This window comes from Medicago sativa, chromosome 6 (assembly GCF_051527215.1).
Source record: "Medicago sativa cultivar Bolivia chromosome 6, Bolivia_mono, whole genome shotgun sequence".
Classification (NCBI taxonomy): domain Eukaryota; kingdom Viridiplantae; phylum Streptophyta; class Magnoliopsida; order Fabales; family Fabaceae; genus Medicago; species Medicago sativa.
In genome coordinates this window covers 869,737-941,825 of record NC_140754.1, presented here as the reverse complement: position 1 = coordinate 941,825, position 72,089 = coordinate 869,737, and the positions used below count along the sequence as shown (strand labels likewise).

Genomic DNA, 72,089 nt, shown 5'->3' with positions numbered 1-72,089 from the left:
ATCATGGTGGAGAGATTAACTAATCAATCCATAACTTACTCATGCTTGCTATATCTTATTCTTATTCATGTGCGAAGATAATATACTTCGCGTCTTATCACTCTAGGGATTCTTGCTATCATACTAGTTCGTAAACTAGCCTTACTTAGTAATTCATGATATCTTCTAGTTCTCGACAAACTATGTCGAGGCTCTACATTCAATCCCTTACTTAATTCATGCTACCCGGACATAATGTGTATCATTCGCTCGTATGCCATACTTTTCCTACATATAGAATACTTGCTTTACCCTTGAGTAAACATTTAAAACCTATGCCTTGGAGTCATGACTTGAGGGGTTTATTACTGTAAAAAGACTGCTTGAAGAAAAACTGGACCGAAAGGCGTCAACAAGGGCATGAAACGAGCAAACAGGGTGCTGGCACCCTGTTACTCGCCACTGCGAGTTGATTACTCGCCACTGCGAGTTCGGGGCGAGCAACACCCCCCTTTCGACTTCCAGCTTGCCTCGGGAGCAATTCTACTCGCCGTTGCGAGTTATGCCAGTCCAGACCTGCAAAAATGGTGTTTTTGACCCAAAAACCTCAAATCCAATTGACCCAAAGCATAACATGACTCTAATGATCATAAGTGAACAAGCATGGCATAATTTGGGTACTAACATAACATATAAAGTTCCTAGCATTCATATTATCCTTGCAAGATAAAATCATAATCCCAAGGGTGGGAAAACTATCTATGGAACTCACCTAAACAAGTTCTTGAAGCATCAACAAGCTCCAACATGACAAGACCCTAGTTAGTGCTCACTTGCTTCCTTTGTCCAAATCCTTTCTATCATGATGCTTTTCTTGCAAACCAAGATACTTTGATCCATATTCATGAAGGAATCATCACTTTCACCAAAACCCTAACCCTTGTCTTGATTCCAAGCTTGACCTCAAGCTTTCATTCAAACCCATGGTTAAACCTTGCTTGTTAAGTTGCTAACATCCATAATGATCCACCAAGTTCAAACATAATCATCCCTCACAAAGAAACCCTAGCTTCTTGATTAAATCCAAAGAGGAGAAGAGTAGAGAGTAGAGACAACAACAACACCCAAGCTTCTAGTGACAAAAGATCTTGAAGGAGCCTCATATGACATGAATCTTTGGTGGAAAGGAGTTTGAGAAAGATTGGAGAAGGAAGAGAGAAAGAGGCGTGAGGGAGAAGAGAGAAGGGAGAGAGAAAAGCTTTTGCCAACTTAGAGAGAGAAAGATAATTGGAAATGTGATATTTTTGGGATAAAACCAATTAAATATCCTTTCCACGTGAAATTACCATATTGCCCTTGCCTCAAGCGTGTTTAAAACGACTCTGATACTTTATCCGTATTATGCTGACATGTCATAAATTATTTCCATTAACTTACTTTTCCATGAATTTAATTCCTCTGGCACGATCGACTGGTAATATACCGATGCTGACAGGCGGGATATAACATCCTACCCCCTTTAAAAAAAATTTCGTCCTCGAAATTTAGAGATCGAGTACCAATTCTCATGACACAAACTTATCATATATGGTCTGAGCCATACATCTTCTATTCATACATATTCAAAGGGTTCGTCGTATCATGTCCTCATCTTGTTTCTTAACCCACATGTAACTAAACATAGCCTTCCTGATCTTAATATCACTCAAACTTAGAGTTATCTTAGTATATCATGATTTGGCACTTACCTTGCTACACATAGACTCATTGTCTCGGTCTTGCATCTTACCTGCTTAACATAAAACATTCATAGATGTATCTTATCATAAACATGAACACTCAGGATTTGCCTTTTAACTGGAGTCCTACCGGAAACCAGGTTTGCCCTGCAGTGCTTACTTGCAACATTAAAACATCTTTTCATGCATACATAATCTTATCCGGTAAACATATACTTCACACATCAATCTATTTACTGTACCTTGAGACACATGCCTCTTACATACATTACTCGTATATACGATTTCGCGAATCTCTTTCCGAGTATAGTGCTCCAGCTGATAAGGGCAAGCAAAGGGTGAATAATGAGGGAATGCCTAAGAAGAATGAGACTCCTGCTGGGATTATTTGTTTCAAATGTGGAGAAAAAGGTCACAAGAGTAATGCTTGTGGTGCTGATGAGGTGAAAGGGTGCTTCCGTTGTGGCGTCAAGGGGCATACAATTTCAGATTGCAAGCACGACGACATTATTTGTTTCAATTGCGGTGGAAAGGGGCACATTTCTGCTAAGTGTACTGAACCAAAGAAGGCCCCGGACAGGGGAAGGGTGTTTGCCTTGTCTGGTACTCAAACGGAGGATGAGGATCGTTGATCTAAGGTACAATTTCGAGGACGAAATTCTTTTAAGTTGGGGAGAGTTGTAACGCCCACTTTTTCATAATTGTTATTTGAATTGATTTATTAGAATATTATGTGAAATATTATTAATATATGTTATATTGGTGAAATATATGTTAATAGTTATTAAATAGGTATCTTTCTAAGTGGGGGAGAAATATTATTATTAGTAGAAATAATTAATTATTAAGGGAAAGAGTAGGACTGTGGTGAGAAGAGCAATTAGGGAAAGAATAAAATCAGTAGATGGGAAAGAAAAACATAACGCGTATAACTGAGAAAAGAGGAGAGAAAGCAGAGAAGTCAGAGAGAACCCTAATTGGACGAAGAACACGGCTGTTGGAATTCAGAAAACTAATCTAAGGTAAGGGTGGGATTCCTTTCAATAATCTTGATATGAAATTCTGAAAATTGGTGAATTGTTGTTCTTGAGGTTAGGGTTAGAGATGTTATGATAATTGATGAATTATGATGAATTATGTTGTTGAATGCATGGTTATATGTTGTTTTACTTGCTATGTTGTATATAGAATCTGTAAACATTGTTCTAAATCATTTTGGGGTTTGGGTGATTGAAATTTGGTTTTTAATAGTGATTCTTAAGCGAAAACGCATTGATAAACTAATTTTTGAACTGCTGAGAAGCCCAGAATCGGCCACCGAATTGTCAAAATCGGCCACCATTTTCTGATCTAAATTTCCAGTTTTAGTTCTGGAAAAATCGGCCACCGATGTGTCAAAATCGGCCACCGATTTTTTGACAGGCCAATCTAGGAAATACTCACATTTTTCACCCATTTCTGTTTTGAATTAGCCTTCGGTGTAAACATGAAAGTTGTAGATAATTGAGTTAGCTTTCTAATGGCTTTGGAGTGACTAGAAAATTATTTGTAGATTTTGAGTTATGATAAAAATAGTCCAGGCGGGTCTTCAGAAAACTTTAAGAAAACTTAGCATAACTAATCCCAAATTAGTCCAAAAACTTATGGTTGGTTTCCCAACTTCAAACTTAAGTGTTAGTGATTTAATTGAGGTGTTTTATGGGTATTTGGCTTATGTTCTATTGATCAAAACTTAATTGCTATTGAAGGATGTTTTGAACCTTGAGATGAATGTAATTGATTTATATATATGTTATGTTGTTGATTTCCGTTGTTGACGTTGTTGTATCGTCTAATGTCGAAGTTGGGGAGTGTGTCATAATTGTTTTAGGCACATATGTTGTTGTTGTAGGTGTTGTTGTAGTTGTATGTTGATATACACTAGTTGAGTCCATTGCCTTTAGAGTTGTGTTGTTGCATAGTTAGCGATGGGGGCTTAATGCCCGACATGTCCTTTATGACCTTAGCGATGGGGGCTTAATGCCTGACAGGTCCTTTATGACCTTAGCGATGGGGGCTTAATACCCGACAGGTCCAATTATGACCTTAGCGAAGGGGGCTTAATGCCCTGGTGGTACCGCATGCATAATGAAGTTGTCTAAGTTGTTGTTGAGTTTGTCTAAGTTGTTGTTGAAGTTGTAGTCGCATTGTTGAGTTGTTGTCGTCGTTGTTGCATGGTCGAGTTGTCGGTGTCGTTGTGGATAATGTTGTTGTTGTTGTTGTTGTTGTTGTACCTTGTTGCTGAAAATAATTATGTTGTTGCTTATGTATTTATTTATATACATTATTAATGATGCCTGTTGTGATATGCTTTGTTGTTTTCATTAATTTGATGAATTATATATTATTATTATTGGATAAGTTTCTCACCCCTTCTGCTTGAAAACGTTGCCCTTCGTATGGGTAACTTGCAGGTAATGATGGCTTGTAGGTTTGGTCGGCTCAAGTGTCTAGGGCTCTGATACATATTAGGATGGGGATTCGTCGCAACTGTTTTCGTTTTCTTCATTTCTTTTATGTATCATATTTTTGGTAAAAGACTTAATAATGGAGTTTATCGTTGTCGAAAATAATGTTGATTACGTTGAGGCCTTTGTGCCAAGATTTTCCCTTTATGTTGGATTTGGTTGAAATAGTATTTTCTAAAGAATTATTCCGCTGCAGTTTTGGAGATATTTTAAATGTTGATTTAAATAAATAGCTATTTTCTATTTATGAAATTTTGATTAGCAGTGTGACACTCTGTTGTATGGTTTACTCTGATTATATTAATTAATATTACGTTGTTGGGAGAACGGGGTGTTACAGGAGTAGTCCCGTAATCCGATAATATTCGAAAGTGGTTAATGAATTTGGGAACTTGGTAGAACCCGAAATTCAGGTACATGTGAAACCATAGTCCCTACCATGCGTGTTTACCCTTGACTCCAACATTATGGACTTAACCTCACACCATGTTTTCTCCGTTCTTTAGCAAAATCATGCATTCATTCATAAATTTTTTTCTCATCAATATCGTAGGGCTTAGATAAGTTTTTTGCAAACATCAAAGGTATGGACTTTGTAAGGAGGAACAATAAGAAATACAACTTCAAAAGTCTTAACAAAATTTTAGCTTTTGTTAAGGACTTCTCCATTGGCTTTATTCTTGCCTTTGAAAACAAAAACTGATTGCTATACTTTTACAATTTTCAAATAAAATCATATTCCTCTGCAATGTTTACAATTCACTTCGACAAGCCCTTCGATAAAATAAAAATTGTCTATTTTTGCATAAACATCATGCATCATGCTGCATTCATAGTTTTAAGTCCGAGTCTCACATGTTGTTTTTCCATAAAAAGGGTCAATCCACTTCAGTCAAAAAGTGGCCCGACGTCCAAAGTCAATTCGCAACTACAACACTCGTGCAAAACCTTGTTCAGACTAGAGCCAAAGGCAACTCTTGGATATCACATGGAGTGTTTCATATTTAATCAGTGTATTTGACAAGTTCAACACCTCCAATTTAGGACCTTCAAAGTCCAATCCATGTAGGTTCACGGAATAACACCCACCTAAGTTCAAATGTGTAATCTTACAACATGCCCTTAAAACATAATAAATACTTTCCTCAGATATAAAAGTGCAATAACTAAAATCAATTTGTTGCAAATTGGGGAAACAATGGGCGATGAGAAACAGGTCACTGCTATAGTCACAATCAATGTTGGAGCATATGAGAGAGGTTAAAATTGTAATCTTTTTGGAGAAAGCTCGTAACCATTTGCAAGAATTTTTTTCGGAGAGCTTGAGAAATGTGAGTTTGAATCGGAAACAAGTGATTTTAGAGAGAAGTTTGTCCTTGTCACCGCGGAAGGACATCAGATCGAGGGATGTGAGGTAGGTGAACCTTCTAAAGAGGCGGTGAAGAAAAAGGCATGTTTGTTTAATGACACGGAGTGAGAGTTTGTGCCGGTTGGTGAGGGAGAGAAGTTGTTTGGAGACAACAAAGAGAGACTTTATGTAGTGACGGCCGTCATCATCGTTGTTTATAAATTGCAAGACATGTTCCAAGCAATCATTAGGTAAATAAAAATACGCAGCTTCAACCATTTTTGTGTTTTTGTTTTCTAATACAATCAACCTTCCTGTAAAAAAAAAAAAATATGTACATGAGTGTAGGATAAAATAAACTATATATGTGTAAACAAAAAACTATATATAATTAAATATTTCCGAAGAAAAAAAAACTTCAACATCTGTTATAAAAGTTCAGAAATTCTCTAAAAAAACCAAATTCATAATTTTTTGTATTTTCTTCTAAATCATAAAAAATATCGAAATCACAATACTCTTTGGAGAAGGAAAAAAATCAACTTAATAGAAGCCTAGACACATTAGACTCTTTAAAGAATGAATTGTCTTTTTAAGTGATTACGTGAATCGTAAAATAACCTGAGTGTTGCAAAAATTAATAGAAGACACTATATAACAGAATTGAAAGGGCATGTTAATCTCTAAAAAAATGCAATTGAATGGAAATTATGATATATAAGAGAGTAGGCGCATAAGATAATTAAAAATATAATTTCCCTTCTTTTGATTAATTCAATTTTTCCATGAATCAATGATATGAATGTTATCTCTTGAATAGCAGAAATCATGTTGTCGAACAAACCTTTTTTTATTGAGGAGAAATTTTTTCGTCGAACATACCTTCTCTAGGGACCGATGTTAGCCAAGCGGGAATCTTTTTGTCGAACAAACCTTCTCTAGTGAGCACAAATCTTGTTGTCGAACAAATTAAACCATCTCTAGGGACCGATGTTAGCCAAATCAAAGAGATCTTCAGAGAGACCATATAGTTTCTTTTCAGCTTGGGTTTATTGGTTAGGGTTTATGAAAAAGTGATATGATATCCAGCACCACCTGAGTTCTATTTATAGACTCACTTATGAGAACCTAAGAATGTATAAGACATTTTAGTCAAAAAAAAAAAAAAGTATAATTGCCTCGTTGAGCATGTCCTTGTTTCTTCAAGACAAAGTTTTCTCATTAAACTCCTTAACAAGTGTCATTAGGGCTAGGACATTTGTTAGCATTTACCATATTTTAATTATAGTATTTACAAAGATTTGTGGTATTTCTCGTCATTTAGTTGTTCTATAGTTTTAAGTTAGGGATTACAGTATTTGATATTCATAAACTATAGGCACGCTAAATGTAGTGAAACTTTACGGCACGCTAAATGTAGTGAAACTTTAAAGGTTCTGCTACCACTTGTCATTTATTGGTCACCTTTCATTGTTGTATCCATGATCATCATGATATGCATTATTTGAAAGTAAAATTACCATGACTTGTGAATTTTGTTTCTAAAAATACTTGTGCCTCGTAGTTTCTGAAAGCCAAGATTCTTTTCTTCCATAATAATTTTAATTTAAATTAAAAACGTTTAATTAAACATTTTGATTACTTCAATTTTAATATATTGAATTATAAATAGTAAACACTTAATTTTTTTAATTGCAAACATAAGATGCTTTGATCTTTTCGGTTAAAAATGTTTGGGAGGGAAGAACTCATCTTATGTACCTCATAAATTCTCCGACCAAACAAGGCACTGCTAAGCAGCGTTGAAAACCAAGACCACTATCATTCATGGTAGCTTAAAAAAAATGTGTATCTTTTATGAACTATTTTAACTTTTGAAATATATTATTAGCCTAAGCTGACTTGATTTTCTTAGCCAAAACTTCCAGATCATAGTTTCAATTAAGATTTAGTTCATGGAGATTAAATTAATGAGAGAAGTATTTAGCATTTACCTTACAAATAATAGAACTCTAATAAATTTACAAATATTTAAACACACAACATTTTGATCATTCACGTAACAATAAATTTCATTTGTGATGACCAACCCAAATTATGTATGTTATATCTTGAATCTTTGGCAACATTGGATAAACCAAATGAACATTAATAAATTTAACTTAGGATAGGTAAGTTTAAGTTAATATAAAAATGAAATAAATTAAGAGAATTGATACCACAAGCAACTCATGGAGTGATAATATTGAAACTTTTTGATAGTGTACTGGTACTACTCCTTAATATAATGATGAAATTTTCTATAAATTGTATTTTCAGCAGAGGCAACTGTCAACTTCCATTTTCATGATTTAAATCTTTTTTCTGCTACTTCTAACCTTTTTCTATTTTCATTGTATTTTCATGATTCCAATACAATGGGTAGGTCATCAACTGTTGAAAACAACATGGAGAAGTGAAAACACACAACACAAAAGCAGAAAAATATTTGGTACCCCATGATCATTAAAGGTTCTACTACCATTTGTCATTTATTGAATTTAATGGTCACCTTTCATTGTTGTATGTATCCATCCATGATCATTATGATATGCATTATTTGAAAGCAAAATTACCATGACTTGTGAATTTCGTTTCTAAAAATACTTGTGCCTCTCAAAGCCAAACGTTTCATCTGTTTTCTTTTCTTCCATAATAATTCAAATTTAAATTACAAACGTTTAAAGGAACATGTTGAACAAGGTAGAGTTCAATTGTATCTTGTCAAGAAGGACTACACATATTGATGTGAAGTTTCAAAAGATCATAAAAATATTTGCATTTGAACGAATATTACTTGAAAAAGTTCATACTTATAAGAATGCATCACACATTTTAGTCAACAAAAAAAAAAAAAAAGAAGAAGAAGAAGAAAAATGTATCAGACATGTTAATCAAGTTAGTCACCACTTATGCTTGAACTTGATACATGTTTCTAATTTTTATTCTAATTTGAATTTTTATTGCTTGAAAGTGGAGTGGGGACATGTTAATTTTTATCAGACATGTTAATTTTTATTCTAATCAAGTTAGGCATCACTATTGCTTGAATTTTTATTCTAATTTGACAAAAGTAGATCGAAAGCAAAATAAATTGTGTCCTCTTCCATAAATTCTCCTCTAAGAATACCCTTTGCAAGTTCATTTTCCATATTTTCTTGAATCACTCGCTTCACAGGTCTAGCACCATACATAGCTTGGATCATACACTAAACTTCCAAGAAGTTGGATAGCAGGTTCTGTTACTTGGATTTTCATCTACAACTGTAATAATAAACATAAAAAGTCAATAGCATGAAAACAGTTTGCAGCAAATCTTGAAATCACAAAGATCAAAACAGTCCCCGAAATATAGTTTTTCCATTTTATATATAAGATACTAACTATAGTTACAATATCAGGTTTTTCAACTCTATAAGATGAAGATAAAGATCAAATGGAAGAAAAACCACTTAACATAACAGTCATAAGTGCATTCTTAAGTGTCATAACAGTCATAAGTCCAACACAAAAATCATAAAAAAGACACAAGGGAGATGAAGATGTTACAAACGATGATGGATAATGGGGGTAGTTATAGGGTACAGGGTGTACACCATATAACTACCATCATCGGCCATCACCGAAAACCTTCTCCAAGATCACAACTGTTGAGAAAAGCAAGAACAGATAGAATGAGTTTATGTAGGAACTCTCACGGGGTAGAGTATATGTTTGTGTGGGAATGAGTTTATATAGAGAAGGTTTTGGTTTGTTGATGGGAGAAATATCATGTGAAATGGTGGGGTCCAATTGATTTTTATAATGAAAAGATTAAAGATATTTTTTATACTCTTAGAAGAGATGTGGATCCAAGAATGATGTCAATGGAGAAAAAAAATTTAGAGATATAAAAGTGGGTCAAGAGGAGGTATAAGATTTTACTCTTGTTAGTGGGGATCGATGATGATGCCTTGAAAGAGACAAGAAATCATATATGTAAATTTTATTTTAGAAGAAAAAGAAAAGAGTATAAGTTTAACCAAGAAAGCATATATATATATGATAGACGTTTGGCAAGTGCACCAAATACTATCGAAGTAGTAAATATATCGATCCCACGAGGACTGTTTTTAATCTCAATAATTCAATCGCGTTATAAAAATAGGATGTTTAAAAGTTATTTTTGGTTTGCCACTAGGCAGTAGAATTGGTTTGATTTTATGAAATCAAATAACAGAAAATAAATTTGATTAAGAAAATATGGAGAGAGATGAGATCAGGTCTTTCGAATCCTCTATGGTTCCCCTAATTGGTATACTGCACCTATTATTACTAATGATTCTCTAATTTTACGATAGTTAACAAATTAGCCCTAATCAATCCCTTGAGTTAGGACCCTCTTCTTAAGCTACAACCCCTAATTCCTTAGGTGGTCTAATAGTTCTTGAAGGTTTTACGAACGTTAACCTAATATCACTAACAAACGATTATCCATTCCTAGACTAACCATGTTTATTAGAACAATTCAATTAGGTCTAAGTCGAAAGCTGTGGTCAGTAGTCATTCGTTCTTACAAAATCATGTTTATATTTGATCAGGATATAAAAAGCATTAAGAACAATTGAATTGAATAAAAACAAGAATATCATTAATAAGTAATAGAGTTTCACAGCAACATAAATCAATTAGGGTTACATAGATTCATCTCTGACCTAATCTCTGAGAGATTTAGCTACTCATAATTGAGTTTACAAATAGCATAATCAATGGAAGAATTAAAACATACATAAACTGGGTTAGAGATGATGAAATCCTCTCCTCTGCAGCCTTCTGGGTGTTAAAATCGCACTTTAGCTCTCCAAAATCGTCATCCATTATGTTTGAGACTGTCTTCAGCTTAAATAGGCAATTCTGCTCGCCCAAAATCGTAATACGATTAAAGAAATCGTACCACGATTAGTCCATTAAACCTTAATTTCCTTCCAAACCCTTCTTGAATCGCAATACGATTAAAGAAATCGTACTGCGATTGAGCTCCTTCAAAAACATGCGTTCTGACTTCAAGAAATCGTATTGCGATGGTGCAAATCGCAATACAATTGGCAGCTTGCAGTTGTTCCAATTTTCTTGCTTTTAACACCTCCTGGATACTTTATATTGCTTAGAACTCTATCAAAATGTCAAATTAAGTCCTAAAATTTACGTAATGACAGCATGTCATCACAACCCCAAACTTAAACCATTCCTTGTCCTCAAGGAATTCATTTGCAACATTGACAATCGACAGTAAAATAACAACCTGATCAAGTGATACTACCAAAAAGTTCAACACCTTACTAGCTAAAGATGAGCTAGTTTGACTTGTTCGCATCCACCAATTCACAACTCCACGCAACAATTTGAAAAGGGTTCGCACACAGTCGACATGCAAGCTATATATTACCATACGCTTGAAAAGTTTCTAAACGTCAATCAAAATCAATGTCAATGCACACTTTGAGGTCTTTAAGGGTTATAATGGGGCTTAGGTGAAGGTGGGATAATATTTGGATAAGTAGGCTACACAAAATTTGAGTTAGGCATTCCTACGGAAGTTAAGCACAACATTCTATCCATCATTCATTCACCTTAGGAACAACAATTAATATAAAGGTACTAGAGAATACTTGTAACTATTGGGACAATCGAGTTTAAAGTTACTCGATTTTTCAATGTTTTGTCCCTTTTTTCGTCATTCAATTTCATTTTTTTTTATACACCATTTTTGTGTGTATTTTTATTTTTCATGATAAAGTTCATTCTTTGTTCTTTTATTCTCTAGTACCCCCACCCCAAACTTAATTGGTTGAAAATTCCAATAGCAACCCCAAACTTAATCTTTAGCAACATTCTACAATGCCAAACTCAAAAAAAAAAAACATTAAGGGACAAGTCCTAAAAGTCTCTAAGCTTGTAATGTAGTTTGTCACCGAACAAAAAGTTCTAATCCTACCGGCTCAAATTGGCTGAGAAAAGGATAAAATTAACAATTAAAATCAGGGTAGGCTTCAAAAGGCTCACAGGACCAAGCACTTTTGCCTCAGTGTGCTAATGACAAAGATCAATCAACAATAGAGAAAAATCGCAAGTTCTGGAAATGTAGTTGCATGGAACCCTTAACTTTATTGTACTTTGTCCCTTGCCTTAGGATAGGGGAACATTCAATTAGAGTTTTGTTGTATTCAAGTTGGGGAGAAAAGGAGGCATTGTATGTCAAGTATCTTGGTGATTTGTTAGAATAACCTGACAACATTGAAGAAAAGAAAAGTTTGTACATATAAGAAAAGAAAAGAAAAGAAAAAGAAGAAAAAGAAAGAAAAATCAAAAATAGAATAAGTTGTCAAGGTTATTGGTTAGATTGTTTATCACCAAGGGTTTGTAATGATTGGTAGGGAAGGTTAAGGATTTCAATTGTTGATACAAAGAATGTTCCTCTTTGATAGGCTTTCTGATCAATTGCCCCACATATGACATTTCTTTTGTAGCCCAGCCAAGTTATAACCCTAGAAAGACCTTTTGATCCATGCTTTTGTGCTTTTTGAGATGATATTTGAATGGACACCTAACTTAATCAGGATGTTAGCATGATTGTTGGATGTGTGTTCATTACCCTCGCTTATTATTATTATTATTATTATTATTATTATTATTATTATTATTATTATTATTATTATTATTATTATTATTATTATTATTATTATTATTATTATTATTATTATTCATCTACTTTCAAAGAAGTGTGTTAGGTGTGGTTCATAGATAGTTATGTTTATGTTTTGAAGTTTATGATGTATATTTTGTGTTTAGGACTTGTTTCACATTCATAGTTTATGCTTGGAATAGTGGAGAACTTCATGCGTGCCCGCGCATTCACATTTGAATCACCACTTGAAAATTTTTAAAGTTTTGAATTGTTTGGTACTATGCTTGAAAGCTTGTCCAAAGCCTTGTGATTTTCCTTTTGATTCTTTTGTTTGAGGACAAACAAAAAGCTAAGTTGGGGAGAGTTTGATAAGTGCTCAAAAGTAATATCTTTCATGTGTTAAAAGAGGCATTTTTAGTGACTTGTTATGCAAGTTATCTACGGAAAAGCTATCAATTGTTGTATTTATACCATTTATGCTTTACATACCTGATTCTACCCAATTTATGCAGGAAATGACAAGCAAGGACCAAAACTCAAATTTGTGAACCAAGCAAAACTCGCTTGTGCGAGATCACCTCGCTTAAGGAGAAAGTTCCAGTAAGCAACTGATCATCTCGTGGGCAGCTCACTTTCAACCTCGCTCGTGGAAATTGGTATCTCGCTTACGCGAGTGTAACTCGTTTACGTGAGTGTAACTCGCTTACGCGAGATCAATGTCGAGAGAAAATGGAATCTTGCTTTCCATCTCGCTTCCAGTTCGCTCAAGCAAGATTCAAGGGCGGTTTAATTTTGAAGCCAAATCACTTACGTGAGTGCATCTCGCTCACGCGATATTTCTCCAGAAAGCAACTTCAGGAACTCGCTTGTGGCTCGCTTCCAGCTCGCTTACGCAAGATTCAACTTCTACAGGGATAAAGGTCCATGTGGCAAGGCATCAATGGCCAGAGTGGGATTCTCATGCTGCTCGCTTGAGCGAGATTTATCTCGCTTAAGGGAGATTTCACGAATTCAGCCCATTTAAATAGAAGTTTTACCTCTCTTTTAGGTCATTCACTGTTTTATAGATATTTTCTGCATTTTAAGAGAGGTTAGAGCTATTTCTAAAGACAGAGACACAAAGCAAGTGTGTTAGGAGTAGATTCAAGCCAATATTTGTTGAGACATCATGGATCTTGTCAATGAATCTTCATCTCTTTTTCATCCTTTGCATAGCTTACATAGACATGTGTAGCTATCATCTACTCTTGTAGTTTTGAGGTAATCAAACAAGTTATTATGTAATCTTTAGATCTTTTAATATATGGTTCTAGCTTATTGATTCAATATTGTTGTTATTCTTGCTCTTAATGCTTTCAATGAGATTCAAGATGATTTGGACACGAACTCTTGAATCTAGAACTAGAATAACAATCTATCTTAAGTTATCACTCTTGACATGTTTGTTAATCTTTGATAATCGCTTTTAATCAAGAACTTAATGCTTTCAGACATTTAATCGGTTGGGAAATCATCGATTAAGTTATCCGATCGACTTTGTTATCTTTTAAATGTTTGGACACGAATGTTTAAACGATACTTGAGAAATAACGATATCACTTTGGACACGAAGGATATTGTATAAATGATTGTGATAATATTGGTTATAAAGCTAGAATCTGTTAATCGATCAAGAGATTGCTGCTGTTATGCTTGGTTGATTTCTCTAACCGCAAGCGAAATAGTTCTATCTCTTCTCGTTTTACTTTTATGTCGATTAGAAGTAGTTTTACAAACAAACAATTTATACCTAAATCCTTAATGTGAACTATTGTGAAAACGCTTATGATTAAAGCAATTCCCTGTGGAAACGATCCTATATTATACTCACGTGTATATAGTTTAATGACATGTAAAAAACTTACATCACAGTAGAGGAACCAAATCACATCGGAATGAGAGGGATTCTGAGGCCGTGTAGGTATGGGACTACATGGTTGAAGGAAGCTTATAAGAATTGTTTGATACTACCTATATCAACAAGATGTATCTTCTTTTCGGTAGCTCATTCCATAAGAACTCCACAGTTAAGCGTGCTTGACTTGGAGTAGTCTTTGGATGGGTGACCTACCGGGAAGTTTCCCGGTAAGCGTCACAGTAAGCATGCGAGTGAGGACAAAACACGCTGAAATTTGTAGGGTCAGTCGGCAATGCTTCTTAAAGTCGTCTAGGATGTTACAATTAATTGGAGGGTACAATTTAAAAGAAAAAGTTATCATTGCATTGAAAACTGAAAGTGACATTCATTTTGAAACAATTTTTTTTGGCTTTTTTCCCGTGAATATTTTTTTTCACCATTTTTTTTTCATCCCGTGAATTTTACTCAAGGCATATTGTTTTCATTCATTTTTTAATTAAAAGTTGTTGAAATAATTAAACTAAGACAAGATATTTTAAAGTCCAAAATAAATTAGCAATTTCAAAGATAAAACATATTCAAATAAAATATCAGATACAAAATCATTAAATGTGTAATTAATTCCTCTTCAAAACAAAATAGCATCCTTTCAAAGAGTATTAACCACAACTATTACTTAATTTTAATTAGTTACTTATTATTTCTCACTTTAATTAATTTAAATAAGTAGAATCTATGAATTTATTGCTTCTTAACCAGTGCCCCGGGGGCATCGGATAGCATTACCCATATTTTATTCATATCATTGATTCTTTGAGGACTAAACCTCTTAGTAATATAAGGAAACCGAAAATTATTGCAAAAGAAAGAAAGAAACCATAAATATTGTGAGAATAATTAAGGTAAATGAGGTCACATGATAATTAATAAGACTAAAATATAATCCATTAGATTAAGTTGAAATGAAGGGTGGAGATGTAGAGTAACTATTTAAACTTACTCTTGGAGTCAATATATGCCTCCTCTTATTTAAATCCAAAATATATTTCTTTTGAAAATTTTCAAAACCATATCTTGATTTTATTTGAATCGAAAATATTTTTATTTTAAATTATTTCAAAACCATATATTTGATTTTATTTGAATGCAAAATTTACCTTTTGAAACAATTTCAAAACCATATATTTTATTTAAATCCAAAATATATTTTTGAAACAATTTCAATACCATATCGTTGATTTTTTTAAGTCCAAAATATATCCTTTTTGAAACAATTTCAAATCCATATCTTTGATTTTATTTTAATATAATATATTTGCTATTAATTGATTTCCTTCAAACAAATCTTTGTTATTAATTTTCTTTGAAAACAAAATATTTGCTATTAATTTATAAGCTAAACAATTTGATATCTTTGACATTATTTGAATCGAAAATATTTTTCTTTTTAAATTATTTCAAAATCATATATTTGATTTTATTTGAATGCAAAATTTACCTTTTGAAACAATTTCAATACTCTTTGATTTTATATAATTACAAATTCCAAAATAAATATATCGTTTTTGACACAATTTCAAATCCATAACTTTGATTTTATTTATATAAAATATATATTTTGAAACAATTTTAATATAATATAGTTGCCATTAATTGTTTTCCTGCAAACAATCTTTTTGCTATTAATTTATAGTCTAAATTACATATTTGGTCCCTTAATTGATTTGTGAGTTTCATTTTTGTCCCCTAATTAATAAAAGTTTCGATTTGGTTCCTTAATTCCATCTCCGTATGCAAATTTGGTCACCGTCTATTAATTTTAATCCAAAATGTCTAAAATAGACCAATATTTTTATGACAAAAAAAATAGACCAATATTGTAGGTGGTCTCGTCTGGGTTTTTTTTTTTTTTTCTGTAATTATTTCTGTTAAAGTTGATGAAGATAAAAGAGAAACAGAAGGATGAGGATTAAGAAAAGGAACGAAAGGCTATGTGTTGATGAAGAAGAATATTTTCACCCGGTTTGGTACACCAAGATGAGGATTAAGCAAGACGGTAGTGAAGTTTCTAAAGAAGAATATTTTCACCCGGTTTGGTACACCAAGAGTCCTCATTAGTGATGGAGGGTCACACTTTTGCAACGCACAACTTGCCAAAGCCTTAGATCACTATGGGTCAAGCACAAGGTGGCATCACCTTATCATCCGCAAACAAATGGACAAGCTGAAGTTTCCAACCGGGAGGTCAAAAGAATACTTGAGAAGATGGTCTCTACATCTCGGGAGGATTGGTCGGCTAAACTTGATGAAGCTTTGTGGGCATATAGGACTTCCTACAAGTCTCCTACAGGCCTCACTCCCTTTCAAATGGTCTATGGCAAATCTTGTCACTTACCGGTCGAGCTTGAACACAAAATTTTTTGGGCACTCAAGTTCCTAAATTTTGATCAAGAGAAGGCCGGTGAAAAGCGAAAAGTTCAAATGCATGAGCTTGAAGAGATGAGAAATCAAGCTTATGAATCTTCAAAGCTTTACAAGGAGAGGCTCAAGAAATACCATGACAAGAAGATCATCCAGAGACAATTGATGCCTGGACAAATGGTGTTGCTTTTCAATTCAAGGCTAAGACTTTTTCCGGGCAAATTAAAGTCTAAGTGGTCCGGACCTTTCATGGTTAAAGAGGTTAAACCATATGGAGCTGTTGAACTTGAGGATCCAGTTACAAAAGGCAGCTGGACAGTGAATGGGCAGAGACTTAAGCCCTATTTCGGTGGTGAAATTGTTCGGAGTTTGTCGACGATTTCGCTAATCGAACCATGATTTCTTCAAGATAAATGCGTCGAGCTCATGACGTAAAACAAGCTTTTGCTGGGAGGCGCACCCAGTTTTGTAAGTATTTTTTTGTTTATTGCATGTAATAGTAGATCATAAGCATTGAAAGCTAAAATGAAACAACTTTGAAAAACTGATCCTGAAGCTTTGCGCTATTAGCGCAAATTTTGCTATTAGCGTGAAAGCTCCAGAGAGCTGCGCTAATAGCGAAAAAGGGGGTGTTTTGAAAAAAAAAATTGTGGGCCCAGGGGATTAACTCCCCTTAACTCCCCACAACTACTCATTTCATTCCCATTTTCACGGTTTCTTTCTTTCTTTTCTCACAAACACTCACTTTTCTCTCTTCACTAACACAAACCCAAAAATCAGAAACCTATTCTTTTGGTCAATTCAAGGCAAGCATTCATTCCATTGCATCATCTTATCTTGTCTTTGCATCATTAAACAGGTTTGAATCTTTACATTTCTTGTTTTTATTTTGAAAAAAATTCATGTTCTTAACATGTGTAGAAATGGCTAGGTTAGAGTTAGAATTTGATGTTGTGATTAGAGAATGTTATTCATTTGATTATAGTATTGAAAGGAACAAGAATTACAACTTGCATGCAACAAACATTCACTTTTGGAATTTGACCCATTTTGTATAAAGTTGAAAAATAAAGGTTTTTGAATGATTTGTGAGCAAAAGTTGTGATTTTGATTCCTTTTTCATGATTCTATTGTGTTGTTGAGACATAGGGTGAAACTAGGGTTGAAATGTGCTGGATTTTACTGTGAAATTGCAGCAACAAAGATTTTGAAAATCTGAAAAATTGCATGAACGAAGAAATTCGCTAATAGCGAAATTCACGCTAATAGCGAAATTTTCCAGAAAATTTCGCTAATAGCGCAAATTACGCTAATAGCGTATTTCTTCAGAACTGCCCAGATTTTCGAAATTTTTGATTATTTTTAAATGTCCAATTCCATTTTGTGCTAATTTTTTCTATACAATATGTTGGTATTTCCTGGTTGTTTTGCAGATGACACCTAAGAACGCAGAAAAAACTACCGGGACCACGCGTCCTCGAGGCAAATCTGCCTCAACATCAGCTGCACCCAATATCCCTAACCGTTTCCCTACACCAGCCCATTCTGCCAGGTTTATTAAGATGAAACAATATAAGATCTGGCATGAAAAGACCTTTGACATACACCCTGATGGCACACACGTGGACTTGCTCCATATGTTTTGGGATCGGAAATGGAATAAACTCATCTACCCTGCGACTGAAATTAACATTGACCTGGTGAGGGAGTTTTACTGTAACGCTGTACCTGATAGCTCACCTACAACCCTAGCTGATGCTTTTGCTTGGACTTCCTTTGTCAGAGGGAAAGAAATCCCTTTTGATAGGGACTCAATCAATACCTTCCTCAACAATGCCTTAGACCTAGAACCTTCACCTGAACGAACCGTACCTGCATTGTGTACTTATGGTAAAAGAAATGCTCAAGGTAATAGAAGTATGAGCAAATTGAGAGGGACATCATAAAGAAGGGTAGGTACTTTGTTAGGAATGACAAAGGAGAGATCAAACATGCACTCACCAAAGAGATGACCGCAAATGCGTGTTTAGTGTTTCAATTTCTGGTCCATAATGTTATTCCCAGAGCCCACACTTCTGATGCCCCGAAGGATGTTCTCCCACTCATTTGGTGTATCATGAAAGGAGTTCAGTTCGATATTGCTCGGATCATAGCCAATGAGATGAAGCAGGTCGCTTTGAAGTGTGCTACAGGTTCGAAAAAGGTTGCTCTGATCTTTCCGGGACTTATCATGGGCTTGCTTAAATCCAATGGAGTGACCATTTCTGGACCCTTTGATGAAGACATTGAGGGCACTATTACTGACACTGCTATTCGTACCTGGGAGAAGAGAGAGCAGAGGGCAGCCAAGTACCACTTTTCTGATGATGAGGGTGGCCCATCTCAGGGCACTTTTGATTTTGCTGGTTTTCAAACTTTTATGCAGGAACAGCAGTTGCACAACCAGTATGTGCGGGACCAAAACAACTTCATAATGGATCAGAATGAAGCAGTTTACAGGAGCAACATGGGCATACATCAGGACCTTTATAATACTCACATGTATCCGGGAAATGCTGATTACCCGGTTATGACACATGAGATGTACCAAGCTTATGTTCACTGGCCTGAGGGCAGGCCAGGTCCTTATGTGGGGGTGGCAGGTGCTGTGGATGATGAGGCTACACCTGATGATGCTGGAGGTGATGATGTGGACTTAGACATGGATGAAGCAGATGATGCTGAGGATGATCAATGATTATTGGTTTTTAGTGATGTTTTCATTTTTTGCTTTTGAACTTAATGTTTTTAATGTGTTATTGGTACTTATTTTAATTTCGTTGTATTTTGTACTTTTTGAGCACTGTGGTTTTTGGTGCTCGACTTGATACTTTGGTACTTTATATTATTGTGGTTTAATAACTTAGCTTGTTGGTTTTTAACTTACACTTTGGATGACTTTTTTTTTGTTTAAATCTTGCTTGTGTCTCTCAAAAGAAAATTGCTCATGAACAATAAAGTTTAAAGTGATCTAAGGAGCCAAGTTTGAGCAAAAGCAGGTGAGTGATAATGATATTAATTGTGAGAAAGCGTAAAGCCAAGGTATTGGTTTCCCGTTATTCTAGGTTTTACCAAGAATTTGAAACTTGTACTTTGCACAAAATATATCCCATCTAATTCTTGTCATAAACATAAATATTTGTGAACCACTTAGTAATTAACCTAAATGTGAGGAAGCTTCAATTTGTATATATGCTGGAGACCAATAATCACCGTCTAACTTGTTTTTGTTATGTTAAATCTGATAATTATTTTGAATTGTATTGAAGCATGGAAAGGATCAAGGCACTTTTTGAAATTGAGTTAACCTACTTGACCACATAAAGCCTACCTGTGAGAAGATTGTGTATCTGATACCCCAATCTGAGCCAAACGAATCAAGTCCTCAAGCATGAACTGTCAATATTCATAAGCACAATGCTCATTGAATTTACCTGAAATTTTTCAAAAATCCAGTTCATGCTTGACACATTTTAGGACTTTGATATTTTCACTTTGTTGAACCCTTAACTTTATTGTACTTTGTCCCTTGCCTTAGGATAGGGGAACTTTCAATTAGAGTTTTGTTGTATTCAAGTTGGGGAGAAAAGGAGGCATTGTATGTCAAGTATCTTGGTGAAATTGTTAGAATAACCTGACAACATTGAAGAAAAGAAAAAGTTGTACATATGAAAAAGAAAAGAAAAGAAAAGAAAAAGAAGAAAAAGAAAGAAAAATCAAAAATAGAATAAGTTGTCAAGGTTATCGGTTAGATTGTTTATCACCAAGGGTTTGTAATGATTGGTAGGGAAGATTATGGATTTCCGTTGTTGATACGAAGAATGTTCCTCTTTGATAGGCTGGCTTTCTGATCAATTGCCCCACATATGACATTTCTTTTGTAGCCCGGCCAAGTTATAACCCTCTAAATACCTTTTGATCCATGCTTTTGTGCTTTTTGAGACGATATTTGGATGAACACCTAACTTAATCAGGATGTTAGCATGATTGTTGGATGTGTGTTCATTACCCTCGCTTATTGTTATCATAGTATTTCATTTATTTTTAAAGAAGTGTGTTAGGTGTGGTTCATAGTTAGTTATGTTTATGTTTTGAAGTTTATGATGTATATTTTGTGTTTAGGACTAGTTTCACATTCTTAGTTTGCATCTAGAGTAGCGGAGGACTTCATGCTTGCCCGCGCGATCATATTTGAATCACCATTTGAAAATTTTTGTTTTGAATTGTTTGACACCGTGTTGAAAACCTTGTCCAAAGCCTTGTAAGTTTCCTTTTCGATTGATTTGTTTGAGGACAAACAAAAAGCCAAGTTGGGGAGAGTTTGATAAGTGTTCAAAAGTGATATATTTCATATGGTAGTTTAGGCATTTTAGTGACTTGTTTTGCAAGATTCTCCATGGAAAACTCCAAATATTATGCAAATATGTCATTTATGCTTTTGAGCCTTATTCTACCCTTTTTGTGCAGGAAAATACAAGCAAGGAGCAAGAAACGTCAAAGTTCAAAGCCATAAGCTATTAGCGTGTTCTACGCTATTAGCGTGATCAAGAGATGCCAAAGTCCAGAGAGATACGCCAATAGCGTACCTGGGGCGTGATTCTGGAGCACTTGTGAAGAATTCGCTATTAGCGAATATTACGCTATTAGCGTAATCACTCCAGACAGATATGCTAATAGCGTAACTGGAGCGAAGCCAAGGAGAAGTTGTCAAGAAACACGCTATTAGCGTGATCTACGCTATTAGTGTAAATGCTCCAGAGAGCTACGCCATTAGCATGGTTTGGGCGAAGCAGGGCAAAAAGGACCAACGTGGCAGGCTTCCATTGGCCATTAAATAGGCCGACCTACTACGCTATTAGCGTGCATTTCGCTATTAGCGTAGGTGCAAAAACACAGCCCATTTAAATAGAATTTTTACCTCTCTTTTAGGTCATTCACTATTCCATTAGATATTTTTATACATTCTATGAGAGAGGTTAGAGCTATTTCAAAGAGAGAAACACAAAGCAAGTGATTAAGGAGTAGATTCAACCCTAGATTCATTGAGACATCAAGGATCTTGGCATGGAATCTTCATCTTTCCTTCATCCTTTGCATAGTTTACATGTCTATGTGTAGCTATCATCTACTCTTGTAGTATTGAGGTAATCAAACAAGCTATTATGCAATCTTTTGATCTTTTAATGTATAAGGTTCTAGCTTAATGATTCAATATTGTTGTTATTCTTGTGTTTAATGCTTTCAAAGAGATTCAAGATGATTTGGACATGAACTTTTGAATCTAGAACTAGAATAACAATCTATCTTAAGTTATATCAATCTTGACAGGTTTGTAAATCTTTGATAATCGCTTTTAATCAAGAACTTAATGCTTTCGGATACTTAATCAGGCTGGACACGGTCGATTAAGTTATCCGATCGACTTTATTATCTTTTAAGGGATTTGGACACGAATGTTTTAACGATAACCTAGAAATAACGATATCGCTTTGGACACGAAGGATATTGTAGAAATGATTGTGATAATATTGGTTATAAAGCTAGAGTCTGTTAATCGATCGAGAGATTGCTGCTGTTATGCTTGCTTGTTATCTTATACCGCAAGCGAAATAGTTCGATCTTCTCTTGTTTTTACTTTTATGTCGTTTAGGAACATAGTTTTACAAACAAACAATTTACACCCATTCCTTAATGTGAAATATTGTGAAAATGCTTATGATTGAAGCAACTCCCTGTGGACACGATCCTATATTATACTCACGTGTATATAGTTATATGACATGTAGAAAAAAGCTACATCACCTTCCCAACTTTAGTATAGTACTCTTTACCTGTTTTGAACTTAACAAGATCATTTATAATTTCTTCTTTCTTGGTTGGATCCATAGCTAGGGTTTCAAACGTTGCGGGGTGTTCAAAGGTTGTTTGGCTCCACTTTGTGATTCTAGTTCTAGAACTCCACCAATCGTTGCTAGGGTTGTTGGTATAAAGCTTAAGCTTCCTATTCTTCAATGTAATAGCCTTTCCTTGTTCTAACACATGTTGGATATATGACCTAGTAATAAGCTCACGGTATTTTTTGTGGAAGGTTAAGGTTAAGGAAATTTCTTCACCTGATTTTTTTTTGTGGGCTATAGTTAGCAACCCACCAAAGTTTGACTCCATTGAATTTATCTATGATCTCTTCATTATCATCAATGGCAAGGACAAGTGGAGTTGACTATTTTCAACAACTTCGGCTCGAAGTCTTTTTGCTCTTTCAGATGATTTTGCACTGAGATATGTTTGGATGCATGTGTAAGTTTCACTACGTTTGAGGTAGGGTCCTGCTATTGAATCAGGGAAGGTTATATGGATGTAAGGGGACATGAAACTAATGAATTTTTGCATGTATTTTGTGACATAAGTTTGAATTTGAGGTGAGAAGAATTTCTTAAGTATGCCATACATAAACACTATGCTAGCCATAATTGACCAAAGTTTTTTCTTTTGGCTAAGTATATTTGTTTTTGAGCCTAGCAGTGGTGACGATTTTTTTCCCATGTCTTACTTTGATTATGATTTCTTAGTGGTTTTATATGGAAACTTGTTCAAGAAAAAGTGTGGCATCGATCCAATTAAAGAGGTTGAGGCACTATCACTGGTTTTTTCTAGATTACCCTCTCTTATTTAGAGGGTATTTACCCCTCATGATATCAACCAATCAAAATGTAATATACATTGGCAACATTAAATGTCAAATAAATGAGTAAGTTTTTTCTATAAAAAAAAAAAACAATTTTAGGAAACTTTTAATACTTTTAATTTTTATTTAATTATAGACAATATTACATTATAGGTCCTTTATCTTATTTATTTGTAACACTTTGGTCCTTTATCTTTATTTTTTTTCCGTTTAGGTCTTTTATCTCTCATAAAAGCACATATACATCCTTTTTCTCATTTTTTTTATTAAAAAAATACATAATTTTATTTTTTAAAATATATTTTTATTAAAAATGAAAAACAAATCCAGAAATATGATGAAGATTTTCATCATCTCCATCTTCTTTCTTTGAATCTTCATCATCTTCATTGAATCAGAAAAAATTCTACACAAATATATCTCCAAATATCATGAATTAATGTTATGTTCACATCATATCTTCTTTTAAACACAAAAGTCAAAACCCTATAGAAAAGAGATTTAGTTTCATCACAAAAAAAAATTAGTTATATAAATTGTCACACCGTATATTATTATTATTTTCTAACTCAATATTCAAACCCGGCGTAAAAATAACCCCAAAGTTGAGAGTAACTTTGCACATCAATTTTGTTGTTTCCAGAACAATCTTAACTTTTGTAAAGCCTAACCCTTCCGTCAGTGACTAAGCCTCCACCATCCGCCTTGCAACATTTGTGAAATTAAGGTTTTGATTTTTGTGTTTAAAAGAAGATTTGAGGTGAATATAACATTAACTCATGATATTTGGAGATATATTTTAGTAGAATTTTTTTTATTTAAAGACGATGATGAAGATTCAAAGGAAGAAGATGAAGATGATGAACATCTTCATCATATTTCTGTATTTTTTTTTCATTTTTAATGAAAATATATTTTTAGAAATAAAATTATGTATTTTTTAATAAAAAATGAGAAAAAAAGATGTATATGTGCTTTTAAGAGAGATAAAGGACCTAAACGGGAAAAAATAAAGATAAATGACCAAATTGTTACAAAAAAATCAGATAAAGGACCCCAAATGTAATCTTGCCTTAATTATATTTAGTTGTTCAATCTTAATTAGTTTACATGATAAGATTGGCTTAGAACAATTAAAATTTCACATCAAATTTCTTTCATCTGAATGTCCTTAAATTTATCCGTTACATTCATAAAATTTCTTCTTCCCATTTTGATTGTTCAATTTTGTCGTTCTAAACTGCCGCATTTTTCAATTTTCGTGAGAATCGTCGTCGTTCGTTTGATTCCAAATATCGTGAGAATTACCATTATTTCTAGAACCACGTCAGATATGGTGAGTTGATTTTTCTTTTTGATTTGATTTTTCTTGGTTGTGAGGTAGTTAATTATAACAATTGAGTAAGTCATCCGTTATACTTTAAGGATTGCTAGCAGGTGTTGCTGCTATGATGTTTTGGGAGTTTGCTAGCATTTTTTTCGGTTGCTGCTGAAATGGTTATGTCACGAGGCTTTTGTTCTTTTGTTTGGACTTAAAGGCTTTGGCTGATAGTGAGGCAAGTCTATGCGTGTTAGCAGATTTTATTAGGTTGGCTACTTAAATAAAAAAAAAAGTTACGATACCTGACACAGTTCTAGAAACAACGACAATTCTCATTATAATTTGAAACTGCAGCAGTTTGGAACGACAAAATTGAACAATCAAAATGGGAAGAAAACGAAAAAGAAACAAGAATTGATCAATAGGGAAGAATAAAGAAGAAATTTGAATGAATGAGATGTTTTTGTTCTCACGTTCGGGGTTGTGGAATGGAAGAAATTTTATGAATGTAAGTGATGAATTTAAGGACATCCAGATAAAAGAAATTTGATGTAAAATTTTATTTGTTATAAGTCTTGTAGTGTAAATTAATTAAGATTGAACACCTTAATATAATTAAATAAAAGAGTAAATTACACTCTCCTCCCCTCAAAGATTCTTGAATTACACTCCCCTCCCCTGTTATGTTAAAATATACACTCCCCTCCCCCCTTATTCCAAACATATTAGAAAACATTTCATTCCCCTCCCTTAAGAGAAGCTTGAATTACATTCTTCTCTCTTCTTATGTTAAAATATACACTTTACTTCCTCAATAATCTAGCAAAAATAAAATAAAATAATCTAACACACTTAAAAAAAAAGTATCGTGGGTCTATTTTAACATAATCAAAATTTGAATACATATTTTTCGCTATTTTTATTCACAATTACATTAACATATAATTTTAAACCCTATTATAAAATATGAAACAACCAAAAAATAAAATTACAATAATTACTAAATACAATAAAATATGGTTATATAAAAATTAGTTTTATACTATAAATTATAAACTTAATAGCAAAATATTTAAGTTAATTACCATTGATATTTAAATTATAAAGAAATGAATTTATTTTTCTTAAATGGTGGTTCAAAATTAGTATATATCATAAAAATATTTATTTATATTAAAATAGATTAAAGTGTAGTACATATTTAATTATTAAGGGAGAGAGTTGTAATTCAAGCATCTTAGAGGGAGAGGAGTGTAGATTTTATTTTTAAAGGGAGGGAAGTGTATATTTTAACATAAGAGGGGAGGGGAGTGTAATTTACTCTAAATAAAAATTAAAAGTATTAAAAGTTACCTTATGATTAAGATGAACTTTTTTATTTTTAGAAAAAATTGATTCATTTATTTGACATTTAATGTTGTTGATGCATATTACATTTTGATTGGTTGATATCATGAGAGGGTAAATTACCCCCTAAACAAGAGAGGGTAACGTAGTTCTCACCCTATCACTCCATTTTAATTCTTGATATAAATGGAAGCATGTGGGTTCTGAAAAATAAATTCAAAAGCTGCATGTTTTCCATTTTTAGAGTAAAATCATAAAGCTACTTCATCCTTGTTTTTCCATTCTTTGCAAATAAGAAACAGCTCATAGTCATAAAGCTTCCAAGACCTTTGATGCATGCAGCTCCTGCTCCATAATTACGAATAATCACCTAAATGGAAATTAACAGATAGTAGGTAGATAAAATAAAGATGAAACAGAATAACCAAATACAAAAGAAGAAACCTAGCTTGACTTGACCTACATTTGTGCAGTTAATCTGTGCTTGGGATATGGATCACATGTGGCTGATGTTAGTGTGTTAAAGGATGTAGCTATTCCATCATTTATGGTATATTACTCACACAAAACAAAAATTGTGTTTGTGTTCACGAGTTTTTATCTATCAATGGATGACATTGCATTTTATCATGATAATGCTTCTTTTTTTATAAATGGATGACATTGCAGCCCTTCAAATATAAATTTGTTGAAGCTGCATACACTATACTGATGCAGTTAAGGTGTAATCCAATTCATGCGGATATAATTTTATTTTATTTTATTTTTATTTTTATATATGTAGATGAAATGGCAAACACCATTTGAAACTCACATTACACATACACAACTGTAAATTCTAGATTCAAACTCGAATGGCGGTATAAAAATACTGATATGGTCAGTGGAGTTAGATCTTTCGTACATGCATATATAAATTTGATTAACCATTTCTTTAGCCACACTAAAGTGCAATCTAATTGATGCATAATTTTATTTAGATATATAATTCAATGGATATAATGTAGGTAACTTGTCCCTAAAGACACGGTTAAAAAGAGTTCATTTCTTGTATCCCTACACAATAGGTATTTATTACCAAGTTATCCACACTTTCTTCTAAATGTGTACCACTCAGCTCATTGTGAAACCAATTAAGATTTTAAAATTTGAGAGTGTACCAAAACTCAACTCGAGAACTCGTACGAGTTTACCTAAAATTAAAATTAAATAAAAGTTATTATTTACATGACATATATAAACTAATATAATATTGTAAATAGTCCAATAGTGCAAAATATGACTAAATTATAAATGTTTTCAACCACCATAATAATTCATTATGTTCAACTAAACATTAAAATACAAAATAAACTTGCAAAATCATAAGTCTCTTAAGTCTTAACCATCCAAAAAGGCAAATTCTTAAAGTTGTTAATAAAACTATATAAAAAAAAAAATTAGTTACATTCCGATTTTACTCGAGTTTACCAGATTTTACCAGAGTTTGACCGACTTAACTCGAGTCAAACTCGTCAAATATTCTGATTTTACCAGAAATCGAGTTTACCTTCAAGTTGACACGATTTTGGTACCTAAAAACGTAAACTCGACAAACTCGGCAAGTTAACACTCGATTTGTGTAACATTGAAACCAACATCTTCAACTCAAAATTATTCTTAATGGATTGGTTCATTATCTTCATGGCCAATTAGGTTTTTGTTCGAACAAGGATTGACCTTGTCAATACATTTGTTTTCAGAGATTACGACTTTAAATCCAGGTTGATAAGGCAACAAGTTTGTCTTCACAAAATCTAGATGACTTAACATTTTCTATCTTCCAACGACCACTTTTTTTAATAACCAAACTAGTTTGTGGTATAAGCATAACTAGAAGAGTGACCAATAGAAGCCTAAAGGAGCTCTTTGTTAAGGTTATTATTTATTTATTTTTTTTTTGATAAATTTTGGGTTAAATTTAATTAGGTCAATCGGATGGTCAATAGAAAGAATAAAAATAATACTTAGTAGTAACCCACTTGGGTTGGCCTGGTGGTATTGACTTGGAATCTTGGAGTGTGCTCCTCCTCGAGGTCTCAGGTTCGATTTTCTCCGGTGTCAATTTGGGTGAGCTAATTTAGCTTCTTCAAAAAAACAATAATATTTAGTGGTAGTAAGTTGACATATAATGTAGTAGTAAGTTGACATATAATCTCATATTTATAACTCTTTTCATATTACCATTAAAACCTTCTTATATACCAACTATATCCTCTACTTTTGTCTACTTTGCGATGTGTCATCTTAAATATGAAAACAATTAATCAAATTCTCTCATATGCATAAAGAATAAATTGTAAATCTTTCCATTCAAAACCAGTGAAAACTAATTATGAATCAAATAATATAAAACTATTGCCTTACTAAGAAGTTTCATAATATTATTAATATTACTAAAATTATCCTAATCCAAATTAAATTATCACACCATTCTCCTTCACATTTTCCAGCTTATTCTTCATCGTCTTGAGACAATTCTTGTTCATCTTCCTTTGCCTTCAATTGAGATTCCTTAGCCTATTTCTTTGCTTCCTCCTCAGCCTTTTTCTTTGCTTCCTTCCTTGCCTTTTTCTTTGCAATCTCAAGAGATTGAATCAAATTCTTCAAGCAAGTTTCAAAATCTTCACCAATTGACTTTGGCATCAAATTTTCAGCAACATCAGCAGGTGTCATATTAGTCTTTCCCAACAACTTTTCAATAATTGGAAATAAATCATGATGAGACTCAGCATCCCAATAGTTCTTTGCAAGAACCTTGAAAGCTTCATATCTACAATAGGACATTTCTATATGTTTATCCATCCTTCCCCTCCTAATTAGGGCAGGATCAAGTTTGTCCACAAAATTTGTAGTGAAAATTATGATCCTCTCCCCTCCACATGCTGACCAAATCCCATCAATAAAATTCAACAAACCAGAAAGAGTTACCATACTCTCCTTCTCATATTTTGGTTTCTCCTCTTTCTTCTTTCTTTGACCAGTAAGAACAAGAGAACAATCAATATCCTCGATCACTATAATCGATTTACTCGACGTCTCAATCAAAAGTCTTTTCAACTCATTGTTATTCTTGATAGTTATCATACACATCATAATTCATGAAATTAGCTATAGCCGATATCATCGTAGATTTTCCAGTTCCAGGAGGACCATAAAGTAGATAACCACGTTTCCAAGCCTTCCCAACTTTAGTATAGTACTCTTTACCTGTTTTGAACTTAACTAGATCATTTATAATTTCTTCTTTCTTGGTTGGATCCATAACTAGGGTTTCAAACGTTGCGGGGTGTTCAAAGGTTGTTTGGCTCCACTTTGTGATTCTAGTTCTAGAACTCCACCAATCGTTGCTAGGGTTATTGGTATAAAGCTTAAGCTTCCTATTCTTCAATGTAATAGCCTTTCCTTGTTCCAACACATGTGGATATAAGACCTAGTAATAAGCTCACGATATTTTTTGTGGAAGGTTAGGGTTAAGGAAGTTTCTTCTCCTGATTTTTTTTGGGGGGTATAGTTAGCAACCCACCAAAGTTTGACTCCATTGAATTTATCTATGATCTCTTCATTGTCATCAATGGTAAGGACAAGTGGAGTTTGACTATTTTCGACAACTTCGGCTCGAAGTCTTTTTGCTCTTTCAGATGATTTTGCATTGAGATATGTTTGGATGCATGTGTAAGTTTCACTACGTTTGAGGTAGGGTCCTGCTATTGAATCAGGAAGGTGATATGGATGTAAGGGGACATGAAACTAATGAATTTTTGCATGTATTTTGTAACATAACTTTGAATTTGACGTGAGAAGAATTTCTCAAATATGCCATACATAAACACTATGCTAGCCATGATTGACCAAAGTTTTTTCTTTTGGCTATAAGTATATTTGATTTTGAGCCTAGTGGTGACGATTTTTTTCCCATGTCTTACTTAGATTTTGATTTCTTAGACAAATATAGGGTTTGGTTGTTGTTATATATTTGTGTTTGCTCTGGTTATTTTCATAGGGTTTGGTGTTGGATACTTATAGTTTGATGTTTCGTAGGAAGAAGAAGAAAAAAAATAAGAGAATCTGTAGTGTTATTTTTTTTATAGACACAATCTATGAGATTTTATTTTACGAGAAGATCTACATAAATATTAATTGATGATTCTATTTTTATACGACATTTTGCATATTTAAATTTGAATCGTATTATAATTCTTTCACAAAAATAAAAAATTTAAATCTTGCGTGATATCTCAATTGATTTTTTTTAGATAAAGCAAAAGTATAAATCTCCATTAAAGTGGTAATCCTAGAACCATGATGACAGTGCATCAACACTAGTTATTTAGTCATATTTAGGTCTTTATTATAGCATTTAGAGAGTCAACTGCAATGATTCATGGTGAAATCAAGCCAAAACAGGAACAAGAGCTCAAGAGAAGAAACTTCAAGAAACCAAGGAAAATTGCCTAAAACTCAAAGCATCGTGCCACGTTTGGTTATGTTCGTGGCACGTTGAAGGAAGCGTGGGACAAAGATTCATCTCTGGAAATTTCGTGGCACGAAGCAACATGCAACGTGCCACGATGGTTGATTTTGTCTGCTGCCACGTAGGATTAATGAAGCATCGTGCCACGACCAACCCGCAACGTGGCACGATGATGGGCTTTTCTGAAACCCTAATTTCTTTCTATAAATATCCAGCTGCTAGCAAGGGTTTTGGTACTGATTATTATTGCGATTTTGAGCACTAAGGACGACAGGAGACCAAGGAACGAGCCCTGAATCTCATACCAACACCCCGTTGGTTAGATTTATGTATGTTTTCTCTTGCTATTACTTATGATTGTTTAGCTATGAGTAGCTAAACCTTTAGTTTGGTTAAGCCATGATGAAACCTTTGTAATATATGATTTTGTAGTTGAACTCTCTCTATAATCAATGCTATTCAGTTTTTTATTCAGAATTACTTGTGTTTATTGCTTTTCATGATTATTGTTTTGTATGACTACTAGCCCTAGCTTCTTGCAATCACATGAATCGATCTTAGGAATTAAATGACTACTAGCCCTAGCTTTTAATCCTGAAATAGTAATTTTGTTTAACTCAACACTAGGAGCCTAGAGATAGGAAATTGAGGGTTATGATACATGAATTAACGTTCCAATATTGCTTCCGCGGTTATTCAATCACGTTAAGAGATTAATAGGGTTATGACTTAGGAAAGGGCTTTGATGCGAGAGATTGATCAAAGTCACTTAGTTAATTTATCGTAAAAACTGAGTAGTAATTGAGAGTAGAGATAGGTAGACTTTTTCATATAAAGCAATAGTGGATTCACCGGCTTAACCATTCATCTCAATATAATTTTCTTTCAAACTCTTTCTACTTTAATCAACTCTGATTAAAATCAATCTTTACGGCCTAGGGCAACCAAATATAATTTTTACACATCCTAACGTATAACGTACTTGTTATAATTGAAACTAACACAGTCCTTGTGGATCGATATTTATTACTACTTCGATAGTTTTTGGTACACTTGCCAGATATCTATCAAGTTTTTGGCGCCGTTGCCGGGGACTGTTGATTTGTTTCAACAAGGCAATTACGTTATAATTTAGGATTTCTGCAATTTTATTTTTCTGTTTTTAGTTTCAATATTCATTTGATTACTTTGTATTGTGCAGTGCTACTAAGGTATTTGCTGTTTATGCGAGGTAAAGTGAGCTCCAAAGATCTCGAATTCAATCCGGAAATAGAAAGGACTGCTAGAGCACTCCGGAAAGCTGCCCGGTTGAAAAGGTTGTCTCATTCCGTTCCACCGGGTGTTCGAGAACAAATACCTGAGCCACTCTCACTTGAATCTGAAACATCTGCTTCTCCTCAATCTGCTATCATGGGAGAACCTGCACCAAGACCAAAGTTAGGGGACTACGGGTTAGCAACTCATCGCGGTCAACTGACCCACACTTTTCAACCAGCTAACCCCGTTGCTTTCGACATCAAGACAACTGTCCTCAACGGTTTGAGGGACAAGCAATTCGATGGGACTGAAGCTATGAGTCCTCATGAACACTTGAGCCGCTTTGCCGAGACTTGCGAGTTTTGTGTGCAACCAGCCACCGTGACTGAAGCACAAAAGAAACTAAGGCTGTTCCCTTTCACCTTGACGGGAAGAGCAAAAGATTGGTTGCTAACAATTCCAAACGGGACTGTCCAAACATGGGAAGAGTTAGAGCTGAAGTTCTTGGAGAAATATTTCCCTATGTCTAAATATTGGGAAAAGAAGATGGAAATCTCTAACTTCAAGCAAGGAGAAGGTGAATCATTGTATGATGCTTGGGAGCGATTCAATTTGCTTCTGAAGAGATGCCCTAATCATGAGTTCACTGAGAAACAATACCTCCAAATCTTCACTGAGGGGGTGACACCAAACACTAGAATGTTCTTAGATGCTTCCGCGGGAGGAAGTCTTAAGAGCAAGACTGATCATGAAGTTCAAGCCTTAATTGAAAATATGGCGAGTAATGAATATCGTGCTGAAGCTAAGAAGAAAGAAAGAGGAGTGTTTGGGGTAAGTGAACAAACAGCAATCCTAGCTAACCAAGCAGCCATGAACAAACAAATAGAGGCTCTTACTAAGGAGTTTCAAGGGTTTACTTTGGCTCATAAGCAACAACAGGTGGCTGCAATCAAATGTGACTTATGCGGTGAAGAACATCCCAATGGTGAATGTGTTCCAGAAGGATCAAGTGAGGAAGCTAATTTCATGGGAGGTTATCAAAGGCAAAATCAATACTACAACTCAGGTATCAACAAGCATCCAAATCTCAGTTACTCAAATAACAACGCTTTGAACTCTCAGATGCTTAATCCTCCACAACAACAAAGGAAGCCTTCAGCTCTTGAAGAAACTATGATGAACTTTATGAAGATGACTCAAGGCAACTTTGAAGAGATGAAGAAGAGTCAAGAGGCTGAGAGAAAGAACAATGAAGCCTCCAGGAAGATGCTTGAAACTCAACTTGGGCAATTAGCTAAACAATTGGCTGAACAAAACAAAGGCGGATTCTCAGGTAACACACAAGACAACCCTAAAAATGAGTCTTGCAATGCTATTGAGTTGAGGAGCAAGAAGGTCTTGACACCTCTAGTTCCAAAAGTTCCAAAAAAGGCTGATGAAGTAGTAGTGGAGGAAGAAGAAGAAGGTGAAGTTGAAAAGAATAATGAGGTTGTAGTTGAAAAAGTTAATGATCAAGGAGTAGTTGAAAATGAAAGGAAGAAAAAAATAGAGGGAGAAAAAAGTGAGAAATTGATTGATGAAGATTCAATCTTGAGGAAGTCTAAGAGTCAAATATTGAAGGATGGAGATCAGCCACAAGTTGTTCCATCATATGTGAAGCTTCCATACCCTCACTTAGCCAAAAAGAAGAAGAAGGAGGAAGGTCAATTCAAGAAGTTCATGGAGCTTTTCTCACAACTTCAGGTGAACATTCCCTTTGGTGAAGCTCTTGATCAAATGCCCATGTATGCTAAGTTTATGAAAGACTTGCTGACTCGAAGAAGGAAACCAAAAGATGATGCAAACATTGCACTTTCAGAAAATTGTAGTGCAATTCTTCAAAAGAAACTTCCACCCAAATTAAAAGATCCAGGTGCTTTCACTATTCCTTGTTCTATTGGACCGGTAGACATTGGTAGAGCGTTGTGTGATTTAGGGGCAAGTATCAACTTGATGCCTCTTTCAATGATGAAGAAGCTTGGATGTGGGGAGCCAAAGCCAACAAGAATGACCATTACTCTAGCTGATCGGTCAATCTCTTACCCTTTTGGTATACTTGAAGATGTGCTAGTTAAGGTCAATGAGCTAGTATTTCCTGCTGATTTTGTAATCCTAGACATGGCTGAAGATGAAGACATGCCACTCATTCTTGGAAGACCTTTCCTTGCAACCGGTCGAGCTTTGATTGATGTTGAAATGGGCCAGCTTATGTTGAGATTCCACAACGAGCAAGTTGTGTTTAATATTTTTGAAGCCATGAAACATCAAGCTGAAAATCCTAAGTGCTACCGAATTGATGTTGTTGATGAGATAATTGAAGATGACTCTCGTAAGCCTCAACCAACACAACCTTTAGAGAGAACATTAGTTAATTCTATAGAGAATGATGAAGATACTGAAGATATTGAGGTAAAGGATTGTGTCAAGCAGCTTGAGGCAAGCAAGCAACAAATGCACCACCCGCCACTTGAAAACATACTTGGTGAAAAATATGGGGGATCGGAAACATTGAACAATGAAAAAGAAAAAAATCCAGAATTGAAAGAACTCCCTCCACACTTGAAGTATGTCTTTCTTAGTGAAGATTTTTCCAAACCAGCAATCATCAGTAATACATTGACACCTTTAGAGGAAGAGAAACTAATGAGGGTGTTGAAAAGTAATCAAGGCGCATTGGGATGGAGCATTTCTGATCTAAAGGGTATTAGTCCAGCCTATTGCATGCACAAAATACATATGGAGGCTGAATACAAACCTGTGGTTCAACCTCAAAGAAGACTAAACCCAACAATGAAGGAAGTTGTCAAGAAGGAAGTATTAAAATTGCTCGATGCAGGTATGATTTACCCTATTTCTGATAGCTCTTGGGTAAGTCCTGTTCATGTGGTGCCTAAGAAGGGAGGAATGACGGTAGTGGCTAATGAAAAGAATGAATTGATACCCACACGTACCGTCACCGGTTGGAGAATGTGCATAGACTACCGGAGGCTGAATTCTGCAACAAGGAAAGATCACTTTCCATTACCATTCATGGATCAAATGCTAGAGAGATTGGCTGGTCAAGCCTTTTACTGCTTCTTGGATGGGTACTCAGGGTATAATCAGATTGCAGTGGCTCCGGAAGATCAAGAAAAGACTGCTTTCACCTGTCCGTTTGGTATATTTGCTTATAGGAGAATGCCCTTTGGGCTGTGTAATGCGCCGGCGACCTTCCAAAGGTGTATGCTCTCCATCTTCTCTGACATGATAGAGAAGAACATCGAGGTATTCATGGACGACTTTTCTGTGTTTGGTAAGTCTTTCGACCAATGCTTATTCCACTTAAATGAAGTACTAAAAAGATGCACCGAAACTAACCTTGTTTTAAATTGGGAAAAATGTCATTTTATGGTTACCGAAGGTATAGTTTTGGGACATAAAATAAGTGCTAAAGGCATAGAAGTGGATCAAGCAAAGATAGAGGTTATAGAGAAACTTCCACCACCTGTTAATGTTAAGGGAGTTAGGAGTTTCTTGGGGCATGCCGGTTTCTATCGGCGTTTTATAAAAGATTTTTCAAAAATTTCTAAGCCCCTTTGTAACCTCTTGGTCAAAGAAAATGATTTTGATTTTGATTCTGAGTGTTTAAATGCTTTTTCTTTGATTAAAACCAAGTTGGTGACTGCACCAATAATCATTGCACCCGATTGGGATTTACCTTTTGAACTTATGTGCGATGCAAGTGATTATGCTGTTGGTGCAGTCTTAGGCCAACGAAAGAACAGATTTTTCCATGCAATTTACTATGCAAGCAAGGTTTTAAATGAAAATCAAGTTAACTATTCCACTATTGAAAAGGAGTTGCTTGCAGTAATATTTGCATTGGAGAAATTTCGTTCTTATCTAATAGGCTCCAAAGTCATTATTTTTTCAGATCATGCAGCTCTTAAATATCTCTTGACAAAAGGTGATTCAAAGCCTCGGTTGTTGAGGTGGATCCTTTTATTGCAAGAATTTGATCTCGAGATTCGTGACAAGAAAGGAGTGGAGAATGTAGTAGCTGATCACCTTTCAAGGTTGGAAAATGAGGAGGTGACGAAGAAAGAAAAGGCTATCACAGCAGAATTCCCGGATGAAAAGCTGATGTCGATTGAAGAAAGGCCTTGGTTTGCCGACATGGCGAATTTTAAGGCCGGTAATATAATTCCGGATGACATGGAACAGCACCGAAGGAAAAAGTTTTTCAAGGATGCAAACCACTATCTGTGGGATGATCCTTATTTATTTAAGGTAAGTGCTGACGGTTTGATTAGACGTTGTGTTGCAGGTACGGAAGCTAACAGTATCATGTGGAACTGCCATAGCTCAGCTTATGGAGGCCACCATAGTGGGGAAAGAACCGCTGCGAAAATCTTGCAAAGTGGTTTCTGGTGGCCCACTCTCTTCAAGGATTGCCAAGAGTTCGTAAAGAGGTGTGATGAATGCCAAAGAACAGGTAGTATCTCAAAGAGGAATGAAATGCCCCTAACTGGAATCATTGAAGTTGAACCTTTTGATTGTTGGGGCATAGATTTTATGGGACCATTTCCCTCCTCTTACTCTTATCTCCATATACTTGTGTGTGTTGACTATGTTACCAAGTAGGTTGAAGCGATACCATGTGTTGCTAATGATGCTAAAACTGTGGTTAATTTCTTGAAGAAAAATATTTTCACTAGGTTTGGAACCCCTAGAGTTTTGATCAGTGATGGGGGGAAGCACTTTTGCAACAATCTTCTTGAAACTGTGCTTAAAAAGTTTAATATCAAACATAAAGTTGCAACTCCCTATCATCCTCAAACTAGTGGTCAAGCGGAGGTTTCAAACCGTCAGTTGAAACAAATTTTGGAGAAAACTGTAGCGTCTTCTAGGAAAGATTGGTCTAGGAAGTTAGATGACGCTCTTTGGGCATATAGAACTGCGTTTAAAACGCACCTTGGGATGTCCCCTTATCAGTTGGTTTACGGAAAGGCTTGTCATCTCCCGGTTGAATTGGAACATAAAGCTTACTGGGCTATCAAAGCCCTAAATTTTGATCAAACTTTAGCTGGAAAGAAAAGGTTATTAAAACTTAATGAGCTAGAGGAGATGAGATTGCGTGCGTATGAGAACGCCGTAATTTACAAAGAGAGAACTAAGAGGTATCATGACAAGGGGTTGGTGAGGAGAGAATTTTATATTGGACAACTTGTTTTGCTGTTTAATTCCAGGTTGAAGTTATTCCCCGGGAAGTTAAAATTCAAGTGGTCCGGACCATTCGTGATTGTAGATATGTCTCCTTATGGAGCAGTGGAGCTTAGTAAGCCTGGTGAGCAAGAAACTTTCAAGGTAAACGCACAAAGGCTGAAACCATACCTTGGAGGTGAACTCCCAAAGAATAGAGCGGGAGTGGTGTTGAATGATCCTTAGGGGTCATCATAAGTCAAGCTAGTGACGGTAAAGAAGCGCTGGATGGGAGGCAACCCATCGGATTTAAATCCACTCAGGTATTGTATTTATCTATTTATTTATTTATTGCATTTTTTTTTATAAAAACAAAAACAGCAAAAATATTTTTAGAAAGTTGAAAAGAAATTTTTATTTGAAAACCTAGACCAACGTGGCACGATGGTTCTTCATCGTGGCACGTTTTGAGAATGGCTCCAACATTGTTCGCCACTGGAAATTTCGTGGCACGAACACTCTCAAAACGTGGCACGTTTGCTGGAAGAACTATGAACGTGGCACGATGGTTCTATGATCGTGGCACGTTGCTACCCAGAACGATGATCGTGCCACGTTTTCCTGCATCGTGGCACGTGAGTGGGGAGTTTTGAAATAATTTGACCGTTACAGATCGCTTCGTGGCACGACCCTGACCCAACGTGGCACGAAAGACCTTTGTCTATATAAACTTCTCTCACAAATTTCTCACCATTTCATTTTCCCTTAACAAAACTCTGCCCAAATTTCGAATCACCCATTCTCTACCTCTAAAAATCGCACCTAACCACCATTCATACATCTTCATCATTCTCACAAACATTTCCCCCCATTACTTCATCAAACACATCAATTTTCTCCCACAAATTTGACCTAACCCTTATTGCACAAACCCTAACCACCCAATCTTCATCTTCCGCAATCCCAAAACATCCAAACAATCTAACCTAACTCCACAAATGGCCTCAGCATCCAACAAACGCTCCAGAACAACCCGCAGCACCCAATCAACCCAACCACCACAACAACCCGACTATGAGAAATTTCAGGATGACGAACATGCCGAGAGGTTTGAAAAGATCAAGGGGTTTAAGTTTTCTGGTGAAAGGAGGTTTGATTTCATCAACCTTCAGAGGTATCCTCAATTTGAAACAACTATAAGAACGCTTGGGTGGAAGAGATTGAACGACATGGTTGAAAAAGAAAGCAATTGCACCATTGCTCTTGAGTTCTTTGCTAATGCCTTTGGAGATAAGGATAATGTGGTTTATGTCCGTGGAAAGCAGATAGATTATAGCCCTAGAGCCATCAATGCATTTCTAGGGCTAAAGCCTCCAAGACAATGTCACGTAGAAATGAGGAGGTCAAGGAGCTCGAATAATTTTCCTTCCGATGATGTGCTTCAGCAGATTTTGCAGGAAATTGGCGAAGAGGGTGTTGATTATGTTAGGTCCAAAGCTACTGGGTTTCCTACTAGGATGGATGTGGTGGACCTCAAGCCACAATACAAAGCTTGGGCTTCATTCATTCATTCTACCTTGGAAAGTGTTTCTGCTACATCTGAGTTGCCTATGGAGAGGCTGTATATTCTGGAGGCCATTATTTTTGGCTATGGGATAAATGTGGGGCGACTGATCAACTTGAGTCTTAAGGAAATGGCAAATTGCGGGACTTCGGTGAATTTGGGGCACGTTTGTTTGATTAATGCTTTGTGTAAGAAGGAAAGTGTCCCGGAGGAGCTTGGAGACATCATGCTTAAGTCAAAGGGAGCTATTGATGATACTGCTATGGTGAAGTTTGAGAAGAAGAAAGGTCGTGAAGGACCACCGGTTCAGCGAGAGCGTGGAGGACCATCTCAGGCACAGCCCATGCAGGAGGATGCGCCTCAATACCCACCACTACACCCGATGATGCTTGATTACTTAGGAGGTATGGCTTGCTGGGCCCAGGATACATCATCACAGCTGTATGTGGACGGTCCTTACTTTGGAGCGGAGCTTTCTCTTGCTGCTGATCAGCACCGTCAGAGGTCCCTTCAGAGCAATACTTTTGATAAGTTTGGCACTGAGGCCAACATGGAGGACTACATTATGGAGCAGAGGAGACGTGCTGGTGAGAGAGAGGGTCGTCTTCGATCTGACTTCGCTCGAGGGAAGGCAGTTAGCGATCAGCGCGTGAATGAGTTTTATGCTGACTTGCAGGGTGATCCGGAGGCCACTGATGAGGATGAGCAGTGATGGACTTAGAGTCCAATTTTATTTTCAGCTTTCTATCTTTGTTTCTTTTATTTTGATGTACTTTTTATTCCGTTTGAACATTATGTTGGTGTGTCGTTGTTTGACTTTAATCCCCACCGTTTGTGATGCTTTCCTTTGTTTATTATTAATGAATCTGTTTGCCTGTGGAAATTTATCAGTCTCATAACAATGCTATACCAATGATATGCCAAAGAGTTCAAGGAGGATGATGCCTAATTGATTCAAAGGGAAGTGTACGGCAAATGAAGTAGGTAGCCACAACTCCCAGATATCTCAACTTGTAAGGTCCATAGCCAAATTTTTATTTTTCCAATTTTACATATATGAGTGTTCCATGCAACTGCTGTTTCTAGAACTTGCGATATTTCTCTATTTGTTGATTGGTCTTGTTTTGTACACACTAAGGCAAAGTGCTTGGTACCTTGAGCCTTTTTGAGCCTACCTTGATTTATGAATTATTTATCCTTTGTAAAGCCAATTTGAGCCATTAGGTATAGATCACTTTTGTTCGGTGACTAGCCACATTACAAACCTAGAAGACCTTAGGAATGAATGTCCCAATTATTTGTTTGAAGCTCTTTAGGTTGTGAAATGTTCAAGTTTGGGGTTGCTTTTGGAATTAGCAACTTACTAAGTTTGGGGTGGGGGTACTAGAGAACTAAGAAAAGAGAAATGATTCAATTTTATATGTTATCTCTTGAAAATAAAAAATAAAAAGCACTTGAAATGTGCAAAAAAAAAAATGAAAAGAAAAGAATCTTGTGTATGAGACCAACAATGTTTATATGTCTCAGAAAAAAAATAATAAGTTCTCTAGTACTCTTTGTGTTAAATTTGAAAGGAAGGATTGGTTTTCTGTGTGTTATCAAGGATACCCAAGTAGTATGAGCTTAACTTCATTGTTTTATAACACTACTTCCCAAATTATATCCACCTTTCACCTAAGCCCCGTTATAACCCTGAAAGACCTTAAAAGTGTGTACTTGACTCTGACTTTGATTGACAGTTTAGAAATTTTTCAAGCTTATGGTAATACAGCAGACCTGCATGATGATTGTGTGACCCTATTCAAACAATTGCGTGGAGTTGTGGATTTGGAGGAAAGAGCTGGGCATCCGGTACATCATTACGCCGGAAAGGAGTGAACTTTTTAAGCATATCATTGGTTGGTAAGTTGTTATCTCACTGCGATTTTTCCATTTGCAAATTGATTCCTTGAGGACAAGGAATGGTTTAAGTTTGGGGTTGTGATGACAGTGCATCAACACTAGTTATTTAGTCATATTTAGGTCTTTATTATAGCATTTAGAGAGTCAATTGCAATGATTCATGGTGAAATCAAGCCAAAACAGGAACAAGAGCTCAAGAGAAGAAACTTCAAGAAACCAAGGAAAATTGCCTAAAACTCAAAGCATCGTGCCACGTTTGGTTATGTTCGTGGCACGTTGAAGGAAGCGTGGGACAAAGATTCATCTCTGGAAATTTCGTGGCACGAAGCAACATGCAACGTGCCACGATGGTTGATTTTGTCTGCTGCCACGTAGGATTAATGAAGCATCGTGCCACGACCAACCCGCAACGTGGCACGATGATGGGCTTTTCTGAAACCCTAATTTCTTTCTATAAATATCCAGCTGCTAGCAAGGGTTTTGGTACTGATTATTATTGCGATTTTGAGCACTAAGGACGACAGGAGACCAAGGAACGAGCCCTGAATCTCATACCAACACCCCGTTGGTTAGATTTGTGTATGTTTTCTCTTGTTATTACTTATGATTGTTTAGCTATGAGTAGCTAAACCTTTAGTTTGGTTAAGCCATGATGAAACCTTTGTAATATATGATTTTGTAGTTGAACTCTCTCTATAATCAATGCTATTCAGTTTTTTATTCAGAATTACTTGTGTTTATTGCTTTTCATGATTATTGTTTTGTATGACTACTAGCCCTAGCTTCTTGCAATCACATGAATCGATCTTAGGAATTAAATGACTACTAGCCCTAGCTTTTAATCCTGAAATAGTAATTTTGTTTAACTCAACACTAGGAGCCTAGAGATAGGAAATTGAGGGTTATGATACATGAATTAACGTTCCAATATTGCTTCCGCGGTTATTCAATCACGTTAAGAGATTAATAGGGTTATGACTTAGGAAAGGGCTTTGATGCGAGAGATTGATCAAAGTCACTTAGTTAATTTATCGTAAAAACTGAGTAGTAATTGAGAGTAGAGATAGGTAGACTTTTTCATATAAAGCAATAGTGGATTCACCGGCTTAACCATTCATCTCAATATAATTTTCTTTCAAACTCTTTCTACTTTAATCAACTCTGATTAAAATCAATCTTTACGGCCTAGGGCAACCAAATATAATTTTTACACATCCTAACGTATAACGTACTTGTTATAATTGAAACTAACACAGTCCTTGTGGATCGATATTTATTACTACTTCGATAGTTTTTGGTACACTTGCCAGATATCTATCAAACCACAAATCTCTTACAACCACTTTAATGGAGATTTTTGCATGTTTAAGAGATTTGTGGTTCTAGGATTACCACTTTAATGGAGATTTATACTTTTGCTTTATCTAAAAAAAATCAATTGAGATATCACGCAAGATTTAAATTTTTTATTTTTGTGAAAGAATTATAATACGATTCAAATTTAAACATGCAAAATGTCGTATAAAAATAGAATCATCAATTAATATTTATGTAGATCTTCTCGTAAAATAAAATCTCATAGATTGTGTCTATAAAAAAAATAACACTACAGATTCTCTTATTTTTTTTCTTCTTCTTCCTACGAAACATCAAACTATAAGTATCCAACACCAAACCCTATGAAAATAACCAGAGCAAACACAAATATATAACAACAACCAAACCCTATATTTGTCTAAGAAATCAAAATCTAAGTAAGACATGGGAAAAAAATCGTCACCACTAGGCTCAAAATCAAATATACTTATAGCCAAAAGAAAAAACTTTGGTCAATCATGGCTAGCATAGTGTTTATGTATGGCATATTTGAGAAATTCTTCTCACGTCAAATTCAAAGTTATGTTACAAAATACATGCAAAAATTCATTAGTTTCATGTCCCCTTACATCCATATCACCTTCCTGATTCAATAGCAGGACCCTACCTCAAACGTAGTGAAACTTACACATGCATCCAAACATATCTCAATGCAAAATCATCTGAAAGAGCAAAAAGACTTCGAGCCGAAGTTGTCGAAAATAGTCAAACTCCACTTGTCCTTACCATTGATGACAATGAAGAGATCATAGATAAATTCAATGGAGTCAAACTTTGGTGGGTTGCTAACTATACCCCCCAAAAAAAATCAGGAGAAGAAACTTCCTTAACCCTAACCTTCCACAAAAAATACCGTGAGCTTATTACTAGGTCTTATATCCACATGTGTTGGAACAAGGAAAGGCTATTGCATTGAAGAATAGGAAGCTTAAGCTTTATACCAATAACCCTAGCAACGATTGGTGGAGTTCTAGAACTAGAATCACAAAGTGGAGCCAAACAACCTTTGAACACCCCGCAACGTTTGAAACCCTAGTTATGGATCCAACCAAGAAAGAAGAAATTATAAATGATCTAGTTAAGTTCAAAACAGGTAAAGAGTACTATACTAAAGTTGGGAAGGCTTGGAAACGTGGTTATCTACTTTATGGTCCTCCTGGAACTGGAAAATCTACGATGATATCGGCTATAGCTAATTTCATGAATTATGATGTGTATGATAACTATCAAGAATAACAATGAGTTGAAAAGACTTTTGATTGAGACGTCGAGTAAATCGATTATAGTGATCGAGGATATTGATTGGTCTCTTGTTCTTACTGGTCAAAGAAAGAAGAAAGAGGAGAAACCAAAATATGAGAAGGAGAGTATGGTAACTCTTTCTGGTTTGTTGAATTTTATTGATGGGATTTGGTCAGCATGTGGAGGAGAGAGGATCATAATTTTCACTACAAATTTTGTGGACAAACTTGATCCTGCCCTAATTAGGAGGGGAAGGATGGATAAACATATAGAAATGTCCTATTGTAGATATGAAGCTTTCAAGGTTCTTGCAAAGAACTATTGGGATGCTGAGTCTCATCATGATTTATTTCCAATTATTGAAAAGTTGTTGGGAAAGACTAATATGACACCTGCTGATGTTGCTGAAAATTTGATGCCAAAGTCAATTGGTGAAGATTTTGAAACTTGCTTGAAGAATTTGATTCAATCTCTTGAGATTGCAAAGAAAAAGGCAAGGAAGGAAGCAAAGAAAAAGGCTGAGGAGGAAGCAAAGAAATAGGCTGAGGAATCTCAATTGAAGGCAAAGGAAGATGAACAAGAATTTTCTCAAGACGATGAAGAATAAGCTGGAAAAGGTGAAGGAGAATGGTGTGATAATTTAATTTGGATTAGGATAATTTTAGTAATATTAATAATATTATGAAACTTCTTAGTAAGGCAATAGTTTTATATTATTTGATTCATAATTAGTTTTCACTGGTTTTGAATGGAAAGATTTACAATTTATTCTTTATGCATATGAGAGAATTTGATTAATTGTTTTCATATTTAAGATGACACATCGCAAAGTAGACAAAAGTAGAGGATATAGTTGGTATATAAGAAGGTTTTAATGGTAATATGAAAAGAGTTATAAATATGTGATTATATGTCAACTTACTACTACATTATATGTCAACTTACTACCACTAAATATTACTGTTTTTTTTGAAGAATCTAAATTAGCTCACCCAAATTGACACCGGAGAAAATCGAACCTGAGACCTCGAGGAATAGCACACTCCAAGATTCCAAGTCAATACCACCAGGCCAACCCAAGTGGGTTACTACTAAGTATTATTTTTATTCTTTCTATTGACCATCCGATTGACCTAATTAAATTTAACCCAAAATTTATCAAAAATAAAAATAAAAAATAATAACCTTAACAAAGAGCTCCTTTAGGCTTCTATTGGTCACTCTTCTAGTTATGCTTATACCACAAACTAGTTTGGTTATTAAAAAAAGTGGTCGTTGGAAGATAGAAAATGTAAAGTCATCTAGATTTTGTGAAGACAAACTTGTTGCCTTATCAACCTGGATTTAAAGTCTTAATCTCTGAAAACAAATGAATTGACAAGGTCAATCCTTGTTCGAACAAAAACCTAATTGGCCATGAAGATAATGAACCAATCCATAAAGAATAATTTTGAGTTGAAGATGTTGGTTTCAATGTTACACAAATCGAGTGTTAACTTGCCGAGTTTGTCGAGTTTACGTTTTTAGGTACCAAAATCGTGTCAACTTGAAGGTAAACTCGATTTCTGGTAAAATCAGAATGTTTGACGAGTTTGACTCGAGTTAAGTCGGTCAAACTCTGGTAAAATCTGGTAAACTCGAGTAAAATCGGAATGTAACTCTAATTTTTTTTTTTTTATATAGTTTTATTAACAACTTTAAGAATTTGCCTTTTTGGATGGTTAAGACTTAAGAGACTTATGATTTTGCAAGTTTATTTTGTATTTTAATGTTTAGTTGAACATAATGAATTATTATGGTGGTTGAAAACATTTATAATTTAGTCATATTTTGCACTATTGGACTCTTTACAATATTATATTAGTTTATATATGTCATGTAAATAATAACTTTTATTTAATTTTAATTTTAGGTAAACTCGTACGAGTTCTCGAGTTGAGTTTTGGTACACTCTCAAATTGTAAAATCTTAATTGGTTTCACAATGAGCTGAGTGGTACACATTTAGAAGAAAGTGTGGATAACTTGGTAATAAATACCTATTGTGTAGGGATACAAGAAATGAACTCTTTTTAACCGTGTCTTTAGGGACAAGTTACCTACATTATATCCATTGAATTATATATCTAAATAAAATTATGCATCAATTAGATTGCACTTTAGTGTGGCTAAAGAAATGGTTAATCAAATTTATATATGCATGTACGAAAGATCTAACTCCACTGACCATATCAGTATTTTTATACCGCCATTCGAGTTTGAATCTAGAATTTACAGTTGTGTATGTGTAATGTGAGTTTCAAATGGTGTTTGCCATTTCATCTACATATATAAAAATAAAAATAAAATAAAATAAAATTATATCCGCATGAATTGGATTACACCTTAACTGCATCAGTATAGTGTATGCAGCTTCAACAAATTTATATTTGAAGGGCTGCAATGTCATCCATTTATAAAAAAAGAAGCATTATCATGATAAAATGCAATGTCATCCATTGATAGATAAAAACTCGTGAACACAAACACAATTTTTGTTTTGTGTGAGTAATATACCATAAATGATGGAATAGCTACATCCTTTAACACACTAACATCAGCCACATGTGATCCATATCCCAAGCACAGATTAACTGCACAAATGTAGGTCAAGTCAAGCTAGGTTTCTTCTTTTGTATTTGGTTATTCTGTTTCATCTTTATTTTATCTACCTACTATCTGTTAATTTCCATTTAGGTGATTATTCGTAATTATGGAGCAGGAGCTGCATGCATCAAAGGTCTTGGAAGCTTTATGACTATGAGCTGTTTCTTATTTGCAAAGAATGGAAAAACAAGGATGAAGTAGCTTTATGATTTTACTCTAAAAATGGAAAACATGCAGCTTTTGAATTTATTTTTCAGAACCCACATGCTTCCATTTATATCAAGAATTAAAATGGAGTGATAGTGCCTCAACCTCTTTAATTGGATCGATGCCACACTTTTTCTTGAACAAGTTTCCATATAAAACCACTAAGAAATCATAATCAAAGTAAGACATCGGAAAAAAATCGTCACCACTGCTAGGCTCAAAAACAAATATACTTAGCCAAAAGAAAAAACTTTGGTCAATTATGGCTAGCATAGTGTTTATGTATGGCATACTTAAGAAATTCTTCTCACCTCAAATTCAAACTTATGTCACAAAATACATGCAAAAATTCATTAGTTTCATGTCCCCTTACATCCATATAAGATATAACCTTCCCTGATTCAATAGCAGGACCCTACCTCAAACGTAGTGAAACTTACACATGCATCCAAACATATCTCAGTGCAAAATCATCTGAAAGAGCAAAAAGACTTCGAGCCGAAGTTGTCGAAAATAGTCAACTCCACTTGTCCTTGCCATTGATGATAATGAAGAGATCATAGATAAATTCAATGGAGTCAAACTTTGGTGGGTTGCTAACTATAGCCCACAAAAAAAATCAGGTGAAGAAATTTCCTTAACCTTAACCTTCCACAAAAAATACCGTGAGCTTATTACTAGGTCATATATCCAACATGTGTTAGAACAAGGAAAGGCTATTACATTGAAGAATAGGAAGCTTAAGCTTTATACCAACAACCCTAGCAACGATTGGTGGAGTTCTAGAACTAGAATCACAAAGTGGAGCCAAACAACCTTTGAACACCCCGCAACGTTTGAAACCCTAGCTATGGATCCAACCAAGAAAGAAGAAATTATAAATGATCTTGTTAAGTTCAAAACAGGTAAAGAGTACTATACTAAAGTTGGGAAGGTGATGTAGCTTTTTTCTACATGTCATATAACTATATACACGTGAGTATAATATAGGATCGTGTCCACAGGGAGTTGCTTCAATCATAAGCATTTTCACAATATTTCACATTAAGGAATGGGTGTAAATTGTTTGTTTGTAAAACTATGTTCCTAAACGACATAAAAGTAAAAACAAGAGAAGATCGAACTATTTCGCTTGCGGTATAAGATAACAAGCAAGCATAACAGCAGCAATCTCTCGATCGATTAACAGACTCTAGCTTTATAACCAATATTATCACAATCATTTCTACAATATCCTTCGTGTCCAAAGCGATATCGTTATTTCTAGGTTATCGTTAAAACATTCGTGTCCAAATCCCTTAAAAGATAACAAAGTCGATCGGATAACTTAATCGATCGTGTCCAGCCTGATTAAGTATCCGAAAGCATTAAGTTCTTGATTAAAAGCGATTATCAAAGATTTACAAACCTGTCAAGATTGATATAACTTAAGATAGATTGTTATTCTAGTTCTAGATTCAAAAGTTCATGTCCAAATCATCTTGAATCTCTTTGAAAGCATTAAACACAAGAATAACAACAATATTGAATCATTAAGCTAGAACCTTATACATTAAAAGATCAAAAGATTGCATAATAGCCTGTTTGATTACCTCAATACTACAAGAGTATATGATAGCTACACATAGACATGTAAACTCACTACTAGAAAACTGTCATTTAGAGACCAATTCAGAGACCGAAATAAATTGGTCACAGTAGAGACCGATATAACAACCGATTGTTTTAAACAAGTAACCAAAATGAAGTTGGTCTCTAAATCGGTGGCAAAATATAGTTAGCGACTAATTTAAAAACTGATTTTTAGCCTATCGAAATATCAGCCTCTTTACTCTCTTTTTATTTCTCAATATTTAAAAGATAAATTATTTATGATATGCAGCCACCGAATTATCGGTCACAAAAACGAATCTAAATTTTTATTTTATTATTTATTATTATTTTACCAACATAAGCTATAAACCACATATCCACTTTTATTTGAGCGGGTGTGCTGAAAAAATTCCCCCCTTTCACAATTTCACCAAAAATGAAACCCAAAATTTTCCTCCATGAATTTCCCTCTTCTTCTTTTCATCAAAAATTGAATCTTAATTTTCCCCCTTTCATCTTTTTCCCTCTTTTCATTTAAACCTAGAAGAACATTAACCCTAAACCCAAAAACAAAATTTCTCCCTTTATCCTTTTACATTGAAATCAAAACTCACCATAAACAAAATTGAACCCCAGTAGTGAAGTTATAGTTGTTCCTATTCCTGTTCTCATCTCACTGTGTTGTTGCTGTTTCAAATCGAATACAACTTGTTCTTCTCATCTCACCAGGTTTGTTCATCTTCTTCTCATGTTAGTTTACTTTCATTCAATCACAAGATTTTATATTCAATCAAGTAGTTTTTCCTCCATTAGAAAACTGTCTTGTTCCTGTTCATTTATTTATATTCTCAATTTTGAAATTGTTGTTTCTGTTCATGTTTTGAATCACTCGATTCAAACACTACCCACTAAATTATTTAGTGAAAAAACCACTTTAGAAGGAACAAGACAGTTTTCTAACGGAGGAAAAACTACTTGATTCTAACCCATCGATATTGGTAACCATACTACCCATTAGGAGTCATTAGTTAATTGGAAAATCTCAAAACTCACGTTGTAAAGGGATATTGGTAACCATACGTATCAGTTATTTCATAAAAATGATTAGATGCAATATATTTTATTACAAAATAATATGGGTTGTTTTTTATTCCTATCCTCTGATTCAAACTCTACCAACTCAAAAATGGGTTGTTTTTTATACTCTGATTATGGGTCGTATTTTATCTAATTCCTTTTAACATTTTTACTCTTGTTTTTCTTTTGTGTTTCGATTTCTTTGAATCCAAAATCGAACAAGCAGTGGAAAAAGGCAAATGATGCGACGAAGAATCATTAGCGATTTTGTTGTTTTCCAGTCTCGATGCTCTGGTGATCTACAGTCTTGGGTGCTTCAGGTTTGTTCATTTTTTATTAGAACCTATATGGGTGCATTTTGATTCTCTAAATATGAGTTTCTTGAATTTTTGTATATGGTTAAGTTGGTTGTTTCAAAATGGACACTATTTTTTGCTGCATTATGGTCTTTTTTTTCACGGAGTAGCTGATGTCCTTTGTTGTCGTGTATGACTGTTATGTTGTGAGGGGTCTGTTCTTTATTTTAATGTCCTTTGCAGTTGTATTTGATTGGTATGGTGTGAGGGGTCTGTTATGGTGTGAAGGGTTCTGTTGTCTGTTTTAATGTCCGTTTTTCACGGAGTAGCTGGTGTCCTCTGTTGTTGTGTTTCACTGTTAATGCCTAGTTTTAATGTACCGTTTTTTTAGACAGAAGTTGAATTTACTTGAAGATCAGGTAAACATTAGTTTGCATTGGTAGAATGAAAGTAAATGTTATAGTAAGACCGTGATGTGTGTGTTTTTTTTCTTGTGCTGCTGCAGGTATCTGAATTGAAGAAGACACTGGGATCTCAATCCCAATTTTCAACTCATAGGAAAAAAGTCGATGAATCAACAAAGCAGTTGCAGTATGAGATTCAGAGTTTGAAAGCTCAAAAGGTGAAATTGCTTGCATGAATTTACTTTTTTGTTTGTATTAGTACAACTTTATTTCTTGCCAATTCTTGTTTAGTATTTTTTATCAACTTGTGTCTACGTATAGGTTCAACTGCAATGTAAGATCAAGTTAGAGCCTGTGCGATTCAGATTATGCAAGGCTTTACTTGGAAAAGAAGTTCTGCAGGTTTGTTTTCAACATTCTCTTACTTCTGTTATTCAATGATTGACACTAGGATTGAGAAAAATCCTACTAAAGGTGTAAAGTGCTCAAGTATCTTATTGGTAATATTTGAGTTTAGTTGTTGCACTTGTATCTAGTATATATCCCTTTGGTATAATTCGTGCTCTTATCAGTATATTTATCTTATGGAAATATGTTTCTAAATAAATAATCAGCTTAAAAAGGAGGGAAGAAGGAGTGAAATATGTTTCTAAATAATCAGCTTAAAAAGGAGGGAAGAAGTCGATCTCCTCTCATCTCTTCTCATACAAAGCCGGTCTGACCTCATTTTTCGCACACGAGACAACCAACGTCGATCTAACCACTATGAGTTAGTTAATTTCTCCTTTTCCCCTTTCTTTGTATTGATATAAAAATTCTCTTATTTTGGGTAGCCATCCATTGAGAAGGGTTTGTGTTGATGAGTATATTATAGCTCAGTTTGAACTCTGAGGATCTGACTTCAATTTTTTGCGGTTTGTGTATTATAGCATTGATGTTTGTGTATATGTTCTAGATAATTAATTAACTCTAAAATTTATATGTTTGTGTATTTTTTGGTTTAGTTAGTGTTTCATAATGTGGTTAATGGCACTATCCAATTACACATTCTGACATTTGTAATTTTTATTTGTGTGTTGCCTATGTTGTTGTTGATGTGTACTAGATGTTTGTGTATGTCCATTCTTTTATTGATTTTCTTAGTTTGTGATTGAAATTCAACAAGCCCCAAATTTATTTCAAAGACGTGAACTTTCTGATCCTAATAAATTTAAAAATTAATTTTTATTGTCTTAGATTAACTTTTCTCTATGTTGACTCCATTTTTGTTTCTGATTTATTTTTGTGGTGTTGTTTTTAGATCTCCACCACTTTGAGAGGAAAATGAAGTAATTCATAGGGTAAGCTTTTTGTTAGTTTAATCGAGTTACTTTTTGTCATTATTGTTGGAGTTTCCCTTTGTTCTCCCCGTTTCATAACAGGTAGCAATGACTTGCTTTATAATCTAATTCACTAATGCATATATGATAAGTGTTCTATCATATGGTAATACTCATTATTTATCTTATACTTCTAACAGGTAGCAGCCCCAATAAGTAAGAATGGAGAGGATATTTACATTAACAACTGATTTGTGCTCTTTGTGGAATTGAAGGATTAGCAATGGGGATATAGGTGTGGCTGGTATGAGACTGCAATTAATATTATTAGATCTAATATTGTCAGATTTACGAGGCTGCAATTTTCATTGAGTTTTACAAGATAACAAGTTAACAAGATCTTCTCTTTTTTAATATCTTTTTGATGTATAGAATGATAAATTTTCAATTTTGTTCTAATTTAATTTCAAATCTTTTCTATCTTTGTTAATTGTCATTAGAAATTTTAATTTTTTTCTTTCATCTCTTCTCCTGTTGTACGTTAGATCATCTATGATAACATTGTTACTATCTTTTGAATTTACTTTCCTTCACTATTCAAATTTGATGTTGTTTGTGCCCTGTAGTGCTTTTGCAAATCATTGATTGAGTTCATATGCTAATCTACATCATCTATACATATTCTCCATAGTTTGTATGTTATTCACTACTTTAGAGAAACGTTTTTCTATATAGAGTTACTATAAATTAGCCTATGTACCCAAACTTTTTGTTTAAGCTTTTAGCATATACACTAGCCTATACACAAATTGTAAAGTGTAAACCATGCCTTTTTTAGTGTACCTTATACTTTCATTTATCTTTGATGTTATATGGAAAAACTTTGGTAGTGTTATAGCTTGATGTTTAGTTAATTTTGATGAAGCAATGTAGTTGCTATAGCTTAATGTTTAGGTAATTTTGTCTTCTCTTTGATCATTGTACACATGAAATGTGTGAACATATGGGTAAGATTGTTGATGTTAAAATATTATGCTCAAATTAGATTGTTGATATCGGTAATTTTGTCTTCTCTTTGATCATTGTACACATTAAATGAGGTTGAAGATGAGGTTGATGATGATGAGGTTGATGGGGACTTAGATTTGGAAGCGCAACGTGTTCCTGAATAGATAATTTGATGTGTTTTGATAATACACAAGTCTCTTTAAATTAGTATTATGTTAAGCCTACCACTTGCAACTTTTTTTGGTTAGTATTATGAATTTTTTTAAGACTACCAAGTGCAAAAGCTTTTGTGTATTTTGTTAATACACAAATCTCTTTTGGTTAGTAATATGTATTTTGTTAAGACTGCCATGTGCAAAGGCTTTTGTAAATACACAAATCTCCTCTATTTGTTAGTATTATGTATGTAGCATTGAATGGTTAATGTTATTTCTTTCATCATGTGACATTGAATTATTTTCATCTTTTGTATGGAATTTGATAAAAATGTGAGTTAAAAATTACAATATTAAAAATAAAATATTGTAATTCTTCCAGTCACAAAACAGTGACCAGGTACAGTATAAAGCAAATATTTTTTTTTAAAAATCCATAGAGACCGAAATAGCGACTAAAACTTAAAACTTTGTAAAATACTATCCGTCTCCAATTCGGTCTCTAACTTCGGTGGCTAATTAAGTGGCAAATTTAGTCACAAGATAAGTCACTAACTAAGCTGATTTCGGCCAAGAAAAGGGTGTCTAAATCGGTGTCTAGATTCGGTCTCTGATTCTGTATCAAAATTCGGTGACAAAATCAGTTTCTACGTGTAGTCACAAAGGCAGTCGCAAAAAATCAGTCGCTAGACCAGTGACTAAGGATCAGCGACCAGCGTTTTAGCCACTCTTATTTTTGGTCGCTGATTCAGTCACCATATCTATCAGAGACCGATTTTGCTGATGCAGCGACCGAATATTCGGTCTCTAAAAGGCAGTTTTCTTATGCAAAGGATGAAGGAAAGATGAAGATTCCATGCCAAGATCCTTGATGTCTCAATGAATCTAGGGTTGAATCTACTCCTTAATCACTTGCTTTGTGTTTCTCTCTTTGAAATAGCTCTAACCTCTCTCATAGAATGTATAAAAATATCTAATGGAATAGTGAATGACCTAAAAGAGAGGTAAGAATTCTATTTAAATGGGCTGTGTTTTTGCACCTACGCTAATAGCGAAATGCACGCTAATAGCGTAGTAGGTCGGCCTATTTAATGGCCAATGGAAGCCTGCCACGTTGGTCCTTTTTGCCCTGCTTCGCCCAAACCACGCTAATGGCGTAGCTCTCTGGAGCATTTACACTAATAGCGTAGATCACGCTAATAGCGTGTTTCTTGACAACTTCTCCTTGGCTTCGCTCCAGTTACGCTATTAGCATATCTGTCTGGAGTGATTACGCTAATAGCGTAATATTCGCTAATAGCGAATTCTTCACAAGTGCTCCAGAATCACGCCCCAGGTACGCTATTGGCGTATCTCTCTGGACTTTGGCATCTCTTGATCACGCTAATAGCGTAGAACACGCTAATAGCTTATGGCTTTGAACTTTGACGTTTCTTGCTCCTTGCTTGTATTTTCCTGCACAAAAAGGGTAGAATAAGGCTCAAAAGCATAAATGACATATTTGCATAATATTTGGAGTTTTCCATGGAGAATCTTGCAAAACAAGTCACTAAAATGCCTAAACTACCATATGAAATATATCACTTTTGAACACTTATCAAACTCTCCCCAACTTGGCTTTTTGTTTGTCCTCAAACAAATCAATCGAAAAGGAAACTTACAAGGCTTTGGACAAGGTTTTCAACACGGTGTCAAACAATTCAAAACAAAAATTTTCAAATGGTGATTCAAATATGATCGCGCGGGCAAGCATGAAGTCCTCCGCTACTCTAGATGCAAACTAAGAATGTGAAACTAGTCCTAAACACAAAATATACATCATAAACTTCAAAACATAAACATAACTAACTATGAACCACACCTAACACACTTCTTTAAAAATAAATGAAATACTATGATAACAATAAGCGAGGGTAATGAACACACATCCAACAATCATGCTAACATCCTGATTAAGTTAGGTGTTCATCCAAATATCGTCTCAAAAAGCACAAAAGCATGGATCAAAAGGTATTTAGAGGGTTATAACTTGGCCGGGCTACAAAAGAAATGTCATATGTGGGGCAATTGATCAGAAAGCCAGCCTATCAAAGAGGAACATTCTTCGTATCAACAACGGAAATCCATAATCTTCCCTACCAATCATTACAAACCCTTGGTGATAAACAATCTAACCGATAACCTTGACAACTTATTCTATTTTTGATTTTTCTTTCTTTTTCTTCTTTTTCTTTTCTTTTCTTTTCTTTTTCATATGTACAACTTTTTCTTTTATTCAATGTTGTCAGGTTATTCTAACAATTTCACCAAGATACTTGACATACAATGCCTCCTTTTCTCCCCAACTTGAATACAACAAAACTCTAATTGAAAGTTCCCCTATCCTAAGGCATGGGACAAAGTACAATAAAGTTAAGGGTTCAACAAGGTGAAAATATCAAAGTCCTAAAATGTGTCAAGCATGAACTGGATTTTTGAAAAATTTCAGGCAAATTCAATGAGCATTGTGCTTATGAATATTGACAGTTCATGCTTGAGGACTTGATTCGTTTGGCTCAGATTGGGGTATCAGATACACACTCTTCTCATAGGTAGGCTTTATGTGGTCAAGTAGGTTAACTCAATTTCAAAAAGTGCCTTGATCCTTTCCATGCTTCAATACAATTCAAAATAATTATCAGATTTAACATAACAAAAACAAGTTAGACGGTGATTATCGGTCTCCAGCATATATACAAATTGAAGCTTCCTCACATTTAGGTTAAGTACTAAGTGGTTCACAAATATTTATGTTTATGACAAGAATTAGATGAGATATATTTTGTGCAAAGTATAAGTTTCAAATTCTTAGTAAAACCTAGAATAACGGGAAACCAATACCTTGGCTTTACGCTTTCTCACAATTAATATCATTATCACTCACCTGCTTTTGCTCAAACTTGGCTCCTTAGATCACTTTAAACTTTATTGTTCATGAGCAATTTTCTTTTGAGAGACACAAGCAAGATTTAAACAAAAAAAAAAAGTCATCCAAAGTGTAAGTTAAAAACCAACAAGCTAAGTTATTAAACCACAATAATATAAAGTACCAAAGTATCAAGTCGAGCACCAAAAACCACAGTGCTCAAAAAGTACAAAATACAACGAAATTAAAATAAGTACGAACAACACATTAAAAACATTAAGTTCAAAAGCAAAAAATGAAAACATCACTAAAAACCAATAATCATTGATCATCCTCAGCATCATCTGCTTCATCCATGTCTAAGTCCACATCATCACCTCCAGCATCATCAGGTGTAGCCTCATCATCCACAGCACCTCCCACCCCCACATAAGGACCTGGCCTGCCCTCAGGCCAGTGAACATAAGCTTGGTACATCTCAAGTGTCATAACCGGGTAATCAGCATTTCCCGGATACATGTGAGCATTATAAAGGTCCTGATGTATGCCCATGTTGCTCCTGTAAACTGCTTCATTCTGATCCATTATGAAGTTGTTTTGGTCCCGCACATACTGGTTGTGCAACTGCTGTTCCTGCATAAAAGTTTGAAAACCAGCAAAATCAAAAGTGCCCTGAGATGGGCCACCCTCATCATCAGAAAAGTGGTACTGGGCTGCCCTCTGCTCTCTCTTCTCCCAGGTACGAATAGCAGTGTCAGTAATGGTGCCCTCAATGTCTTCATCAAAGGGTCCAAAAATGGTCACTCCATTGGCTTTAAGCAAGCCCATGATAAGTCCCGGAAAGATCAGAGCAACCTTCTTCGAACCTGTAGCACACTTCAAAGCGACCTGCTTCATCTCATTGGCTATGATCCGAGCAATATTGACCTGAACTCCTTTCATGATACACCAAATGAGTGGGAGAACAGCCTTTGGGGCATCAGAAGTGTGGGCTCTGGGAACAACATTATGGACCAGAAATTGAAACATTAAACACGCATTTGCGGTCATCTCTTTGGTGAGTGCATGTTTGATCTCTCCTTTGTCATTCCTAACAAAGTACCTACCCTTGTTCATGATGTCCCTCTCAATTTGCTCATACTTCTAGTTACCTTGAGCATTTCTTTTACCATAAGTACACAATGCAGGTACGGTTCGTTCAGGAGAAGGTTCTAGGTCTAAGGCATTGTTGAGGAAGGTATTGATTGAGTCCCTATCAAAAGGGATTTCTTTCCCTCTGACAAAGGAAGTCCAAGCAAAAGCATCAGCTAGGGTTGTAGGTGAGCTATCAGGTACAACGTTACAGTAAAACTCCCTCACCAGGTCAATGTTAATTTCAGTCGCAGGGTAGATGAGTTTATTCCATTTCCGATCCTAAAACATATGGAGCAAGTCCACGTGTGTGCCATCAGGGTGTATGTCAAAGGTCTTTTCATGCCAGGTCTTATATTGTTTCATCTTAATAAACCTAGCAGAATGGGCTGGTGTAGGGAAACGGTTAGGGATATTGGGTGCAGCTGATGTTGAGGCAGATTTGCCTCGAGGACGCTTGGTCCCGGTAGTTTTTTCTGCGTTCTTAGGTGCCATCTGCAAAACAACCAGGAAATACCAACATATTGTATAGAAAAAATTAGCACAAAATGGAATTGGACATTTAAAAATAATCAAAAATTTCGAAAATCTGGGCAGTTCTGAAGAAATACACTATTAGCGAATTTCTTCGTTCCTGCAATTTTTCAGATTTTCAAAATCTTTGTTGCTGCAATTTCACAGTAAAATCCAGCACATTTCAACCCTAGTTTCACCCTATGTCTCAACAACACAATAGAATCATGAAAAAGGAATCAAAATCACAACTTTTGCTCACAAATCATTCAAAAACCTTTATTTTTCAACTTTATACAAAATGGGTCAAATTCCAAAAGTGAATGTTTGTTGCATGCAAGTTGTGATTCTTGTTCCTTTCAATACTATAATCAAATGAATAACATTCTCTAATCACAACATCAAATTCTAACCTTAACCTAGCCATTTCTACACATGTTAAGAACATGAATTTTTTTCAAAATAAAAACAAGAAATGTAAAGATTCAAACCTGTTTAATGATGCAAAGACAAGATAAGATGATGCAATGGAATGAATGCTTGCCTTGAATTGACCAAAAGAATAGGTTTGTGATTTTTGGGTTTGTGTTATTGAAGAGAGAAAAGTGAGTGTTTGTGAGAAAAGAAAGAAAGAAACCGTGAAAATGGGAATGAAATGAGTAGTTGTGGGGAGTTAAGGGGAGTTAATCCCCTGGGCCCACAAATTTTTATTTCAAAACACCCCCTTTTTCGCTATTAGCGCAGCTCTTTGGAGCTTTCACGCTAATAGCGAAATTTGCGCTAATAGCGCAAAGCTTCAGGATCAGTTTTTCAAAGTTGTTTCATTTTAGCTTTCAATGCTTATGATCTACTATTACATGCAATAAACAAAAAAATACTTACAAAACTGGGTGCGCCTCCCAGCAAAAGCTTGTTTTACATCATGAGCTCAACGCATTTATCTTGAAGAAATCATGGTTCGATTAGTGAAATCGTCGACAAACTCCGAATAATTTCACCACCGAAATAGGGCTTAAGTCTCTGCCCATTCACTGTCTAGCTGCCTTTTGTTACTGGATCCTCTAGTTCAACAGCTCCATATGGTTTAACCTCTTTAACCATGAAAGGTCCGGACCACTTAGACTTTAATTTGCCCGGAAAAAGTCTTGGCCTTGAATTGAAAAGCAACACCATTTGTCCAGGCATCAATTGTCTCTGGATGATCTTCTTGTCATGGTATTTCTTGAGCCTCTCCTTGTAAAGCTTTGAAGATTCATAAGCTTGATTTCTCATCTCTTCAAGCTCATGCATTTGAACTTTTCGCTTTTCATCAGCCTTCTCTTGATCAAAATTTAGGAACTTGAGTGCCCAAAAAATTTTGTGTTCAAGCTCGACCGGTAAGTGACAAGATTTGCCATAGACCATTTGAAAGGGAGTGAGGCCTGTAGGAGACTTGTAGGAAGTCCTATATGCCCACAAAGCTTCATCAAGTTTAGCCGACCAATCCTCCCGAGATGTAGAGACCATCTTCTCAAGTATTCTTTTGACCTCCCGGTTGGAAACTTCAGCTTGTCCATTTGTTTGCGGATGATAAGGTGATGCCACCTTGTGCTTGACTCCATAGTGATCTAAGGCTTTGGCAAGTTGTGCGTTGCAAAAGTGTGACCCTCCATCACTAATGAGGACTCTTGGTGTACCAAACCGGGTGAAAATATTCTTCTTTAGAAACTTCACTACCGTCTTGCTTAATCCTCATCTTGGGGTACCAAACCGGGTGAAAATATTCTTCTTCATCAACACATAGCCTTTCGTTCCTTTTCTTAATCCTCATCCTTCTATTTCTCTTTTATCTTCATCAACTTTAACAGAAATAATTACAGAAGAAAAAAAACCCAGACGAGACCACCTACAATATTGGTCTTTTTTTTTTTGTCATAAAAATATTGGTCTATTTTAGACATTTTGGATTAAAATTAATAGACGGTGACCAAATTTGCATACGGAGATGGAATTAAGGAACCAAATCGAATCTTTTATTAATTAGGGGACAAAAATGAAACTCACAAATCAATTAAGGGACCAAATATGTAATTTAGACTATAAATTAATAGCAAAAAAATTGTTTGCAGGAAAACAATTAATGGCAAATATATTATATTAAAATTGTTTCAAAATATATATTTTATATAAATAAAATCAAAGTTATGGATTTGAAATTGTGTCAAAAAGGATATATTTATTTTGGAATTTGTAATTATATAAAATCAAAGAGTATTGAAATTGTTTCAAAAGGTAAATTTTGCATTCAAATAAAATCAAATATATGATTTTGAAATAATTTAAAAAGAAAAATATTTTCGATTCAAATAATGTCAAAGATATCAAATTGTTTAGCTTATAAATTAATAGCAAATATTTTGTTTTCAAAGAAAATTAATAACAAAGATTTGTTTGAAGGAAATCAATTAATAGCAAATATATTATATTAAAATAAAATCAAAGATATGGATTTGAAATTGTTTCAAAAAGGATATATTTTGGACTTAAAAAAATCAACGATATGGTATTGAAATTGTTTCAAAAATATATTTTGGATTTAAATAAAATATATGGTTTTGAAATTGTTTCAAAAGGTAAATTTTGCATTCAAATAAAATCAAATATATGGTTTTGAAATAATTTAAAATAAAAATATTTTCGATTCAAATAAAATCAAGATATGGTTTTGAAAATTTTCAAAAGAAATATATTTTGGATTTAAATAAGAGGAGGCATATATTGACTCCAAGAGTAAGTTTAAATAGTTACTCTACATCTCCACCCTTCATTTCAACTTAATCTAATGGACTATATTTTAGTCTTATTAATTATCATGTGACCTCATTTACCTTAATTATTCTCACAATATTTATGGTTTCTTTCTTTCTTTTGCAATAATTTTCGGTTTCCTTATATTACTAAGAGGTTTAGTCCTCAAAGAATCAATGATATGAATAAAATATGGGTAATGCTATCCGGTGCCCCCGGGGCACTAGTTAAGAAGCAATAAATTCATAGATTCTACTTATTTAAATTAATTAAAGTGAGAAATAATAAGTAACTAATTAAAATTAAGTAATAGTTGTGGTTAATACTCTTTGAAAGGATGCTATTTTGTTTTGAAGAGGAATTAATTACACATTTAATGATTTTGTATCTGATATTTTATTTGAATATGTTTTATCTTTGAAATTGCTAATTTATTTTGGACTTTAAAATATCTTGTCTTAGTTTAATTATTTCAACAACTTTTAATTAAAAAATGAATGAAAACAATATGCCTTGAGTAAAATTCACGGGATGAAAAAAAAATGGTGAAAAAAAATATTCACGGGAAAAAGCCAAACAAATTGTTTCAAAATGAATGTCACTTTCAGTTTTCAATGCAATGATAACTTTTTCTTTTAAATTGTACCCTCCAATTAATTGTAACATCCTAGACGACTTTAAGAAGCATTGCCGACTGACCCTACAAACTTCAGCGTGTTTTGTCCTCACTCGCATGCTTACAGGGACGCTTACCGGGAAACTTCCCGGTAGGTCACCCATCCAAAGACTACTCCAAGCCAAGTACGCTTAACTGTGGAGTTCTTATGGAATGAGCTACCGAAAAGAAGATACATCTTGTTGATATAGGTAGTATCGAACAATTCTTGTAAGCTTCCTTCAACCATGTAGTCCCATACCTACACGGCCTCAGAATCCCTCTCATTCCGATGTGATTTGGTTCCTCTACTGTGATGTAAGTTTTTTACATGTCATTAAACTATATACACGTGAGTATAATATAGGATCGTTTCCACAGGGAATTGCTTTAATCATAAGCGTTTTCACAATAGTTCACATTAAGGATTTGGGTATAAATTGTTTGTTTGTAAAACTACTTCTAATCGACATAAAAGTAAAACGAGAAGAGATAGAACTATTTCGCTTGCGGTTAGAGAAATCAACCAAGCATAACAGCAGCAATCTCTTGATCGATTAACAGATTCTAGCTTTATAACCAATATTATCACAATCATTTATACAATATCCTTCGTGTCCAAAGTGATATCGTTATTTCTCAAGTATCGTTTAAACATTCGTGTCCAAACATTTAAAAGATAACAAAGTCGATCGGATAACTTAATCGATGATTTCCCAATTGATTAAATGTCCGAAAGCATTAAGTTCTTGATTAAAAGCGATTATCAAAGATTAACAAACATGTCAAGAGTGATAACTTAAGATAGATTGTTATTCTAGTTCTAGATTCAAGAGTTCGTGTCCAAATCATCTTGAATCTCATTGAAAGCATTAAGAGCAAGAATAACAACAATATTGAATCAATAAGCTAGAACCATATATTAAAAGATCTAAAGATTACATAATAACTTGTTTGATTACCTCAAAACTACAAGAGTAGATGATAACTACACATGTCTATGTAAGCTATGCAAAGGATGAAAAAGAGATGAAGATTCATTGACAAGATCCATGATGTCTTAACAAATATTGGCTTGAATCTACTCCTAACACACTTGCTTTGTGTCTCTGTCTTTAGAAATAGCTCTAACCTCTCTTAAAATGCAGAAAATATCTATAAAACAGTGAATGACCTAAAAGAGAGGTAAAACTTCTATTTAAATGGGCTGAATTCGTGAAATCTCCCTTAAGCGAGATAAATCTCGCTCAAGCGAGCAGCATGAGAATCCCACTCTGGCCATTGAAGCCTTGCCACGTGGACCTTTATCCCTGTAGAAGTTGAATCTCGCGTAAGCGAGCTGGAAGCGAGCCACAAGCGAGTTCCTAAAGTTGCTTTCTGGAGAAAGATCACGTGAGCGAGATGCACTCGCGTAAGCGAGTTGGCTTCAAACTTAAACCGCCCTTGAATCTTGCTTGAGCGAACTGGAAGTGAGATGGAAAGCAAGATTCCATTTGCTCTCGACATTGATCTCGCGTAAGCGAGTTACACTCACGTAAACGAGTTACACTCGCGTAAGAGAGATACCAATTTCCACGAGCGAGGTTGAAAGTGAGCTGCCCGCGAGATGATCAGTTGCTTACTGGAACTTTCTCCTTAAGCGAGGTGATCTCGCATAAGCGAGTTTTGCTTGGTTCACAAATTTGAGTTTTGGTCCTTGCTTGTCATTTCCTGCATAAATTGGGTAGAATCAGGTATGTAAAGCATAAATGGTATAAATACAACAATTGATAGCTTTTCCGTAGATAACTTGCATAACAAGTCACTAAAAATGCCTCTTTTAACACATGAAAGATATTACTTTTGAGCACTTATCAAACTCTCCCCAACTTAGCTTTTTGTTTGTCCTCAAACAAAAGAATCAAAAGGAAAATCACAAGGCTTTGGACAAGCTTTCAAGCATAGTACCAAACAATTCAAAACTTTAAAAATTTTCAAGTGGTGATTCAAATGTGAATGCGCGAGCAAGCATGAAGTTCTCCACTATTCCAAGCACAAACTATGAATGTGAAACAAGTCCTAAACACAAAATATACATCATAAACTTCAAAACATAAACATAACTATCTATGAACCACACCTAACACACTTCTTTGAAAGTAGATGAAATACAATAATAATAATAATAATAATAATAATAATAATAATAATAATAATAATAATAATAATAATAATAATAATAATAATAATAATAATAATAATAATAAGCGAGGGTAATGAACACACATCCAACAATCATGCTAACATCATGATTAAGTTAGGTGTCCATTCAAATATCATCTCAAAAAGCACAAAAGCATGGATCAAAAGGTCTTTCTAGGGTTATAACTTGGCTGGGCTACAAAAGAAATGTCATATGTGGGGCAATTGATCAGAAAGCCTATCAAAGAGGAACATTCTTTGTATCAACAATTGAAATCCTTAACCTTCCCTACCAATCATTACAAACCCTTGGTGATAAACAATCTAACCAATAACCTTGACAACTTATTCTATTTTTGATTTTTCTTTCTTTTTCTTCTTTTTCTTTTCTTTTCTTTTCTTATATGTACAAAATTTTCTTTTCTTCAATGTTGTCAGGTTATTCTAACAAATCACCAAGATACTTGACATACAATGCCTCCTTTTCTCCCCAACTTGAATACAACAAAACTCTAATTGAATGTTCCCCTATCCTAAGGCAAGGGACAAAGTACAATAAAGTTAAGGGTTCCATGCAACTACATTTCCAGAACTTGCGATTTTTCTCTATTGTTGATTGATCTTTGTCATTAGCACACTGAGGCAAAAGTGCTTGGTCATGTGAGCCTTTTGAAGCCTACCCTGATTTTAATTGTTAATTTTATCCTTTTCTTAGCCAATTTGAGCCGGTAGGATTAGAACTTTTTGTTCGGTGAAAAACTACATTACAAGCTTAGAGACTTTTAGGACTTGTCCCTTAATGTTTTTTTTTTTGAGTTTGGCATTGTAGAATGTTGCTAAAGATTAAGTTTGGGGTTGCTTTTGGAATTTGCAACCAATTAAGTTTGGGGTGGGGGTACTAGAGAATAAAAGAACAAAGAATGAACTTTATCATGAAAAATAAAAATACACACAAAAATGGTGTATCAAAAAAAAATGAAATTGAATGATTAAAAAAGGGACAAAACATTGAAAAATCGAGTAACTTTAAACTCGATTGTCCCAATAGTTACAAGTATTCTCTAGTACCTTTATATTAATTGTTGTTCCTAAGGTGAATGAATGATGGATAGAATGTTGTGCTTAACTTCCGTAGGAATGCCTAACTCAAATTTTGTGTAGTCTACTTATCCAAATATTATCCCACCTTCACCTAAGCCCCGTTATAACCCTTAAAGACCTCAAAGTGTGCATTGACATTGATTTTGATTGACGTTTAGAAACTTTTCAAGCGTATGGTAATATATAGCTTGCATGTCGACTGTGTGCGAACCCTTTTCAAATTGTTGCGTGGAGTTGTGAATTGGTGGATGCGAACAAGTCAAACTAGCTCATCTTTAGCTAGTAAGGTGTTGAACTTTTTGGTAGTATCACTTGATCAGGTTGTTATTTTACTGTCGATTGTCAATGTTGCAAATGAATTCCTTGAGGACAAGGAATGGTTTAAGTTTGGGGTTGTGATGACATGCTGTCATTACGTAATTTTTAGGACTTAATTTGACATTTTGATAGAGTTCTAAGCAATATAAAGTATCCAGGAGGTGTTAAAAGCAAGAAAATTGGAACAACTGCAAGCTGCCAATTGTATTGCGATTTGCACCATCGCAATACGATTTCTTGAAGTCAGAACGCATGTTTTTGAAGGAGCTCAATCGCAGTACGATTTCTTTAATTGTATTGCGATTCAAGAAGGGTTTGGAAGGAAATTAAGTTTAATGGACTAATCGTGGTACGATTTCTTTAATCATATTACGATTTTGGGCGAGCAGAATTGCCTATTTAAGCTGAAGACAGTCTCAAACATAATGGATGACGATTTTGGAGAGCTAAAGTGCGATTTTAACACCCAGAAGGCTGCAGAGGAGAGGATTTCATCATCTCTAACCCAGTTTATGTATGTTTTAATTCTTCCATTGATTATGCTATTTGTAAACTCAATTATGAGTAGCTAAATCTCTCAGAGATTAGGTCAGAGATGAATCTATGTAACCCTAATTGATTTATGTTGCTGTGAAACTCTATTACTTATTAATGATATTCTTGTTTTTATTCAATTCAATTGTTCTTAATGCTTTTTATATCCTGATCAAATATAAACATGATTTTGTGAGAACGAATGACTACTGACCACAGCTTTCGACTTAGACCTAATTGAATTGTTCTAATAAACATGGTTTGTCTAGGAATGGATAATCGTTTGTTAGTGATATTAGGTTAACGTTCGTAAAACCTTCAAGAACTATTAGACCACCTAAGGAATTAGGGGTTGTAGCTTAAGAAGAGGGTCCTAACTCAAGGGATTGATTAGGGCTAATTTGTTAACTATCGTGAAATTAGAGAATCATTAGTAATAATAGGTGCAGTATACCAATTAGGGGAACCATAGAGGATTCGAAAGACCTGATCTCATCTTTCTCCATACGTGTGTTTTTTATTTGGAAAATAAAGTGAATTTGACAATAATATCCTTTAAATTTAGATGACATAAAATAAAGAAATTTGGTTTTTTAGTAAAATACAAGTGGGTGCAGCTTGTTAACTTGCACCTTAGTGTTTTTAGGTGGGTGCAAGTTAACAGCCCCCATATATATATATATATATATATATATATATATGCTTTCTTGGTTAAACTTATACTATTTTCTTTTTCTTCTAAAATAAAATTTACATATATGATTTCTTGTCTCTTTCAAGGCATCATCATCCCCACTAACAAGAGTAAAATCTTATACCTCCTCTTGACCCACTTTTATATCTCTAAATTTTTTTTCTCCATTGACATCATTCTTGGATCCACATCTCTTCTAAGAGTATAAAAAATATCTTTAATCTTTTCATTATAAAAATCAATTGGACCCCACCATTTCACATGATATTTCTCCCATCAACAAACCAAAACCTTCTCTATATAAACTCATTCCCACACAAACATATACTCTACCCCGTGAGAGTTCCTACATAAACTCATTCTATCTGTTCTTGCTTTTCTCAACAGTTGTGATCTTGGAGAAGGTTTTCGGTGATGGCCGATGATGGTAGTTATATGGTGTACACCCTGTACCCTATAACTACCCCCATTATCCATCATCGTTTGTAACATCTTCATCTCCCTTGTGTCTTTTTTATGATTTTTGTGTTGGACTTATGACTGTTATGACACTTAAGAATGCACTTATGACTGTTATGTTAAGTTGTTTTTCTTCCATTTGATCTTTATCTTCATCTTATAGAGTTGAAAAATCTGATATTGTAACTATAGTTAGTATCTTATATATAAAATGGAAAAACTATATTTCGGGGACTGTTTTGATCTTTGTGATTTCAAGATTTGCTGCAAACTGTTTTCATGCTATTGACTTTTTATGTTTATTATTACAGTTGTAGATGAAAATCCAAGTAACAGAACCTGCTATCCAACTTCTTGGAAGTTTAGGGTATGATCCAAGCTATATATGTATGGTGCTAGACTTGTGAAGCCAGTGATTCAACAAAATGTGGAAAATGAACTTGCAAAGGGTATTCTTAGAGGAGAATTTATGGAAGAGGACAGAATTTATTTTGCTTTCGATCTACTTTTGTCAAATTAGAATAAAAATTCAAGCAATAGTGGTTACATAGAAACATGTATCAAGTTCAAGCATAAGTGGTGACTAACTTGATTAACATGTCTGATACATTTTTCTTCTTCTTGTTTTTTCTTTTGAATAAAAGGTGTGATGCATTCTTATAAGTATGAACTTTTTCAAGTAATATTCGTTCAAATGCAAATATTTTTATGATCTTTTGAAACTTCACATCAATATGTGTAGTCCTTCTTGACAAGATACAATTGAACTCTACCTTGTTCAACATGTTCCTTTAAACGTTTGTAATTTAAATTTGAATTATTATGGAAGAAAAGAAAACAGATGAAACGTTTGGCTTTGAGAGGCACAAGTATTTTTAGAAACGAAATTCACAAGTCATGGTAATTTTGCTTTCAAATAATGCATATCATAATGATCATGGATGGATACATACAACAATGAAAGGTGACCATTAAATTCAATAAATGACAAATGGTAGTAGAACCTTTAATGATCATGGGGTACCAAATATTTTTCTGCTTTTGTGTTGTGTGTTTTCACTTCTCCATGTTGTTTTCAACAGTTGATGACCTACCCATTGTATTGGAATCATGAAAATACAATGAAAATAGAAAAAGGTTAGAAGTAGCAGAAAAAAGATTTAAATCATGAAAATGGAAGTTGACAGTTGCCTCTGCTGAAAATACAATTTATAGAAAATTTCATCATTATATTAAGGAGTAGTACCAGTACACTATCAAAAAGTTTCAATATTATCACTCCATGAGTTGCTTGTGGTATCAATTCTCTTAATTTATTTCATTTTTATATTAACTTAAACTTACCTATCCTAAGTTAAATTTATTAATGTTCATTTGGTTTATCCAATGTTGCCAAAGATTCAAGATATAACATACATAATTTGGGTTGGTCATCACAAATGAAATTTATTGTTACGTGAATGATCAAAATGTTGTGTGTTTAAATATTTGTAAATTTATTAGAGTTCTATTATTTGTAAGGTAAATGCTAAATACTTCTCTCATTAATTTAATCTCCATGAACTAAATCTTAATTGAAACTATGATCTGGAAGTTTTGGCTAAGAAAATCAAGTCAGCTTAGGCTAATAATATATTTCAAAAGTTAAAATAGTTCATAAAAGATACACATTTTTTTTAGGCTACCATGAATGATAGTGGTCTTGGTTTTCAACGCTGCTTAGCAGTGCCTTGTTTGGTCGGAGAATTTATGAGGTACATAAGATGAGTTCTTCCCTCCCAAACATTTTTAACCGAAAAGATCAAAGCATCTTATGTTTGCAATTAAAAAAATTAAGTGTTTACTATTTATAATTCAATATATTAAAATTGAAGTAATCAAAATGTTTAAACGTTTGTAATTTAAATTAAAATTATTATGGAAGAAAAGAATCTTGGCTTTCAGAAACTACGAGGCACAAGTATTTTTAGAAACAAAATTCACAAGTCATGGTAATTTTACTTTCAAATAATGCATATCATGATGATCATGGATACAACAATGAAAGGTGACCAATAAATGACAAGTGGTAGCAGAACCTTTATTGCTTTTGTGTTGGGTTGGTATCACTCTTACTGCTGGCTTCTCCATGCAGTGATGACCTACCCTTGTATTGGTACCATACAAAAAAATGGAAAAGGGATAGCATGCAGCAGAAAATGAGACAAGGTACGTACAATTTTGTGTATGCTTCGATAATTGAGGACAAATTAATTGAGAACTAATTGAAAGTATCATATAAAAAAGGTAACGTAATGTGCATTTTAGATCGTATTGATATCCTTGTCAAAGGTTAAACAAAAAGCTATTTACTTTTGTGTGATTATCAACTAGAATCATCTTATTTTTATTTATTTAATATAAATTGAGGAAGAGAATATTATTAATTAAAGTGATATTAATAATCATTTTAAAATTGTTCCGGATAAAATTTGAACTTTGTTTCTTAAGGTTAGATAATCAAACTCTTAAGTATGAGATAAGACGTCATAGACTAAAAATATCATTGAATTAGCGAGTCAACTATTTAACTTTGCAATACAACTTTAACTTGTTACGCCATCATGGACAAAGTGTTGAGAAAGGACCAAAGGGAAAATGATATCTAAGAAGGGCAAATTTCCTTTTTTGTTGGGATTATGTGCACTTAAGTATGATTCTATTGTAATCTCTTCATCTGATTGATTATATATAATCTTTGTTTCATTATATTAGTGAATTATTTATGTTCTTTATTCTTGTTTTCGACATGAAACTCCTCAATTGATTATTTCATTTAGAGAGTGCTTGACAAAAACTCATTATCTAAAGTATCTAAAATAATTTCATTTGTAGATGCCCACTTTCATATCATAATTCTATCATACAAATCAACTAACCCTGACAATATATAATCGATCAAGAGAATACTTGAAAGGTGTAGCTAATGAAATCTAATTCCAACATATCTTTTTTGTCTGTAAAGTTTTCACTACATTTAGCGTGCTTATAGTTTATGAATATCAAATACTGTAATCCCTAACTTAAAACTATAGAACAACTAAATGACGAGAAATACCACAAATCTTTGTAAATACTATAATTAAAATATGGTAAATGCTAACAAATGTCCTAGCCCTAATGACACTTGTTAAGTAGTTTAATGAGAAAACTTTGTCTTGAAGAAACAAGGACATGCTCAACGAGGCAATTATACTTTTTTTTTGACTAAAATGTCTTATACATTCTTAGGTTCTCATAAGTGAGTCTATAAATAGAACTCAGGTGGTGCTGGATATCATATCACTTTTTCATAAACCCTAACCAATAAACCCAAGCTGAAAAGAAACCATATGGTCTCTCTGAAGATCTCTTTGATTTGGCTAACATCGGTCCCTAGAGATGGTTTAATTTGTTCGACAACAAGATTTGTGCTCACTAGAGAAGGTTTGTTCAACAACAAGATTCCCGCTTGGCTAACATCGGTCCCTAGAGAAGGTATGTTCGACGAAAAAATTTCTCCTCAATAAAAAAGGTTTGTTCGACAACATGATTTCTGCTATTCAAGAGATAACATTCATATCGTTGATTCATGGAAAAATTGAATTAATCAAAAGAAGGGAAATTATATTTTTAATTATCTTATGCGCCTACTCTCTTATATATCATAATTTCCATTCAATTGCATTTGTTTAGAGATTAACATGCCCTTTCAATTCTGTTATATAGTGTCTTCTATTAACTTTTGCAACACTCAGGTTATTTTACGATTCACGTAATCACTTAAAAAGACAATTCATTCTTTAAAGAGTCTAATGTGTCTAGGCTTCTATTAAGTTGATTTTTTTCCTTCTCCAAAGAGTATTATGATTTCGATATTTTTTGTGATTTAGAAGAAAATACAAAAAATTATGAATTTGGTTTTTTTAGAGAATTTCTGAACTTTTATAACAGATGTTGAAGTTTTTTTCTTAGGAAATATTTAATTATATATAGTTTTTTGTTTACACATATATAGTTTCTTTTATCCTACACTCATGTACATATTTTTTTTACAGGAAGGTTGATTGTATTAGAAAACAAAAACACAAAAATGGTTGAAGCTGCGTATTTTTATTTACCTGATGATTGCTGGGAACATGTCTTGCAATTTATAAACAACGATGATGACGGCCGTCACTACATAAAGTCTCTCTTTGTTTTCTCCAAACAACTTCTCTCCCTCACCAACCGGCACAAACTCTCACTCCGTGTCATTAAACAAACATGCCTTTTTCTTCACCGCCTCTTTAGAAGGTTCACCTACCTCACATCCCTCGATCTGATGTCCTTCCGCGGTGACAAGGACAAACTTCTCTCTAAAATCACTTGTTTCCGATTCAAACTCACATTGCTCAAGCTCTCCGAAAAAAATTCCTGCAAATGGGTTATGAGCTTTCTCCAAAAAGATTACAATTTTAACCTCTCTCATACGCTCCAACATTGATTGTGACTATAGCAGTGACCTGTTTCTCATCGCCCATTGTTTCCCCAATTTGCAACAAATTGATTTTACTTATTGCACTTTTATATCTGAGGAAAGTATTTATTATGTTTGAAGGACATGTTGTAAGATTACACATTTGAACTTAGGTGGGTGTTATTCCGTGAACCTACATGGATTGGACTTTGAAGTTCCTAAATTGGAGGTGTTGAACTTGTCAAATACACTGATTAAATATGAAACACTCCATGTGATTTCCAAGAGTTGCCCTGGGCTCTAGTCTGAACAAGGTTTTGCACGAGTGTTGTAGTTGCGAATTGACTTTGGACGTCGGGCCACTTTTTAACTGAAGTGGATTGACCTTTTTATGGAAAAACAACGTGTGAGACTCGGACTTGAAACTGTGAATGCAGCATGATGCATGATGTTTATGCAAAAATAGACAATTTTTATTTTATCGAAGGGTTTGTCAAAGTGAATTGTAAACATTGCAGAGGAACATGATTTTATTTGAAAATTGTAAAAGTATAGCAATCAGTTTTTGTTTTCAAAGGCAAGAATAAAGCCAATGGAGAAGTCCTTAACAAAAGCTAAAATTTAGTCAAGACTTTTGAAGTTGTATTTCTTACTGTTCCTCCTTACAAAGTCCATACCTTTGATGTTTGCAAAAAAACTTATCTAAGCCCTACGATATTGATGAGAAAAAAATTTATGAATGAATGCATGATTTTGCTAAAGAACGGAGAAAACATGGTGTGAGGTTAAGTCCATAATGTTGGAGTCAAGGGTAAACACGCCACATGGTAGGGACTATGGTTTCACATGTACCTGAATTTTGGGTTCTACCAAGTTCCCAAATTCATTAACCACTTCCGAATATTATCGGATTACGGGACTACTCCCGGTCCGACAACATTCGTAGGAAAATCTCTTTTGAGTGTAGCATCACGTATCAACCAACTCAAGACTACTCTTGATTAGCCATCACACTACACCCTAAAAAGGCTAAGATGGGTTAAAGGTGTTATACCCTAATTTTGGACCTAAAAATACTAATCAATTCTTCTTTTCTTGCATTATAAGTCATTTGATATGTCTCTGATCAATTGCATCTTTCTCTGCATTTTATTTCAATGTTATTTGCAAAATTCACATAAAAGGGTATTTTAGTCATTTCCTGCATTTAACTCATTTTAATCCTTGAAAATTGTTTGAGTCTTTTAAATTGGTTTGTATAAGTCCTTGTTTCAATCTCATGTCAAAATTCATTTCAAAAATATCAGTCGAGTCATTTCCTAGTTAGTTTAGCCCCTAGGGGCATTTTAGTCATTTCCCATGATAAAATCTCTTTCAATCTTTAAAAATTTGTTTGAGTCTTTTCAAATAGTTTGAATAAGTCTTCATTTCAATTCTATGTCAAAATCCATTCCAAAATTTGCATTTGAAGTCATTTTTGAGTCAGTTTTGCCCCTAGGGGCATTTTAGTCTTTTCAAGTGTCAAAGTACTGTCTAAATCCAAAAAAATTGTCTCTGAGTCTTTTAATTTTGCTTGTATGAGTCTTTGATTCAATTTCTGTTAAAAATCCATTTTTTAACTGCATCTGAGTCTTTTTTTTAGTCGTTTTCAGCCCCAGGGGCATTTTGGTCATTTCACACGAAATTTCGGCAGAGAGGTACTTTAAAGTACCTCATTTAGGCCATTTGTTCGTTTTAGTCCGTTTTGTCAATTTTAATCGTTTCGCTTTACGTTATTTTCCGATTACCAATTTTAATTCATTTTATTTTAATTTTCATTTTGATCCTAATTTTCTACTAATTGCATTTTTAAGTCCTCTTTGATTAATTGCAGTGCAGTCCTCGTCTTTTAGTTAATTGCAGATTTGTCCAAAGGAGTGTTCAAGTCAGGTGCCACGTGGCAAGCACCCATTGGTCCAATCCATACACATGGCATGCTATAAAAGGCAGTCAACAGGTCAATTTTTCAGGGGCCCCCAATCATTACACATTTTTCCAGAATCTGAGAAATCAGAGAGAGGAAATTTCTCTCTCCTTTTCTTCTCTCTCACGCGCCACCCTCCCCCATCTGTAACTACCTTCCTCAACAACCTGAAACCACTGCAACAACCTGAAACCACCGTAACTACCTTCAATCACTACCTCCTTCATCCCTAACAACCACAAAATCTCCACCAATTCATCACGAATCTGCAGACTCATCAAAAACATTCAACCACAACAAGAACGAATGGACCAGATTCATCTTCGCCGTCCCAAAAAACAAATTCGTTTCTGAAAAAATTCAAATCGACTCTGAGCAAGACCTTAAACCAAATTCATCATCATCAACGAATTCGTTTTCCAACGGCCTCAAATCTTTCAACGCCGTCTCTCGCCGACGTTCCCGTCCAGATCGGCCTTACATCCAACGGAATAAGGACGAAATGAGCAGAATCAAGGGAAGCGAAGCAGATTCGAAGCTGAAGTGAAAAGGAAGAACAGAATCGCAAGGCATAAGCAAAGAGCATCGAATTCCTGAAAGTCTTCC

At 34.5% G+C, this 72,089-nt stretch overlaps 1 protein-coding gene, 1 long non-coding RNA gene and 2 pseudogenes across 3 annotated transcripts; 3 read left to right on the top strand and 1 right to left on the bottom strand.

Annotated features, from left to right (window-relative positions):
• Positions 1 to 28,442: 28,442 nt before the first annotated feature.
• LOC146911870 (AAA-ATPase At3g28510 pseudogene) lies at positions 28,443 to 30,191 on the bottom strand (annotated as a pseudogene).
• Positions 30,192 to 31,526: 1,335 nt separating this feature from the next.
• Positions 31,527 to 37,284, top strand: LOC146911869 (uncharacterized). Its single transcript, XM_085718101.1, has 2 exons — positions 31,527 to 36,101; positions 36,606 to 37,284. The coding sequence occupies exons 1-2, from the start codon at positions 31,724 to 31,726 to the stop codon at positions 37,220 to 37,222; spliced, it is 4,995 nt and encodes a 1,664-aa protein (XP_085574227.1). The 5' UTR covers positions 31,527 to 31,723; the 3' UTR covers positions 37,223 to 37,284.
• A 4,771-nt stretch (positions 37,285 to 42,055) lies between these two features.
• On the top strand, positions 42,056 to 43,668 carry LOC146911868 (AAA-ATPase At3g28510 pseudogene; annotated as a pseudogene).
• A 3,920-nt stretch (positions 43,669 to 47,588) lies between these two features.
• On the top strand, positions 47,589 to 52,051 carry LOC146911867 (uncharacterized). Of its 2 annotated transcripts, none has more exons than XR_015014757.1 (6): positions 47,589 to 48,235; positions 48,810 to 49,501; positions 49,605 to 49,685; positions 49,898 to 50,052; positions 50,584 to 50,623; positions 50,803 to 52,051. It is a non-coding gene; the product is annotated as an uncharacterized LOC146911867 (long non-coding RNA). The 2 variants fall into 2 exon arrangements; XR_015014758.1 differs by having other exon boundaries at positions 47,602 to 48,235; positions 49,385 to 49,501.
• The last annotated feature ends 20,038 nt before the right edge of the window (positions 52,052 to 72,089 follow it).

Excerpts from the sequence above, each read along its gene's own strand:
- LOC146911869 (XM_085718101.1), top strand. The coding sequence starts at position 31,724 with ATGCGAGGTAAAGTGAGCTCCAAAGATCTCGAATTCAATCCGGAAATA. Across the intron at positions 36,102-36,605 it reads GATTAGACGTTGTGTTGCAG|ATCCTCAAACTAGTGGTCAA; the intron begins GTACGGAAGCTA and ends CAACTCCCTATC.